General features: G+C 40.0%; 1 protein-coding gene across 9 annotated transcripts; it reads left to right on the top strand.

The window, feature by feature from the left end:
• The first annotated feature begins 2,045 nt into the window (after positions 1–2,045).
• On the top strand, positions 2,046–51,485 carry LOC106825838 (uncharacterized). Of its 9 annotated transcripts, none has more exons than XR_011499813.1 (5): positions 2,046–3,236; positions 3,492–4,084; positions 5,278–5,379; positions 47,245–47,381; positions 51,151–51,485. XR_011499813.1 is itself a non-coding variant. In XM_070502790.1 (3 exons), the coding sequence occupies exons 1-2, from the start codon at positions 2,636–2,638 to the stop codon at positions 4,075–4,077; spliced, it is 696 nt and encodes a 231-aa protein (XP_070358891.1). In that variant the 5' UTR covers positions 2,052–2,635; the 3' UTR covers positions 4,078–4,084; positions 5,278–6,131. The 9 variants fall into 9 exon arrangements, 2 of the variants coding, with proteins under 2 accessions (XP_070358892.1, XP_070358891.1); XR_011499814.1 differs by lacking the exons at positions 47,245–47,381; positions 51,151–51,485 and adding an exon at positions 6,142–9,794 and having other exon boundaries at positions 3,492–3,657; positions 3,983–4,084; XR_011499816.1 differs by having other exon boundaries at positions 2,052–3,236; positions 3,983–4,084.
• The last annotated feature ends 16,814 nt before the right edge of the window (positions 51,486–68,299 follow it).

Consider the following 68,299-nt stretch of genomic DNA (forward strand, 5'->3'; position numbering starts at 1 on the left):
CTAGCACAAGGAGACCAGTAAAAGTAATTGGCATTCTGCAAATCTGAATCAATGATGTCGCTCACTAATCTCAATCAACCAAAGTGAAGAAACTGAGTTCATGCTTTTCTTAGAGGTAGAAGAGGAAACTCCGGCAGAAGAGCTGTCTCATCATCTCCCCTCCCCCGTAAAGCAGCTGCGGGTCTGCAATTCTTAGTTACACAGGATAGAAAGGAGAGAAGACTATGCATTCTGTTCAGGCTCACTGTGCGTTATAACACAGCCCAAAGAGTAAATGAACACAAAATTATTAAAATAATTATCAAGAGAAAATTTCTCAAGAGGGGAAAGCTAATGTGTTATAAAACTCTTTGTGCTGGGGTGAGGAAGAGAATGGGAGATGCCCTTAGGATGAAGCTGTTACAACAAACTCATGTTTTGTTTTAACCTCACTGTTTTGAATTTGGTCTGGTCATTGGAACCCCCTTTCCACGGGTCTACATGGGATGTTCAGATCTGTCCTTATCAACGTCACAGACATTTAAAAAAAACACTTTTGAAAACAAATGGAGGGGGACACAGGATTCCTTGGAGACAGCAGGAGTGTCTAGTTGCACTTTCTTATTCAAGATCAGTGGAAAATTCTCAGCAGCACAGGAACTAAAAGGGAAATGCGAAATGTAACGGTGTTTGGTCAGTGGGGCAGGGGATTTGCAGCGGTGAAAGAAAATACAGACAAAGTTCTTTGGATTGTGTTTTTTATATATCTCTTAGCATAATTTGGGCTTAGAAAGAATCTCAATTGTAATTTTGTTGGCTTAGTTTTGACCTGAACAAAACGGATTTGCTAGTTTTGTTTCTTCTTTTTATCCAAATGGGACACACTCTCTTGGTTTTGAGAAATCTGATTGTTATCTCTTCGTTAGAACCATGCCTGATGAAGAACTCTTTCCAATTTGGGATGTTTAATCACGCTGGATTCTGACCAAAGACCTCAAGGGAGACTTAACTTGAAGGATAACGAGGATTGTCAAGTGAGCTATGGATTAGTCTGATTCTTTGGTGGAAGTTCAATGAAAATAGTTCAGGCAAAGGTAGATTCAATCAGGCAGACAAAAAGAAAGAAAATACGCTTCTGGGGAATAAGCAAGGCAATGCAAACACACTGGAACTCATTAAAAAGCAGCCAATGAGCAATTCACCACCAATATCTGATATATAATTTAAGACCCAAAGGTCACTTAATATCAACTCTATTGCAACACACATGCACCGAAAGAATCTGGCTGGCAAATGTTCTTGAGCTTGCCTTAGCTGTTTTTATTTCATGCAAGTGTTTCTCTGGAGACATAAAAAAATGTAAGAGTAAAATCGGATTTATCGGAGGCACTTACTTGGATTAATTAGGTAATAAAAGCATTTTCAAATTGCTAATTTACTAAGCAATGTCACCGGAATGCTGAATTACTTTACTTTTATTATGATGATCAAAAGAGATAAATACAGGCCCAGCCACAAAACCAAAGCAGAGAGAAGAGAGGCAGCAGTCATTCTTTGCATAATTACTGGTATTTGTCATCCTTGCCTTGAAAAGGGGATCATCAGTTTTTCTAAAGGCTGTTTTCTTTGCTTCAGAGCCTCTTCTTCAGAATGCTGTTTATCATTCGTATTGTCCTCATTTACCCAGCAACAAATACACTACGAATATGCTTTTCATTAGTCAATTTAATGAATTTAATTTTGGTTCAAAATGTTAATTAAAACGTGTGCATTTCATTCTTATAAGGATGAAACTTAAAACACTTTTGATTCTCAAGTGTTATGTTAAATTACTAAAAGCAGAGTTGAAAAACAGAGTTAATCAGTGTGAAATCTAGGATCATGAGCCTGGGCTTGATTTTGATAATTATAATTAATTTTCCTATCTCTTTAAGAAAACAAAGGCTTAAAATCATGGTATTTATAGCTTTATTTGTGTTTAGGGAGAAAATTTTGAAGAAAACAAATGTACGAGGAAACAGAAAGGAAGTTTGTGTCAAAGAGAAAAACACTAAAGAAAAAGCTGCTAGACCAGATATTCCATCACTAGAAAATGAATGAGAATTTTATTATTTCTTGGCTTTTAAAAAATTTGCCCTTTGCCAAATCTAAGGATGTTGCCAACCTGGACGAAAAAGGATCCATTTTTCTACAAAACCACATTTAATAACATCCATGAAATTGACATTTTAGAACTATGGCAAAAAGCCAAATTAAAATTTATGGATTCCTAATCCCTAAATTCTGAGCCCGTTTTCTTAAGAAATACCTAAAATATACTTTAAAACGAACTCAATTAATCCAATTACAGAGGGTTTAAATAACACATACACACTGGATCTGTTTCCGTAAAACACAGCTGTTCTGTTATTTATATTTTGCTATTTTTTTAAATTAGAAATGTGGCTATATATATAAAGCAACTTTTAAAAAGAGTTAATCTGTTGTCTTCTGCATCATTAAATTTTTAAAAAGCCCCTACAACCAACCAGCTTGGAAATCTTATATTCATGCCTCTGAATATTGCTGCGGTTCTAACAAGGAAAGCAGCATATCCAGGTATTTAATGTAACAGAAACAAGGCACAGGCAGCAACTTGTATCCCCTGGCAGTTGACATGCTAATTTCTTCGCCTGCTCTCTCTCCCGCTCACTTCACCCCGCTTCACCAACCCCCTTCCACTCAAGACACGAGGCACCCCCTGGGCCACGGATGGTGCCTTGCGGGGAGTGAAGAGACGCCGGAAGAGCTAGGGCAGAGCGCGCGGTGCCCACACCTTTGGCCGCGGGGTGAGTGCGGGAGGCCGCCGCTGGCCTGGGAAGAGGGGAGCGGGTTAGGAGCGCGGGGTCGGAGCGGAACCCCTGCACCCCCGCTCCTCCCAGGACTAGGGATCTGCCGCTTGAGGCGGGGGCCCAAAGCCCCCCGCTGGGCCCGGGCGAGGATGGGCGGGCAGGAGGCGGAGCGCAGCGCGGCGCTGCGCTGGGCGGCGGGAAAGGGGCGGGGAGGACAGCTCAGGCTTAAGCGGGCAGAGGGACGGTGGCAGAACCTGCGGGCTAGGTGGGAGGCTCACCCACAGGGAGGAAGGGAAGCGAGGACCGCCGCTGCTGAGGAGCGAGGAGACGCTTGGAGTCCAGGGGTCAGGCCGCTGCCACCTCCTCCTGCAGCGGAGACAGCACAGCCAGCGGGCGCACTGGCCGCAACGGCAACCCTCCGCGCAGGTGGGCACCCCCGAGCGCGGCGCTCTGCCCCTTCTTGGACCGCCGCGGGCCGGATGCCCTCCTTTCCAGGCCACTGAGTTCGGGGGCGAGGGCTGGGCAGGTCTGGGGGTAGGAGGAAGGTGCACGGCTCCTTGGTGTGCACGCTTGTGCGCGCGCGCTGTGCTAGGTGGGGAAGAGGTGCGGGAAAGCAGCCTCCCTCAGGATTTACTCCCTCGGGTCTCGCTGTCCCCACCCCCACTCTCTTCTGACCAGCAGAGCTCTCGAGCGGCTTTAGAGAACTGCGACCCCCTCCCTCGTCCGCAATCTCGGTGGTGTGTGCACTTCGCCCCCCTCTTCACAATCCACACCCAGCAACCATCAGGACGCCCCCTGCTCTGTAGGAACCTTGGGAGAAGAGAGAGTGGTGGCAAGACCAGCCAGGGTGTGTTCGGGGAAGGCAGGAGTTGCTGGAGTATTGTCTGCCGGGGACGGTGCCTGAGCCCGCGCGCTCCCTCGCGCTTTCAGGGCCAGAGTTGGGGGGGGGGGGGCGGGCGCGGGGGGTTTGCTGAACTTATCTCCGAAGGCTGACTGTGCACATGCACTTGGCGACTTGTGCACGTTTGGACGAGGACTTAATGGAGGCACGTGGGAGCAGGATCGGTCGCTGGCGGGCCCCCAAAGAGCCTCTTGGCTCTTGGGATGGCCCAGCGCGTGTTCTGGGGTGGGAAGGAAGGGAGACTGTGAGTGTGTGTGAATGTCCGTCCTAGGGAGGAGAAGGAGGAGAGTGGCTCGAGGAGACTTGATTTTCTTGGATTTGCTGCCAGTCCTTAAACCAAACCAGGCTTTCGAGGCGCTAAAGTAAATTACCGGTAAGTGGATCTCAGGTGGCGATAAAAAGGACCCTGGGTTTGCTGGGGTAGTGGGCTCGGCGGGCATGCTCACCGGGTAGCTTTTGGCGCTATCTCGCCTAGGTGGTGGGGGTGGGAGTGTGAATGTGTCTTTGGCTTAAGGTGCTGGAGCTGGGGTACTTGTCCTGGGTAGACTGTGGGACTTGGAGGAGATAAAAAGCTGTGCGGCATGGTTATTCTCCATCAACTCTAGAATCTTCGGCGTCTGCCTCTTTATGTCTCGGTTTCTCTGTTCTCGCTCTGTCTCTCTCTCTGTGTGTCTCTCTCTCTCACACAAACACACACACACACACTCTGGTTTGGTCTGCCTGTCTCTGTCTCTCTCACGGCCACACACCCACCCGCACACCACACACACACACACACCCTGGTTTGGTCTGTTATTCTAAATTAACTCCAGAATCTCAGTGTCTGTCTGTCTGTCTGTCTCTCTCTCAATACACACACGTCCCTCTCATTTCGTGGCTGCTTTGACTCACTGGTAGTTCCTCATGGATTATTATTCATTGCTTGTTTTGCTCATGGATTTTTATTCACCTGACTTTTTTTTTTTTTAAGGAAAAGAAAGATCTACCTGTATTAAAATCTGTGGGAGGTCAGAAAGACCTTTCAGCACTCTTAATTTGCATTCAAATCAGGAACAGGGCATTATGACGGAAAATTTCCCACCTAACTACTGTTTAGATGGGACAAAGCTCTAGTTCATGGTAGAATTAATATTATTTTAAAGAGACATTTTACAACCATGTGACAAAGTAATCTGCCTGGATCTCTCTCTCTTTTCTTTGTGGTAATTTACATAATTTTTAATTACCCGATTAACAAAGTGGTCAAGTTGTCTCCTAATTTTAAAGGACAGGTCTTGAAATGGTTGTAGGTTGGCATGTGGATGGGTTCTGTGACTCCATCTCTTTCTTTAATGAACTGATCAGAGTGGTGTTGATTTGAGACTTACGTATGTTTCAATTTCTAAGTAATTTATCAAACCACTGGGGGAGGGGGACCTAGAAATTTTCGATGCAGAGGAGAAAGACCGCATTTATCTCTTGGAGCAGATATTTTGCCACTTCCCTCCCAATTGTCCCTGTTAGATGCCTAGAAAAGATGCATGGTTGATGAATAATACATGGTTTATTTCTCTTTTATGTCTACAGGTGGCAGTGTAGAAGCCAAAACGGGAGCTTCCAGAAGTGGTTTCTGAAAAATAAGAGTGAATATACATGAGTAAGCAAGCACAAGAATCTGAAAAACCACAGGTATGTAGAACAATTAATCCACCTATCCGGCTTTGTAATTATTGCATTCCAGTATCTTGACATTTGTATAGACTTTTATGAAGTGAAATGTATTTTGAGGTATTCTCAAAGAAGAAAACAAGTGTATTCTATTTCAGACAATATACTTAAATAAAAATACTCCATGCCATTATATTGTAGTACTTTTTACTGTTCTAGAAGAGAAGCATTGTTTATCCATTGTGACCATGTGGCTTTGCATTTAGCCAGTTGTTGCTTGATACTTGCTCTTAAAAACACTTTTCCTGAAACTATATAAAACTACCAATTGTTCTGAATAATTTCATTTGGGACACTGTTAACAAAGGCACCCTCTTGAGCCAGCATAACAGTATCTGATTTTTACAAAAACTGTGTCTCGCTGTTGACCTGACATCACTTATCAGAATACCTACGCATTAGGTATTCTGTTTTTAACCATATTGTCATTTTTCTCCACCTACCTAGCTGCTTTTCCAAGCCAAACATATAAGAGGTTCCTTCATAATTCACCCACTTGACTGAACAAATAACAGGTTTAATATGGGATCAAAGACAATCAATTTCATGAAGTTTTTCGTTGTGACACAATTCAAAAGATTTTGCCTGTGATTATCATTAAAATATAAAGTTTTTCATATTAAAGGCCTTTTTCCACAACTAGGTAACATACTGTTATGAATGGTAGAAGAAACCAGACGGGGTAGAAAGTTCATTTTTTGGATTTTTATTTTCTTTCCTTAGAATTCTGGGCCGGAGCTAATGGTGCTCTCACAGGGAAGCTCAAGTTATTGTTCTGTTGACTGTATAAGTGTCAGGCATCAAAATGGCCGGTAAAGAGAATGAAGCTTTCTCTTTCCTTGGAGGTGCATGCGTTCAGCACAATACTGGAATGTGGTGATATCTTGTGATTTTTGACGTTCTGCTTTTACAGCGGAGGAGGGATTTGTTTAGCCCCTGCCAACAAGGATGTAAAACAAAATCAGATGCTGTTCTGGAAGCTTTAAAAGATCAAATTGGACACTTCCCAGTAGAAAGCAAATTGGGAGCTCTGAGTCAGAAAGTATAGACTAAACTAAAGACTAAAAGATTAAAAGGCTCCATGGATATAGAATGTCAGGAAAGCTCTTGGGCATTTAGGAACACGGAAGTTTGCACTGCATGGGACTTAGGTTCATTATCTAACTCAAGAAACTGGGAAGTAACTACTCATCCCCCAACGTGTCTAAGAGAAATAGGGCCTCGAATCTTCTAAATTAGAAAGGAAAAGAGCAAAGTTGAGCTTATAACCCTTTCTTGAATTATAGCATTCACATTATACAGACGTAAGGTGCTTTAGAGATATTTTATTTTTGAGGCATAACATACATATAGTAAAATGTGTAAAATACGTTAATCTAAAGTGTACTCCTCAATGAATTTTTACATGTGTATACACCCGTTTGACCACCATCCAGGTCAAGATGTAGAACATTTCCAGCACCCTAGGAGATTTTCTACTCTTTCCCCTTCTGGTCACTTTCATTCCCCTTCCAACCTGAAGGTAACCACATCATGATTTTTTTTTTTCACATTGTGATTTTTTTAAAACTCCATCCACTAGTTCTGTCTGCTGTTAAGCTCCATATAAATAGTATCGTATGGAAGGGATTTTTGTGTCTATCTTCTTTCACATAATGTAATGTCTATGAGATTCCTCCATGTTACTGTGTGTATTAGTTCATTCTAGTCTGTTGTTGAGTAGTAATTCCATTGTATGGATATACCACAATTTGTTTATGCAGTCTCCTGTTGGATCTGTGGACTCTTCCCATTGTGTGGCTAATATGAATAAAGCACTGTGAACGTTCTTGCTTATGTTTTTTTTTTTTTTAAAGATTTTATTTTTTCCTTTTTCTCCCCAAAGCCCTCCGGTACATAGTTGTGTATTCTTCGTTGTGGGTTCTTCTAGTTGTGGCATGTGGGACGCTGCCTCAGCGTGGTCTGATGAACAGTGCCATGTCCGCGCCCAGGATTCTAACCAACAAAACACTGGGCTGCCTGCAGCGCAGCGCGCGAACTTAACCACTTGGCCACAGGGCCAGCCCCGTTGCTTATGTTTTTTGGTGGACATGCCCACTCCTTTCTCTTGAGTATATACGTATGAATGGAGTTGCTGGGTCATAGAGTAGGCTTATATTTAGCTTTCGTAGATATTTCCAAACAGTATTCCAAAGTAGTTATACCAATATAAATTCCACCAGTAGTGTACAACAGTTCCAGTTGCTCTACATTTCCACTTGGTTCTGTCGGTCTTTTTAATCTTAGCTATTTTGGTGAGGGCATAGTAGTACCTTCTGTGGGTTTTTAAAAAATTTTAATTGTGGTAAAATATATATAATGTAAAATTTACCATTGTAATAATTTTTAAGTGTATAGTTAGTGGTGTTAAGGACCTTTACATTGTTGTGTAACCATCACCACCATTGATCTCCAGAATTCTTTTTATCTTGCAAAACTGAAACCGTACCCATTAAACAATAAATCCCCATTCTCCCTTCCTTCAGCCCCTGGCAACCACCGTTCTGCTTTCTGTCTCTGTGAATTTGATTACTTTAAGTACCTCATACAAGTAGAACCATAGAATATTTGTTCTTTTGTGACTGGCTTATTTCACTTAGCATAATGTCCTTAAGATTCATCTGTTGTAGCATGCGTCAGAATTTCCTTCCTTTTTAAGGCTGAATAATATTCCATTGTATGAATATACCACATTTTGTTTATCCATTTGTCAATCGGTGGACACTTGGGTTGCAGCCACCTTTCAACTATTGTGAATAATGCTGCTATGAACATGAGTGTACAAATATTTCTTTGAGACCCTGTTTTCAAATTTTGGGGGTATATTGCTAGATCATATGGTAATTCTGTTTTAATTTTTTGAGGAGCCACCATACTGTTTTCCATAGTGGCTGCACCATTTTACATTCCCAACAGTGTACAAGGGTTCCAATTTCTCCACATCCTCACCAACACTTGTTATTTTCTGTTGTTTTTTTTTTTTGATAGTAGCTGTCGTAGTGGGTTTGAGGTGGTCCTTATGGTTTTAATTTGTGTTTCCTGGTGAGTAATGTTGTTAAATGCCATTTCATATACTTATTGACGTTTGGATATCTTTTTGTGAAATTCCTGTTAAAATCTTTTGCCCATTTTTGAATTGAATTGTTTCTTTACTTCTTTGTCAGAGTTCTTTTATATTCTATGTATGAGTCCTTTGTCAAATATATGTACAGTCATGTGCTACATAATGATGTTTTGGTCAACGATGGACCACGTATACAAAGGTGGTCCCATAAGATGAGTACCATAGAGTCTAGGTATGTAGTAGGCTATACTATCTAGGTTTGTGTGAATACACTCTATTTGCACAATGATGAAATTGCCTCATGACGCTTGACTGTATTACAAATATTTTCTCCCAGTCTGTGGCTTGCCTTTTCACTGTCTTCATGGTATCTTTTGAAGGTTTTTAATGAAGTCCAGTTATCAGTTTTTTTCTCTTATGGCTATTGCTTTTTGTGTTCTCTTCATGAAATCTTTGCCTACTTTGGAGTTATTTTTTTCAAATTCCCTTTTAGTTACTGAAAATATATAAAGGCAGTCTGTTTGGAAGATGAAGTAAATTAACTATAAGCATATTTTCAAATAAGTGCCCTAAGAATGAAAGTTGATGCTGTTCCTTGCTGCAGCAGGTTCCAGAGAAGGAGTTTGGAGAAGCCTGTTTTTCAATAAGATACATGGACACAGATGCTGTTACTCAAGTGGTTCCCGTTTCTGTCTCCCCCAGACACTGATTATGTCCTCAGGGCCCCTCTAGAGTGGAGGAACCCGAGGGAACAGCCTGGTAATGACTTGACTAGAGGAAAGAATGTGGCAAAATGGATTGATATCCACTTTTCCTTAGTTTGTAACCCATAATTGCTGAATGATCCTTCATCTCCCCTCTTGCATCCCTAAGGAGAGTTGCTGCTGTTTAGTGCTACTTCTTTTCTTTGCTTTTGAAACATCAATGTCCCTCAGGATTCTGCCATTAATTAGCTTTTTCTCTTCTCCATATACATCTTTTCCTCGAATGCCCTGCATTCACATTCATTTTCATGTCTTGAGCTGTCTCTCCCCCTCTGCCCTGTGTTCTAAAGATTCGCCAGGTCTTTATCTGACTTGTGCCACCTGTCCCTCAACAGAAGGTCCAGATTTGTATCCTTATCTGACTCCTGGACATCTCCCACTAGATATCCCATAGGTGCCTTTATAAAAATCACGTGTTCTTCCTCTCCAGTCTCCTCTTCTGCTTTCCTGCCTTAATATATTTGCCGTTAATCTGGGATCCCAAAGTAGAAATCTTGGCACTGTCCCCAATCTCCCCACACAATTATATCACCCCCACAGCCCATATTTAGTTGGTTGTCAAGGCTGCTGGGTCTTTCTCCTGTCTCTGAAATATCTTTCAAAGGCATCTTCTCTTCCCTATATTCACTACCTTTTGGTTCAGGTCCCCTTTAGAATTGTTGGAATAGCCTCCCTGATTTTTACTCTTGCCTCTAATCCTCTGCTTCATATCAGCTTTCTTTTCCTAAAACACAGATTTAATCATGTCATTTCCTACTTAAAATGATTTGCAGCTCTCCACAGCCTACAAGAGGTATTCAAATCCGTTAATATAATTTACAGTATGACACCCTTCATTATTTGCCTTCAACCTGCTTTTCCTGCTCCATCATCTGCCATTTCCTCCCCACACTCCATCTGTCCTAAACTATTTTTCACTCTTAGAACATTAGAACATTCCTTGAGCTGTTTCCTGTATCTGTGCTTTTGCATATGCTGTTTGTTCTACTTCTGATGTCCATTCCTGTCCACTGGTGATGTACTATTTTTTTCTTTAAAAAGCAGCTCAAATATGGCTTCTTCTTTGACTGAGCCTTCCTATCCTCTAAGTAGATGTTGTTATTCATACTTCTTTTAATGTAGATAGAAGAGATGACTCCATAATTGCAGGCACTATTGCATATTAATCTTTGTACCCCCAATGACTATAGAGAGCACTACTTCAAATATAGAAGGCATTTAGTAAGTGTTTACTGAATGAATAATTCGTAAAGAATCCATTCCTTTATCAGTTGGCTTTTGCTGCTTAACAAACCACCACAATATTGGTTTGGTTAGCAGGTTAAAACAACCAGCATTTAGTTAGCTTTTGATTCTGTGGGTTGGCAATTTGGGCAGGATTCAGCTGGGCAGTTCTTTAGATCTGGGCAGGTTTTCTACTGGGTGGGGTGGGAGCTGGCTCTTCTAGGATGGCCTCAGCTCCTCTCCACATGGTTTCCAATCTATAACCAGGCTAGCCTGGGCTTGTTCACACTCTGGGTGGCGGGGTTCTAAGAGAGAGTGCAGAGGCATGCAAGGCCTCTTGAGGCCTAGGCCTGCAACTGGCACAAGGTTACTTTCTCTGAATTTTGTTAGCCAAAACAGGTCACAAAGCCAGCCCTGATTCAGGAGGTGGGGAAATAAATAGATTACATCTCTGGAAGTGAGGGGCTGCAGTCATGTTGCAAGGAGCACAGAGAAAGGAGAGTAATTGCAGCCATTTTTATGAGTAATCTACTGCACTTACCTAGGAACAGGAATATAAGATTAGACCAGGTTTAGTCCAGAGGGTTGATTCCACTTAGGTCACCAGCAGGGAGGACAGTTTTGATCCTGACTAATTGTGTCTAATTGCATCTAAGATGAGCCCAACCAAGATGGCCCCATGGTTCCTAGTGATACTGACGCTAGGCTTTTAGGCTGTCTGTGTAAAAGAAAGTGACAAGAGGCCAAACCAAAGTCTCAGACAAGGTTTTACCGGGACTTATGCTCAAGCACAAGGGAGACAGCACAGGAGAAGTGGCTCTCTGGCTGGCTCCTGGAAGGGAGTCACCTGGAGTCTTTTATGGGGTGAAGAGAGCGGACTGGCATCATGATTCCCCTCTGTTAGAGGCGTTCTGCTTCCCTCTTCCTGGTGGTATCTTCTTTGCGTGTCTTCGCATGCCGCCTCAGGGTTGCAGTCCCTGCCCCTGCCCAGTAGGTCCAACATGACGGCGTTGCTCACTACTGCCACCCCAGAAAGGTCATATAGTGGTCATCTCCAGGCTTTGTGTGCATCCGGGAGTCAGGTCCACTGCTTGGGAGAAGTTTTGCGGTTGGAATGTTGCACATCTTGACTTCAAAAATAGCTGGGCTTGGAGGTGCCAAACCTTGTGGTTAAGGGTGAGGGGCAGAGTCCTGTCTCTATTCAGGCTCATTAGCATCCTCCTTTGGCCCTCCTCTTAAGTCCTCTGTCCTTATCCTTTTATGCAAAGCATATTTAAGACAGCCCCAGTTTCATTTTAGCCTTGATGAAGTACCATTGGTGTTGTGGGATGGGGAAGTTGCTCCAGTACTGGAAAAAGGAGAAATCTCTCTCTCTCTTCTTCATTCTGGAAGCTGCTGTGGATACCCTTGGGCATTGGGGACCTTCTCATTATGGAGCACCCTTGAGTATTTACATTGATTTGTCTCTAGCATCTGATTTAAAAGGCATTTTGGGGAAAGGAGAATGTCAGGAAATGAAAAGAGACCTGATTGATTGGGGCTGTTCATCTCTGTTCTCCCTCAGCATGTGTGGAAAATGAAGGGATCCTCCTACTGAGAAACACTAGTAGTTTACCCAGTCTTAATGTCTGTGTCCTTTTCCAGCTGTTACAAACTATTCAGAGTGGAAATGTGAATTTAAATGTTTCTGATTCCTACCTATTAAAGATTCCTTTTTAAGGACTAGAGTACATTAGGAGGAAGTATAGTTACAATATACACGTAGGTGCTTAGTTGAAATATACGTGAAGTGTATATTAATAAGTATATTTAGTAAAACATACATGAAGTGACCCTGATTTTCCAGACATAGTATAGTAACCGTGGATAGGTTTGAGTTTTTCCAGAACTTGGTGTTAGCACACATCTGTATGTTTTAGTAGAGCTGTTAGAAATAGCTAAAGAAAACAGATACAAATTTTACCTCGTTCAAGTCCAGTTCTACTAATCCTAGAGATGCAGATGAACTGTGAAGTGACCAAAAGGCATAAAAGAATAGGAGGCACTTCAAGAGCTTTAAGACCCCTTATGACCTCTCACGTGTTGTCCTCCTGCCTGTGCCACTCCTAGATTGGCCATTGACACAGGTAGAGGCATGAAAAATCCACAACCTGAGTAATCCTCTGTCAAAATAACAGATGTGCTACTATTTATGAGCGAAAATAGAACTTTCACTTATGTTAAAAAATATCTTCTTGAAATTTATTCTTATGGCATGCTTTCTTTTATTTGTCAAAAACAAAAGATTTAGTTCATATCTCACTTCCTATGCCCTATTTATAGATCAGTTCCTTATTGAATCTATGTATGTGCTGTTTATTTAAAATGACAACACAAATTCAAATGGCCATAGTTCAATATTTTTAGAAGATCATGACAATTCTGGGTTACCAAATCAGTATTTTTATCTATTAATTTATTAAATCAAAGAATTTTAACAGATTGAAATAGGATACTAATTGAAATTCAGGGTCTTTTTTTCCCTTTTTTTTCAGTCCTTTGTTGTACTTTGGAGGGGAGAGAGTCCCGGGTCAGCTCACCCCGCCATTTTGCTCCCTGACCCGAAATAGGATACTAATTGAGATGCATTTGCAGGTACTCATGCTTTGTTTTTCTAATTTAGAACTAGTTTTATATTATTGACAGTAGTGTAAAATATTTTATATACTATATTCCCAACGTGTTGCATAATGTGAATTCTCCTTAAGTTATATTTACTGATGTATAAATACATAGTGTATATGTATTACAGTTGGCCCTCTGTACTGTAGTCTATATGTACTACAGTTGGCCTTCCATATACGGGAATGTGAAACCCACAGATGCGGAGGGTTGACTCTATTCATAGTACTATGCCATTTTATATAAGGGACTTGAGCATGCACAGATTTTGGTATCTGCAGGGGTTCCTGGAACCAGCCTGCCATGGATACTGAGGGACGACTGTATACTCTGGAGAGAGAGAGAGAGGGAGGGAGAGAGAGAACCCATACATCCTCTAGCCTAAGGTTAAAATGCTAGCAGAAGCTATATGAAAATCATGAGTAAGTGTAGAGCAGATGTTTATTGAAACAGCCACTTAGGACAGTGACTTGAGTTCCATCAAGGATTACTGTTTAAGAAGTATTTACATTGAGGAAGGTTGTGATAGTGAAAAGACTGATGAATTCAAGGTGGTAGTTTTAGAAGGAGCCTCTGGTGCCACACTGACTAGTGTTAATGGGCACACTGTTGGATTTTAAAAGGGGATTTAAAAACATGCACATTTAAGATGGACTAGATGGTGATCAGTCACTCTCCTATCTTTTGAATACTAATCCCCATGTTGGAAAATATTTAAAATGATTTGCCTGTTTTGTAAATGCTATGGTTTTGTTCCTGATTAATTATGATAGCAAAATTTTCTTATTGTCGTGGCATTGTCAGTATTTTAGGTTTGTGAAAGGAGTCTTGGGCACAGAGGTTGGCATCCAGGGCTGCAGAGGCTGCTTTGCCTGTCTGCTAGCCCAGCTGTGTGTGCAGGAGGGTCTTGGACCATGTTTTGACGATGAAAACAAAAACAAAACATGGCAGGTATTTGACCAGGAAAATATAATGGAGGAAAACAATGGAGTCTTAATGAACTTCCTAAAATGGAAGAGGTATGATTGCTTTAGCTAATCATGATGCCTCAGATTTCTGCAGGAGAAAGAACAGAGGATATTTTTCCTTAAAACAGCTTGTGAGAACTAAAAAACCATGTGTACTGAGGGGACACCATGTCCTCTGGTGATAAGGAATCTATGCAGAGGATCAGCAATTGTTTTCTCTTTACCTCCAAAGATGGCATTGTGGGATCTTTTCCCTTAGTCATCATCGTGTATGATGATACTATGCATGTTTTTACCCATGTTATGGAAAAAGGCCTTGAGACTCACAGAAATAACTTGACTGCTGTGGCTTAAGTGATAGTCCCTGGTCACACCTTTCTCTACCTCTTTGACACAGTGTTTTGGCTCTGCGTGTGAACCTCAAGTGTAGCCATAGAGTGAGTGACTGAGTGAGTGAGTGAAAGAGAGAGAGAGAGAGAGAGTGTGTGTGTGTATAAGGACTCTTCCCAGTGATGATATTGGGTTCCCACATCTACATGGTCAGAGTAAATGAGTACCTATCTAGTGTGTTGTATTTTGAATCACCAGCAGTAATTTTCCATCGCTATCAGTAAAAATGTATATTCATAAAAATCAAAACATTTCATCAAGAACTTTGACCTTGGATTGGATTTGACCTTGGACTGCCCTGGTGCTGGAATCAGAAGGCTGGACTAGAAATGAGGAAGCTACTGTTCTTGTTCCCAGTCGGCTTCGAAATAGCTGTGGGGGCTGAGGACATCATTCTTATTGTTTTGGGCTTTAGTTTTGTCATCTCTATGCAAGGGGACTATTTATCTCTAAAGCCTTGTCTTATTCTGACACTCCATCAGTCTTAATACCATGGTCGTATTTTCCCCCTGATTTTGGTGAACTCTACCATAAAACTATTATTGGGATTTAAAAATTTCAATCACGTAGAATTTATGTTCCATTATTATAAGATTAATGAAATGAGATCAGTGGCTAGGTGGAAACCAGGAGGCAATTATCTATCATAGTATATTCAAATTTATGTTATTGTGGAGTTTTCCTGTATTTGGTCAAGAGCAGAGTGACTACAACCCTACTAAAGAGTGTAAACTTTTATGGTGAGTTAGGGTGCCCCTCTCCCACTGTTTTCTTTATTATAACCTCCCCAAGAATAGGAAAGCTAAGTTGTATTGGACTAAGTTTGGGGGCTGCTACATGACTTCCTCAGTGCTTGCCCTGTTTTTGTACTAAGCATTTGACATTCACAAGTCCAGGTGTGGTTTTCCCTATATTCATCTTGCTTTGGTCTGTTGAGCTGCTTGAATTTGAAGGTTGATGTCTTACATCAGTATTGGAAAGTTCTCGGCCATTGTCTTTTCAAATATTGTTTCTGCCCTGTTCTGTCTCTTAACTTCCTTCTGGCTCTCCAATTACATGACTGGGAGACCCTTTCATGTTTCTTATGACCTGTTTTATTTTTCCTTTCCCTTTTTCTCTTTGGGTTTTAATATGAGTGTCTTCCATTAACCTTTATCTTCACGTTTACTAATGCTATCTTTTGCTATGTCTAGTCTGCTATTGAACCCATCTAATGAGTTAATTTTAGATATTGTATTGTTCTTTTGTTTTTTTTTAAAGATTGGCACCTGAGTTAACAACTGTTGCCAATCTTCTTTTTTTTTTTTTCTGCTTTTTCTCCCCAAGTCCCCCCAGTACATAGCTGTATATTTTAGTTATGGGTCCTTCTAGTTTTGGCTTGTGGGATGCCGCCTCAGCATGGCCTGACGAGTGGTGCCGTGTTGGTGCCCAGGATCTGAACCAGCAAAACCCTGGGCTGCTGAAGCGGAGCATGTGAACTTAACCACTCAGCCATGGGGCTGGCCCGATATTGTATTTTTCTAGGGTGTCCATTTAATTTTTTATAGAGATTCTAGTTCTCTTTTGAAATTCTCCATCTTTTCATCCATTTTCTCCTTTTTTCTTCAACTAATTAACCCGTTATTTTAAAGGTCTTGTCTGCTGAATCCAATAATGAGGATCATCTGTGAGTCTGCATCCATTGTTTTTTTCTCTTGAATATTAGTTACATTTTCTTGCAGCTTTTCTCATGTCTAATAATTTTTTATTTTATACCAGACATTGTGTATGAACGAATCTTACTGGTTTTAAATTATATCATCTTCCAGAGAGGATTTCCTGTGTTAGGTAAATATAGTGAGGAGCTGATTACCTTCACCCCTTTCAGGAATTGAGTTAAGTCAAGGCCAGGTTGCAGTTTTAGGGAGACTCAATCCAGCTAAGGTTGTCTGTGCTTCTCAGGCAGGGCTCTCCTGGGCTTTTGATTGAAACCCTGGAGGTTCTTTGTCTTCTTAACCCTGAAAAACTGTAGGAGATTAAATTTTGCCCTTTGGCAGTCTGGAGTTTAGCCTGTTGTCCCCTTAATTTCAAATTCTTGCAGCTGTTTTAGGAGAAACCTGGTTGTGTATTTGTGGCACCACTCCTACTTCAGTAAAAAAACTTCATTTCCTAAGCACTGAAACTGGAGCCTTCACTTTGCCTTTTAGAAATCCTCAGCCTAATATCTCAGTCTCCCTCTCACAGCTCCAGCACTGAACAAATGGGAGCATTTCCCATCTGTCACATTAGCCTTTGAGGGTTCACCAGAAAGCTTTGCTGGTTTATTTTCCTCAGTAGAATCCTTTCTCTTGGCAAGTCACATTAGTATGAGCCCAAAGTTCTCAAGTGCCCTGAGGGAAGAAAACCAGAGGTTATCTGCCCTCGGCAGAAGGGCTCCCTTCCTTTGACATTATTGTCCTTGAGTTCCTTATAGTCTAACAGAAGCCTAATGCTTTTTTTTCTGCATAAAACATTTAAGATGGGATCTGCAATTTCATCATATACATTATTTTCAAGTCCTCGTCTATTCTCATGGAGTCTTCTGTTTAAACATTTTTCAGCTTCATGATAAAAGCAATTTTGGTAGTAAGCACCTGTTGACTCATTATAATATTTCCAAAGGAGGAAAATGGGAATCCTTAGACAATATGGTCCTCGTCAAAATATTTTCACTGCATTTTTTTCAGTTTTTCAATTTTAATTTGTCTAGAAAACACTTCGTAGGTAGAAGATGGTAATGAAGGCAGTTTCAATTGGTTTAAAACTCTCAGATGAATTCCTTATTGGACACATTTACTTCTCTTTTGTACTAAAATGAGGCATGACTGTCATTACAAACCCTCCCATTTGTGAAGAGAATTTGCTGCAGAGAATTCTAATACCGTTAATAGGCAGCATCCATATGGTTTGCACATGTAAAAAGGAGAGAATGAGCCCCTCAAATTATTTAAATTGGAACCATTTCATCGTTAAGGAGCAATTCTGTTGTTAACTTTTATTAGAAGCTGTGTAAGACCTGGCCGGTGCTGAGAGCCCAGGGCTGGTGGGAGCCCTGAGTTCTAGTGTTAGCTCTGCCTCCCATAAGCCATTTGTCCCAGGAGAGGTCTCTGTTTTCTCAATCCTAAGAATGAGGACATTGAAATAGTTGAATGCTAATCCTTTCCATCTCTGCCCTTTGGATTCCAATCATTCCTCACTTGGAAACTAAAGTTGTACTTGCATTTCGATAAATGATATTGCCAGAATCAATTAAAAGAATAAAACTATGCAAATTTCTTTTGACTCGTACATTTTCTGTTTGTGATGCCAAATGGGAAATCTTAGACACAGTGTGTCAGTGTCTAAAAAACATTTAAAAAATAGTGTACTTGAGTCTTGAGTACCTGGATTTAAGTGTCAGGTTTGTCATTCATCTGCTTTGGGGCCTTGGGCACTTCATCAACCTCTGTAAGCCTCAGTTTCCTCAACTGGAAAATGGATAGGATAGTGTAGTGGCCTTACCTGTTTCATGGGGCTTTGTGAGGATCAACTAAAACATTTCATGTGTGAAGGCTCTTTATGAACAGTAAAGAGCTGTAAAGACATCAGTTATCATTAGGACTGTAATGATACAGCCCTTGTCAGCAGTAACCATCTGTTTGTTGTGGCTGTCGCTATCAAAAGTGAGATGTGAAAACAGCCCAAGGGTATTTAAATTATATACACCTTGACTTTTGTTCCCACTTCACTTTTTTGTAGGGGGGTAGGTAAGCTGACATCGTGTTCAAGGTATAAACTCTCTCCTTGAAGTCATTGAAATGCAGACATGGAAGGGACAGTGGGATTATTTTAGCAAATCCTTCTCTTTTAAAGATGCAGTTTAGGAAGTTTAACTGACTTATCTGAGGTAGTAAGGCTGCTTCAAGGTAAAACCACAACTAAGACCAGTAATTGTCCTCTGTTTAAACCCTGATTTGTGAAGTTACTTCTACAGTTTTGGTCAAGGACCAAAAGAGAGATTTCTTTTGTTTTCAAACATTGGGATTCTTCATTTCTCTCTCCTTAACCTCCGAACATCTTTCATACTACTTTCTCTCCTACTTCACAGACCACACTCCCATTCTGGTGGTGGTACCTCTCCCCAGTCCAGAGAAGAGGGTCCTTCACCTCTCATCCCAGGCGGCCCCCCACATGTGCTCTTGGTTCTGACCCTGTTTGCCTCCTACGGGGTTTATGCTAGCAGTTATCCTATCTGTGTCCTATATTTTCTTTCTTTCCCTTTCTGCTGGTTCTTCTCCTTGGCCGATGAAGGTGCCCAAGCTTGTCATAGAACTTTTTTACTTCACTCTACACACTGCTTCCTTTCCATACTTAGCTACTGGAAAGAGAAATTAGTAAGCAGAGGCACTGCTTTCTCAACTTCCGTTTGTTCTTTGTCTTCAGTTTTTTTAGTGGTAAAATACACATAACGTAAAATTTGCCGTCTTAACAATTTTTGCATATACAGTTCAGTAGTATTAAATATATTCACATTGTCGTGTAACCATGACCACCATCTATCTCAGAAGTGTTTTCATCTTGCAAAACTGAAATTCTGTCCCCATTAAAACAACTCCCCATTGCCCCTTCCCCTAAGCTCCTGGCAACCACCATTCTGCTTTCTGTCTCTGTTTTTTCCATGCATTCCTTATACAGTATTGTATAAGCACCGTGACTGGTGCTTGGTGGTAGCCCAGAAAAGTTACCTCCCTCCCTGTCTCCTTCCCTTTCCTCTCTCTTGTCCCCTGCTCCATGCCTCTCCCCCGATTTGTTGCAGTTTGTTTTCTGGCCTCTCTTGGGGACAACTTGCTGTCCAGCTTCTGGGCACTTTTTCTTCCTTTTTTGGCGTCTATGATCCCTTCTCAGGATCGAGGCTGGTTTCCTCCTCCCCTTCTAATTTTTTAAGTGATGCTCTTCTGCAGTGGAATTCAGTAGCACCCTGTAGTCACCTACCCACTCTGCCTCCATCTATGCTCATCAGCTGCTTCCTCACACCCTTGACACACCATGCAAAGCCTCCATGTCTTCAGCCTCTTGCTTTGCTTTTCTTCCGTAAACATTCAGCCAAAAGGCCTTACTCACTGAAGCCTTCACCACCAACCTCAGTTGCAGTTCCACAGAACTTTGGAAGTCTCTCGTGTAGCCCTGATGTCAATGTTACTAGGATTCCACTTTGTCCCCCCACCTCCCCCAGTACTGAGTGCTTCATTGGCAGGGACTGTGGCTGATTCTTCTCTATCGAACTTGGCCCTCACAGTAGGCCCTCAGTGATGAGTAAATGAAGGAGAGCATTCATTCAAGTACGCTTCCTGTAGTTAAGTGCTTTTCTGATTTAAGAGATTGAATGTTGATCAACCACGTGGAGCATCAAAGTATAAGATCCGAAAAGAGAGGTTCACATTGTACTTTGCTGTGAGAATCTGTTCTATCAGCCAGTTTATTAAATGTTGAGTTATGTTACATGAAGTGCCACAGTGTGCTAGGTAGAATAATGGCCCTCCAAAGATGTCTATGTCCTAATCCCTGAAACCTGTGAATATGTTAAATGGCAAAGGGGAATTAAGGTTGCAGATAGAATTAAGATTGCTACTCAGCTGACTTTAAAATGAAGAGATTATCCTGGATTATCTGGATGGGCCAAATGTAATCACAGTGGTCCTTAAAAATGGTGTGTGCTGTAGGATCTCCTTATAGCTAAGTTCATGGACTGCTGAGGGTCTTAAATTGCCATGAATATTATCTTCAGTTAAAGCTTTATTGATAAATTCCTTTCTATAACAGGTATAATTTTATTAGTTTTCTGTGATATTAGCTGTAGTGAAAGAAAGGTACTTTTATTAAATGCTTATATGCGTCAGGTGCTTTATATATGTTATATTTAATGTGCCAAATTACCCAAGAAGTAGATATTATTAAATCCTTTAATGGATGAAGAAACAGGCACAGAGTGTTAACTTACCCAAGGTCATGCTGCTAGTAACTGGTGACCCTGAAGTTTTATTGCATGCCCATAAAGAGAAAAATTCTGAGATGTGACATTTTCACTTTTGCAAGGCATGCTCATCGTTATGGTGTCTAATGCTATATTTTAAAAACTCTTGCCTTTAAATTTGAAAGTTGAAGATTAATTTGTATTTTACTGAAGCAGTATGACACTGTAGCAAGACATGCAGAAAACAGAGGACAGAAATTAACCATAAATCCAACAAAATCTTGATTATATTTTGGTATATTTCCTTTAAGTTCTTTTTTTCCTCTGCATAAGTATGTTGCAGTTTCCCACAGCTGTAATCATAGTCATATTATACTTTAAAAAATTTTACATGATGTATTTTCTCCTGTGTCTTTATAATTATCTTTAATATGCAATAGGTTTCCAATTTTTTTTTTATTGAAAGTAATGCTGAAAGAACAGTTAGTATCTGGGACATGCCGTTCTCTTGGAGGGCAGGAACACAGTGCAGACCACTCAGCACTGTTAAAGCCTCTGCTTGGAGGTGGTCGGTGTCATATCTGCTCACATTTCCCTTGGTCACAGTGTGTCATAGGGCCAAATTCAAAGTCAACTAAGTGGGGACACATACTTCTCTCCCACGACTGACAGGATGAGTAATCCTATTATAGAAAGGGAGAAATAATTGGGAATAATAATACCATTTGCCCCCTGGAGGGGAATGAAATGATTAGAGGTAGAACATAAAAATAGAAATAAGTGAAAGTGCCGATACAGACAGGCTGGTCGGTTTTGAATCTAGATTCTGACCTTGAGCAGAGGCTGTCTTAGGTGCCTCCCCTGTGAAATGGAAGGATTAAAAGAAATCATGTATCGAAAGCATGCTGCACTTTGCCTGACTTGTGATAGGCTGCCAGCAAATGTTAGTTTCCTTTAAAGATGTAGTTTTGCCATGGTACTGAATGTGCTGTTTTAGTGCCCGTTTGGATAGAACTAGGTTTTCTTGGGTGTTTTAACTCAAATATACACAATGCTGTGGATTTTCTAGTCATTAAAGAAAAGATAGCCTAATTTGTGAATTTTTCACTTTAAGTCCCTTTAAAAAAGTGCATCATCACTGACAAGTTAATTTAAAATCCCTGGCCCCATGTCTAAAGATGTGGGAATCAATATTTCCCAGGTGATTGTATGTTCTTTATTACTTAAAGGGTGGTCCAGGGGCCATCAGCATCCCCATCACCTGGGAGCTTGTTAGAAATGCAGCATCTTGGGCCCCACCTCAGACCTATTGAATCAGATTCTACATTTCAACAACATGCCCAGGAGATTCATATACATTAAAATCTGAACAGCAGTGATATACATGATCCTTAGAAATGCTGTTTTTTAAAAAGAAGTTTTCTTTTTGAATTATTCTTTGCCTTTCAGTTTGACCATAATAAATACATCAATAATATTTAGGTAAAATTTTTTTAAAAATCCTTTTTTTCTTTTCAGTGTATACAATATTTAAAATAGGCTTAGTTAAAATAGTAATAATTTAGAATTGTTTTTTCTTTCCCAACTTCTAAGAAAAACAGTTGTCATACCTAGAAGTTTAAATCTTGATTACAAGTTATTGGTCCGTGACATTTTGTTTGGCTCATTTGAATTTCAGAAGTCTTAGATTTTATAAGATCAAACTCAAACAGTATTACAAGTAATCTAACATGTGACATTTAGCGTCTTTGGAACAAAATGATAATTCTTGAACTAAAGAATCTTTTGTACTACTTGTCCCTGTTCTATGATAGTTATCTTGGTCTTGAGTTTATTTATGTGTAGATTGTGCGTCAGAGGACCTAACTCACTGGAGAGGAGGTGTGGACACTGAATGAAGTGCTATTTCAAAATCCTTTACAAACTCTCAGATGCCTGGTTTTAGGACAACTACAGCTGGTGGGGCCAAATCTGCACCTGTGTTTGTAAATTAAGTTTTATTGGAACACAGCCATGCCCTCTTATTTACTTAATTGCCTATGGCTGATTCCGCCATACGATGGCAGAGTGACAGAGGTCACACTGTATGGCCTGCAAAGCTTAAACTGTTTACTATCTGGCCCTTTACAGAAAACGTTTGTCAACCCCAGGTATCAATAATGAAGGGTAGCTTTTTGTATGTGTGTGAAATTCTTGAGAATGGTGTCTGAAGAATCTTGATTTTTTTTTCTTTAAGTGAGAAAAATGAGTCAATCTAACATATCATAAGTTTTTATTTTTTCTTCTTCCGAATTATATGTTTGTTTGGGGGCCCTGACTACAGGTTAAATGAACTTTACCACTTTTTAGAACCATTTTTAAGTCTTTCAGCCAATCCTTTTCTGAGTACTGAAGAAATGCTCTCATCAGATACTGACTTTCCTACACAAATGCAGGAGTTCATCAATGAACTGTGTGCATTTTTATATATTTCACGGATGTATGCTACTTCCCTCATGCAGCCCAATGAATATTTTCCCTCTGAACACTCCCACCTTAGGCTCTTCCTTCCCTGGAGTGCCGCCTTGTGGTGGGCTGTGGGCCCTTCACTGACAAAGTCCTGCAGAGCTTAGTCATCGATGAAAGTGAATCAGCCAGAGGGTGACTCATTGCAAACCGTGCTCAAGAGTAAGAAACACCATCTTATACCTAAGAGATGATGAATCATTAGACTGGGACAACCTGCTGGTGGATATAATTTGGAAAAAAATTCCCCATTCTGAGTCTCAGCTCTTTCCTCCCACTATAAATGAGCTTAGAATAAACATTAAAAAAAAGAATAAAGAAATGACTCATTAGGACATTTTTTGGGATTTAATCTCAATTACGTTTTAGGTAATTCAATATTCTTGACAATTTGTCCTATATGGTAGTGTGTATATATATTAGAATAACGTACATATATACATTTACGTGTGTGTTCACCTATTTTTTGTGTGTGTGCACATGTGTATAACTAATTCTCATTTCTGGTAAGCCTCGTTACTGAAAGAGTTTAAGAGAAGAGGCTGTGGCTGTGCCCTTTATAGGTCCTTTCTGTATCTGGACCCTCACCTAACTGAGATGAATTTTCCTCAGGTTGGTGTTAATACATCACTCATTTATTAGTCAACAAACAGAACCTTTGTGCAAAGAATGACATCCATTGTCTTACTTTCCATTAAATTATTTCTAGGTGAAATATGTTGAGAAAGCACAGCGATCCACCAATATTCCATTGATTCAAATAGCTACCATAGTAACTGCTAAGTTCTTGTCTAAAAACCAGAACATTCTCAAAATTCGGATAAAGATTATACCATTTATTTGCAACTCTTGTCAGGAGAGAAAAATACATATGTACTAAGTACTCAGATGTTTAGTTATCCATACTGGGAATTAATGGCTCCAAAATACAGTAAGAATGAGCAAACTTATGAACCAGCTTATTCTGCCATAGCTTTCACCAGTCCACCTGGATACAGATAAAGAGAGATGTGTTACTGATAAGAATTGACAGATCTGGGATAGATTCAGCACAAATAGCACTTTAGAGACGTTTGAAACTATGGTATTCAGCTAAATGTTCCCATAGTTTAAAGATATATTCATTCCTGAATGTTGCTAAGGATCTGAGTGCCGTGAACTTGCAACAGAGATTTGTGTGGTTGCTATGTGCAAAAGCCCTGGAGTAAGCAAGTGGGAAATAATATCAAGGTGGATAAATTTTACTGTAGTAACGACTTATTTTCTATAGGAGAAATTTGGAAAATAAAGCAAAAAATCTCTGGAACTTGAGTGGAAATATATGTCACCCAAAATAGACAATACAGAAAAGGAAAAGTCATGCTTCTGACGCCACTTTTTATTAATAATAATTTTTATGATATGGACTAATTTAAAATGTTACATTTTGAGTGACTTTCTAATGCACTATTTAGTTTGGATAAATTACAAGAGGCAGTGCAAAGCTCTCAGAGAAAGCAATGTCATCCCATTTTTTTCTTAGTATGACAATACCAAAATATTCTCCTCACATGAAATACAATGTTCTAGAGAAGTTAATTGTATGTCTTCTTTAATTCCACTATATCAAATAACTCTTGAGCATGAAATTCTTTAAACACAGCCTAGATCCCTTGGGTTCCCCTTCGCCTGACTTACCTTTCGTTTTTAGTAGGATAGAAAAAGGGCTACATAATTACTAAAGCCATTTTTTGATTGTGAAATACTGACATTATGTTTCTTTGCCATCCTTTTTTACTACTGTGGTCGTCTCAACCCTAGCTGCACATTAGAATCACCTGGAGAAGTTTTTACAAAATATAGATGCCTGTGCTCTACCTCAAATTTCTGATTCAATTCTGATTCAATTCAAGGTGGGGCATGGGCGTTTGTGTGTGTGTTTAAACTACCTGTGTGATTGTAATGTGCAGCGGGGGTTGAGAATTAACTGTTCTAGACCCTTAACAAATCCTTAACAGTTAACCACATTGTACTGATGATCTGTAAAATGATATAAAAGATGTAAGTTTAGGTAGATGCAGCAGGTTATGACTGGAGTGTGAGGTGGTCTCAGAGCTCTCTGCAGCTCTGAGTTTCTGGGATTCTAATACAGGTACCACAAGATGTCTTATTAATGGCTATATTAGCCAACTTGTTTAAGACACTTAGCAAGCAAAGACCTTTATGAGGAAGTAGACCCAATCTGGTGGAGTGGGATATCTGATTAGCAGACCTTTGGTCCTGTCCAGAATGTCCATGAGACATTTGGTCCATCAGATATTTGGTCCACGCCAAAAGGTCTTTGATATCTGGTCATATTTGGTCCTGTCTAAAATGTCCATGGAGACATTGGGTCCAGACCAAAAGGTCCTTGATATTTGGTCCTGTCCAAAACCATTTGGCATGGACCAAATGTGCTCATGGATGTTTTGGACGGGATCTAATGTCAAAGATCTTTTGGACAGGACCAAATGTCCTGCAAGGGTGATATCTGAGTTGAGGTGGCTTCACTCAGCAGAATGATGGCCTCACCATTCTGCTGTGAAGAATTTCCATAAAGCAATCCTGTGAGATTGGTTTTATTCATTTGAACTACTCAGGACACTGAGGCTTAAAGAAGGTACCTAATTAGGAGGTGGCAGAGCCAGGATTTGCAAAGAGATGTTTGTCTCTTACATGCGTTTTCCATCTTATCACACTATTTCTCACACGTTGAATGATCTTCCATGGCATTAGCTGCTTGTGCTATGAATGCGTAGGAATGGGATGATGGATGGAGAGTATGAGAGAACTCATGGGTAGCTCATACAGCCCCGGTGAATACCTATATATTTGAATACATTTGGACTAATGCAAATGAATGATCACTACTGATGCGTGACGTATATGTCCTTAATGTTCACGGCCTGTGAAGCTCTTTATTCTGTTTATGTAGAAGTTATACTGTGGTTATATAATATATATATGTGAAAGGAGTTCCTATAATTCTTTTCAGAAGAGAACTATTAGAGTACCCTACTAAAGTCATATTTATTGATTGTGTTAAATGTAATTTATTGAGAGTTCTGTAAAACTTGGCATCTAATAATGATTTCAAGGGAGGTAGTTCCTGATGGTCAATTTTTATTAACTCAATGGCTGGTAATGCCTTTGCTCAGAACTTTATATGTCAGTTCAAGACTAAACTTATTAATAAAAATGGGACAGTACCCACCTTCCAGTTACGGCAACGATAATTAGAAAAGCAATTTCCATTTACTGACGTTGTATTATGTGACAAGACACTGTAGACATATTCTCTAATCCTCATGAGTTAAGTGGAATTTTTATCTTGCAGGAGAGAAAACTAGACTTAGCTAAAAAAACTTTCCCCAAACTGCAGTGCTAGTCAGTGGTGGAGCTAAGATTGAAACCCAAGTTATCTAACTCCAAAACCCATGCTTTTAGCTGTCTTCATAGGGAGACTGCCTCTCTGTTAGTACTCTGTTTTTAAAAGAATAATGACATTTCACTAAATTTCTTCAAAGTGATTGTTCCAAATTAGTTATCATTATGTCTTAAAGATCAGTTTACCATATGGATTCCACCTACACTTTACCCCCGCCTCCTGCCCTGGTTTTGTAGCTGCTTCTTTGGGGAGTTTGAAAAAACTTTTATTCATGTATGCATGTGTATGAAATACAACATACATACAGAAATGTATTAACAGTGTAAAGCTGAAAGAAGTATTGTAAATGAGCACCCATCTAACTACCACCAAGGCCAATAAATGGAACGGTGCCAGGACCCTAGAAGCCCTCTCCTTCCACTTCCAATAATTATTCTTTTCTCCTAGAGGTATCCTGACTTTATGAAAATCACTTCCTTGTTTTGTTTTTTAATTTTACTACCTGAATATTTATCCCTAAATTATGTAGTTTTGCCTGTTTTTGAGCTTTATGTAAATGAATTAATACGGTATATGCTCTTGCATCTGGCTTTCTTCAACATATTTAGTGATGTTTTCTGCATAGTGATCTTGCACTTATTTTGTTTTATTTCCATGTACGTGTTATATTTTGATGTTATCAAAATGGCATATTTTCCAAAATTTTCTTTCTATCAATTGCAGATATATAAAAATAAATTTTTGAGCTTTGATGTTACATTCAGCGGTCTTGCTAAAAAGTCTTTAAAATTGTAATAATAGTGATTCCTTTGATTTTTTTCTATGAGCACAATCTTCTCATCTGTAAATAATACCATTGTTTTCTACTTTTTAATCTTTCTTTCTTTTTCTTGCCTTGTTGTCATGGCCAAGACCTCTAGCGTAGTTATGAGTAGAAAAGATGTTAGTGGGCATCCTGTCTCATTCTCTTTCCTAAAAGGGAATGCTTTTGATGTTTCGCCATTAAGTATTATGTTTATGATATGTTTTGGGTATGTATCTTTTTTTAGAACAGGAATTTCGCTTCTGTTGTGTAAGTTCTTTTCTTAAATCATCAATAGATGTTGCTTTTTCTTTTACATCTACTGAGATGAGAATATGATTTTTCTTCTTTAATCTGTTAATATGGTCAGTTATATTGATTGACTTTTTAAAAAAATTTTTAAACTAAGTGTAGATTCCTGATTTAATAGATTCAGTCAGTGTATTATCCTTTTAAAATAATGTGGATTTGCTGTGCTAATATTTTCTTTGAGATTCTTGCATCTATGATTATAAATAAAATGGGCCTGTAGTTTTCAGTTCTTGTATAGCTCTAGTTGTGTTTTGGTGTTTGGCTCAATCTAAACTCTGAGCTGCAGAAAGTGCCCTTCGCTCCTGTTCTGTGGCAGGGTTTGTATAATTTATCCCTAAATCTTTGTGTTAAGTCTATTGCTTGCTTAAATTTTTGGTAGAACTTGCTGGTGAAGCCATCTGGGCGTGCACTTTATTTTTTTACTGTGCGAAGGTTTTTAATTACTGGTTCAGTTTCGTAAAACACTGTTCAGGTTTTATATTTCTTGTGACAGTTTTGATAAGTTGTATTTTTTTGGGAATTTTTCCAGTTCGTTGAAAATTTTAAGCTGTTTGGAATAAAGTTGATTGACGTATGCTCTTTAGTTATCTTTATTATCTGCAGTTATGTCTCTTTGTGTTTTATTCGTCAGTCTTCATCAAAGGTTTGGCGTGTTTATTAATCTTCTCAAATGGCCAACTTATGCCTTTGCTGATTATCACTATTTTATGCTTTTTTTTCTACTTCATTTCTGCTCTTATTTATATTTCTTTACTTGTGCTCTCTTTGGGTTTATTTTGCCCTTAATGTCTCGAGATATGTACTTAGCTTTGTAGTTTTTAGCTGTTCTTATTTTCTAATATATATTTCTTATTCTGAGTAGCTTTGACTCCATCCCACCAGTTTAATAAATAGTAAATTTATTAGTCAGTTTAAAATATTTTCAAATTTATAGTGGTTTCCTCTTTGACCCATGAGTTACTTAGATATGTATTTAATTTTTAAACATGTTGGGGCATATTTAGTTCTGCTGGACAAACATATTTCTGTTTCCTTTAGTGTAGTTCTGGTAGTGATAATTTTTTTCAGTTTTTGTTATTCTGAAAGTGTCTTTCTCACCTTGATTCTTGAGGGATATGTTCACAGGTTATAGAATTCCAGGTTGGAACTATTCTATTGAGATAGTTTCTTTTCACACTTTGAAGATAGCATTCCACACTGCTTTCCAACTTTGGTAATTTCTTTGTGTGTGTGGGAAGTCAGCTGTTAGTCTAATTGTTGCTTCTTTGTAATTTGCCATTTTTCTCTGGCTACTTTTAAAATTTTATCTGCATCTTTAGTTTTCTTCATTTTTACTATGATGTGCTTAAGCATAGATTTATTTTCATTCATTCATTTTGGGGTTATTAGGATTTCTTGAATCTGAGAATGACGTCTTTGGTGAATTTTGGAAAGTTCTCAGCTGTTATCTTTCTATATTGTTTCTAGCCTATTTACTTATTCCTCTAACTCCAAGGAAATATGTGTTAAATATTCTTAGTGTATCCTTCACATATCCTTCTGTTTTAGTTATCTGTTACTGCACACAAACCACTCCAAACCTTAGTGGCTTAAAACAGCAATCATGGCATTATTTGTCAAGGTTCTGTGGGTGGACTAGGGCCCAGTTGGATGATTCTTCTGCTGGTCTTGCCTGAGATCTGTCATGAGGCTGCAGTCAGAAGGCATCTGGGGCTTAAATGTTGAAAGTGCCTTCACTTATGTGTCTGTTGCCCTTGACAGCGACAGCTGGAAGGCTGGTCTCAACAGGAATGACAGGACATGTTAGTCTCAGGGTTCTGTCTTCCACTGGCCTCTCATCATGGCCTCTCCAGGTGGTCCGTCCGGCAGGGCAGCTGAGTTTCTTATGTTGTGATTCAGGGCTCCCAAGAGGGTTTCCAGAGAGGTGGAAGCTGCCAGGCTTTCTTAAGACATAAGCCCAGAACTGGCATAGTACCACTTTTGCTCTATTCCTGTGGTTAAAGTTAATGAAAGCTTTAGTTAGAGCTAACCCAGATTTAATGTGGGAGAGGACTACACAAGTTCATGAATTCTGGGAAGCACGGTTCATTGTGCCCTGTCTTTGTGCCATACCTCTTATCCCTGCCCTTTTGTCCATCCTTATGCTTCTCTGTAATTCATTCTGAATACATTTTTTTCTCCTGACTTATCTTTCAGTTCACTAATTCTTTCTTCATCCATTGAGTTTCTAATTTTTTAAAAAATTGTATTTTCATGTCTAGAATTAATATTTTCTTTTTCAAATCTATGTCATTAAAAAAGTTTCCAGTTCCATACTGAAATTTTTAAGTCTGGCTTTTAGCTCCTTGAATATATTAGGCATAGTTGTTTTACAGTCCAATTCTAATATTTGGAGTTCTGTGGGTTTTTTCCTCTGTTGTGTCTTGTTTCTACTTTTTCTTGCTCATGTTTTTTTTTTCTTTTTGCATAAATGGTTATCTTTGATTGTGCCTGGATATTTTGATTAAAAAGCTAAGATGTCATGCCTTTAGAGAATGTTTTTGTTTTCTTCTGTCAGATGCCTGAAAGTACTAGCTTTCTGGAATCACCTTAATCTAAGTCATCTGAGCCATCCAGATAGTCATGGCTTGGCTGTAAGTCCATATGAGGACTAGTTACTTTCTCTTCACTTTATTTTTTATCCAAAAATGAGGTGATTTATTTTTGGTGGGTCCCAGATTCTGTTTTTTCCCCCCAGAATCATCAGAAATAACCTTAATCCTCTCGTGTTTCTTGAGTATCAGCAAACATCTCCCTGGCAGAGACAACTCCATGTCTATTCTCCCATCCACGGTCAGACTTGGCACTCAGGTGTTCCTCACCATCGTAATAGCTCTTTGATACTTTTTAAGATGTTTTTTCTACTTTGCTCAGCTTCCTTAGTTATATTTAGTGGAGGTTTTTGCCCCAATTATCTGGTCTATTATTACTGAAAGTAAAAGTTGCTGTAATTAATTAGTATTGATTTACCTTTCAGTCTTTATTCCTTAGGTTTTATTTGCATTCTTTATACATAGAGGTAACACATATTAATGCTGATCTTGGAGGACCAACAACTTGTCACACTCCTAGTTTAATCTCTGTTCTGGTCAGGATTGGTTTCCCGTGTCTTGCCTCTTCTTTAAACTCTTTTACAATGATAGACCACTAGAACATCCGAGGGACTAGCTAAGTCATTGCTTTTCAATATGTGCCTCATGCTCCTCCTGTGAAAGAATAATCTGGAGGAAGTTATTAAAAATGATCTGGTCCAATTACTGCATTTTTCAGAAAAGGAAAGAGGATGAGAATGGTTAAGTATGTTGAATTTAATGTTGTGACTTAATTTGTTGAGATAGTTACATTTGGTATGATTAAATATATAAATGCCTATCTATGTATCTATCCGTGCTACAGTATTGTAACTTGTTTGGAAATGGGGGCTCACACCTTAAGAAAATGATCTGAATTATGTGTAATAACACTCTAGGTGACCTTTGTTTAGGCATATATATATTTTTTTTTTTTTGAGGAAGATTAGCCCTGAGCTAACATCTGCTGCCAATCCTCTTCTTTTTTGCCAAGGAAGACTGGCCCTGAGCTAACATCTGTGCCCATCTTCCTGTACTTTGTATGTGGGACGCCTACCACAGCCTGGCTTGCCGAGCGGTGCCATGTCTGCACCCAGGATCCGAACTGATGAACCCTGGGCCACCAAAGCGGAATGTGCGTAGTTAACCACCGAACCACTGGGCCGGCCCCTGTTTAGGCATATTAGCTGAGCTTTACTTTTTTTCTCCATCAGTTTTCAAATTCTTAATAAGTTGTCCATTTGACTTTGAAAGAGGAAATGTATTCCTTGCTGTGAAACTAACCTTGTCATGTTGGCTGGGAAATGAAAAAATGGAAACAAAAGTGAAAAAAAACCCATACATCTCAGTTAGTAAGTCAATCATTTGGCAGCTCTACTTGTGAAAAACCACTCTTAGGAACGCTCCATCTCTTTCAAGCCTTCCTACCAGTTGGCCAGCTCCAGAGACCCGAACCACCTATTCTGACAACATCCCTTTCTGGTATTCAACCTATAGATGGAATGTCTTAAGCATGGAGTTGACGTCATACTAGAGTTACCTGAAAACTCCACAAACCGGTACGTAAAGTTAGTAGTCTATTAGGGTTTTATGGATTGCTTCTTACTTACTCCATTTGTTTTCCATTTTAACATTACTAGAAACATCCTTAAGTTTGTTAGTATTTTATTTTATTGTTACTATTTTAAGTTAATGTTTATTATACTTCCTTCCCCTTTATTTTTACCATTATGATGACCTGCAGTATTATTCTTTTAGTAGAGGTGGAGAGGTGGCTAAAAAAGTATCAAGTGACCAGAGTTCTCACCTCTTTCTAACCTTTGGGAATTCAGTTTATTTCTGGAAGCCTTGGGTTCTTCATTTTTACAATGCAAGATTAGACTGGGTGATTTTTATACTTCAGTCACCCATTTCTTAACAAAAGTCTTATACCTATTATACATCTGCTGTGGACTGAATGTTTGTGTCCAGCTCCCCAAGTTCATTTGTTTAAATCCCAGTGTGAGGATATTAGGAGGTGGGCCTTTGGGAGGTGATTAGGTCATGAGGCCTTTGCCCTCATGGATGAGATTAGAGACCTGGGAGAGCTCCCTTGCCCTCTTCCACCAAGCCAGGCTGCAGTGAAAAGATGATTGTCAGTGAGGTAACAGGCCTTCACCAGACACCGAATCTGCCAGCACCGTGATCTTGTACTTCCCAACCTCCAGAACTGAGAGAAATAAATGTTGTTTATAAGCCATCCAGTTTATGGTATTTCTGTTATACCAGCCCAAACAGACTAAGACAACTTCCAAGTGACGATATTGCCTACTCAGTTGGATAGCTGAGTATTTCTTCAGTTTAGCCATCCAAGCTGAAGCTAGACATTTGGGAGCCGTCAGTGCATAGATGGCATTCAAAATCATGAGCTCAAATGAGGCCACCCAGGGAGGAAGTCGTAGAAGAGAAGAGGAGCCAGCTGAGCACTCAGCCCTGGGACACTCTACTATTGATAGTAAAGGAGAATAGAAGGAACCAATAAAAGACTGAGCAACTGTAGCCAGGAAGGTAGGAGGAAAACCAGTAAGACTGAGTGTCTTAGGAATCAGGTATGTTTCAAGGAGAAAAGAGTGTTCAATTGCATCAAATGTGGCTGATAGTTTGGGTAAGATAAGGACTGAAAATTTGCCATTGGCTGTAGCAATGTGGCGGTCTTGGGAGACCCTGACAAGCACTGTTTTGGTGAAGGAATGGTGGAGAGGGAGCACAGTTTACTGGAGTGAGTTCAAGAGAGCGTGGGGAGAAGGGAATTAGAGCTAGTATAGCAACTCTCTGAAGGAGATTTGCTGTAAGTGGGAACAGAGAAATGGGGCTGTAGCTGGAAGGGAACATGAGGTCAAGGTTCTCCTTTTTTTTTTAAGGTGGGAGAAATTGAGTAATTGGAATGATGTTTATATGCTGATACAAATGATCCGGTAGCAGGAGAAATGTTAATGAGACAGGAGATGGTGGGGACAGTTGCAGAACTGATGTCTTTGAGGAGGCAAGAAAAATCTAGTACATAAGTGGGTTGGCTTTAGCTAGGAGTTCAGTATATTCATAGGAGAGAAGGTAGAGTAGGTAGACGCGTTGGAAGTCATTAACACTAATGTCAAATATGTTTCACTCTCTCCCTTCTGGACACATGGTAGGATTGTACTTCCTCCCCTTATGGCTTGGTGGGATCATGTAACTGGTTGTGGCTAGTGAATTATGTTAAGCAGCACACGATGTCTCTGTGCTATAGCATTTAATTGTTAGCATGAAAATCTTCAAAAGTTATTTTCCCCTCTGCCACATTGACTAGTAATGTTCCAGAAACTGGCTGCTCATCAACCTGCATCCCCGAGTAAGGAAAACATGGAGCAGAGCCCCTGACTAACCATTATAGGCATCTAGTGTCCTTTGTAGTTTTAAGTTGTTGTAGCATAAACTAGTCTATCCTGAGTGATGTGGGCACAGATGTATATAGGGGGACAGATGTGATGGTGGGGGCTTCTGGAAAGTCTGTTATGATTGCATCTGGTGTTTCAGTGAAACAGGAAGCTGAGAGTGAGAATTGGTGAGAAGGCACTGGAGATTTGAAGAGAGAGCAAAGGAGATGAAATAGTCATTTGGGAGAATTTGAGAGTAACTGGACCAGAAAAATGTATCATGATTATAAGACAACACTCAGGGCCCACTTGTGGTTGGTGGCCATGATTAAAGTGAGTGTCAGTGTGCATATGTTTTTCTTCCATCGCAGTTGACTGAGTGGGCACAGACATGGTGTAGACCAAGAATTGGGTTTAAGGAGGGATTAGGTCTTGCCAAGTGACAATGACAAAGGGAGGGAGTGGTAAGGAGTTGAAGATACATACAAGAGAGTGATTATATAACATATTCTTTTAGGACTTTTAATTCGCCTCAGGCATATTCTTAGGGTAGTTAACATCGAGGACTGAGAAGCATAATAAAAATCAAACTCGTGTCATGTAGAGGTTGGTTTAAAGTTTATAAAGCACTTTTGCACATGCAGGAATGTGAGAAAGGGTAGGTGATACCATGGGTTTGGCCATAGAACAGTCCAGCTCTTCTTTTCTTGAGGGATAAGGAGAGGCCTTTTGTATGCCCATGTTTATCCCCTGTGCCTCATGAAGTCCTGCCGTGGGGGGACTCTTCCCTTTTCTTTTATTCCTTTCATTCTTTCTTTTTTTCCCCTATGTTTTTCTGTTTAAAATATCTGCACCTGTCATTTGTGGTTTAAGCTTGCATGATATTCCTTGTTCTTCTTTTGTCTTTACTTCTTTTGCCTTTGTTTCTTTGTGGGGTTTGGCTCTCTCTTGGACATATGGGGTGCTGTATCACAATTCAGAATTAGACCCAAGGGTTGTATCTGTAAGCCCAAATCACCCACCATTAGAAGTGTAAGTCATCCCCCTAGGTAAACTATGAATTCTCCAAGTTATAAGTGAGGAAACTGAAGCCTGAGGTTACTTGTATTATTTACACAGTCATGGGGAATTATTACCTTCGCACACCCTAGCGCTTTTTTTGATTTGAGACTTTTTTCCGTTTGTATAGAAAGTGTTGACTATTAATGGTAGGAATTGTCCCTAATTCTTCCAGTTGGTTTTATGTGCAGAGTATACCTCTTCTAGACCTCTTAGATCTAAATAATGTCCCAAAGGACATTCAATCAAAGCTTCCGTTCTCTTTGCAGCTTCTAGGTGTGGAGGCTGATTCTAATTCTGGAACTGTTTATAAGGATGCCTTGTATTGGTGTCAGGTCACTAGAAAGCCAGAGGGGACAGATAGTTCTAAGAGATGTTAAATGTGTATCTGTTTCTTTCTTTAGACAGTGACAGGAGAGGGCTGGTTTGAGGAGACCGTGCTGTCTGCTTTGGTGCTGAGCTTGAACCTTGGGCTGAGGATCCCAGGTGCTCATTCTCATCACCATTTGGTCCACCCTGCATGATCTGAGAGGGAGGAAGAAGCTCACTGGGGGGGCCCTCTGTGCAGTACCAGAGAGAAGCCATTTATACATGTTGATCGTGCCATTGGTGCATCAGGGCTGGTGTCGGGAGCTGGGTGCTGCCCATGAAGTGAGAAGGGACAGGTTGGCCACTGGGAGAAGTCATCTCTGGCCTCCATGAGTCCCCAGTGCTCTTGTTAGCACTTTCTTCTTTATATATCAAAGATCTTTGATACTTCCTATTAAAACATGAACATCTTTGAGAAGGTGAGAACTTCACCTCCCCTTGAACAAGTACCCTGTAAAGAAGGGTCAATTATTAGCAGCTACTTGAGGGATGCTGGGAGAAGGTGAAGGACAGGGCCAGGCCTTGCATACTTCATAGTTTAAGCCCCTATCTGCTCAGCAGCATGTGAGTTTGGGGACTTTGTAAAGTCTCCTCTGTCCTTTATTCCTAAGACCCCCACCAGAATGTACCTGAGTATGTACCTACTTCAACCTTTCCTAGACCAGTATCCCCACTGAGGGCTCACCCAGGATAAAGCCTCACAAATTTGCTCCTCTGGTTTTTGATCTCCTTTACCTCTGGGACAGTGCTCCATGTTGGTGATAGTGGCACCAGGTACAAATTAATTGAGATGGGACAGAAGTAAGAAAAATCATGGCGTGCCCATATGGGCTTTGGAAACTAGCTTTTACTTTTTTTTTTTTAATAGACTACAGTTTGTAGAGGAGCATGCAAATCACATAGAAACTATGCAAATATATTTCCTATCTTGTTTGTGATTTCACATAGCTGAGTAATGCCTCTGGTGAAATTCAAACGAGACTGTTCTTCTGAATCATAGATCCCAAAAGTCAAGGAGTCATGAGCTATTAGGAAATTAATTCAGTTATATAGTACCTGTTTTTTAATCTCAAAGGCCGAGATATAGACATGTTCATTACATTTCTATTACAGGGGAAATAGTCTTGTACATTCCAGTCCATTCCCTTATGTAATCATTCTTACAGTGGAAAGTTGAAATCACGAGCTTTAGAAAATGTGCAGTTTCCTTTTCCGAAAGGAAGGCTGGGCGAATGAAAGTTTGCCCGGCCTTTCTCCCCTGTCAACTTAAAGAGTTATTGTTCTTACAAATGTTGTCTCCTTAGAGTAACTTTTACATTTCAGAGGATTGCATGATGGATCAGTGTTTAGAGTAGTGGGGAAGTAAAGAGAGGTTTGGTAGAGGGGGAGCCCGTGTGGGGACCATTCATGAAGTCTCACTTGCTCATAATGCTTGTACACTCCCTCTACGCATGAATTATTCATTTTGCTGTCTTGGTTATAATAGCCACAGTGTTCGGTCTCTAAGACTGTCTTGTGATATATTCTTCTTTTGCTAAAAGGCTGCATATCAGCAGCCTCATTTGATTTAGAAGCCAATTCAGCATGCCATGCATACCATTCGAGAAGAACGTCACGATCCTTCCTGCTATAAAAATATCATACATGCTTAAAATGACAAAGTTTGTCACAAGCAGTGGTTTTAAGTACTTTTTTGTTCTTGAGTCTTCAAAGCAATTTAATTTGAGGGTTTTCATTTTCAGTAAGAAAAATCACTCAAATATTTGTTTTGTTTCTTAATATCAAAATGTTAAATTGGAGATTTAGAGTATCCAAAACGTAGACTTGAGGCCGTGTGCATTTTTTTAATCGTGGTAAAAAACACATAATATAAAATTTACCATTTAAACAATTTTTAAATGCACAGTATGAGAATGTTAAGTATGTTCATATTGTTGTGCAGCAGATCTGTAGAACTTTTTCATCTTGCAAAAGTGAAAGTCTATACCTATTAAACAACACCCCCTCCCCCCAGTCCATAGCAACCACCATTCTACTTCCTATTTCTGAGAGTTTGACTACTTTAGATACCTTATGTAAATGAAATCATGCAGTATTTGTCTTTTTGTGACTGACCTATCTCACTTAGCATAATGCCCTCAAGGTTTGTCCATTTTGTAGCATATAAGATTTCCTTCTTTTTTAAGGCTGAATAATATTCCATGGCATGTATATACCACATTTTCTTTATCTATTCATCTGTGAAGGTAGTGTGTCTTTTTGTGAAGTGTTCTTATGAAAGCTTTTCTTGGGAGTTAAAGCAACCAAACCACAGAGAACGTAGAAATAAAATCCGTCACATATGCTAAGAAATAGAATTTTTGTTTGTGATATTTAATATCAGACTTTCATACTTGCAAAACTTGGAATTTCCTCAACTGAAATTCTAGTATATGTGGTTTAGGTTCACACAAGATCCCTGCCCTCGGTCCCCACGCACACCTCTGTTAGAATTATAGTCCCTCAGAATGTCCCCTTAGGGGACAGTGTGCCAGAAGACAGGACACTGGAGTTGCTGGAGCTGGGAGCCCTGTGGTCCTGCCTGCATGGACAGGGGCGTGTGCCCAAGTGCTTGCTAGAGAGCATGGTAAATGGTGGCATTTTCTCCTCAAGTTGTCTGTGCTTTGCTCAAATGTCTAGAAGGAAGAGATAAGTGAAAAGGGGCAGGGCGGGAAGGGAGCTCTTATAGTAGTGAAAGGATGGATGACCTATAAGATCATTAGGTGGGGCCGTCCCTGTGGCCGAGTGGTTAAGTTCACACGCTCTGCTTCAGCAGCTCAGGGTTTCGCAGGTTCGGATCTTGGGCGTGGACCTGGCACCGCTCATCAGGCCATGAGGTGGCGTCCCACATGCCACAACTAGAAGGACCTGCAACTAAAAATATGTACAACTATGTACCAGGGGGCTTTGGGGAGAAGAAGGAAAAATAAAATCTTAAAAAAAAAATCATTAGGGTTAGTACTGGGTTTTCTTGTTGGATTCTGGATTTTTCTCACAGATCAGCTTCTACGTAGATTCCAGCCCCAACTCAGTTGAAGCAACTCTGGCTAAAGCAAAACCACACAAGCAATACGCTCTGTAGTCTAGATTTAGTCTAAATGTTGCCAGAGAACCAAAAGACAAAGGTTTGACTTGAAAGAACACATGGTCTGGGAGACTGACTCATGTAGTTACTTTCAATTTTAAAAAAAATTTTGATTCTTCCTATGAGCAAAATGATGAGGCAGATGGGGAGGCCTGATTTGGATAGTGGCTGGGGCCCCTGTCCTCGCAGATGCTGCAGTATCAGCAGTTGCCTGTGTTTGGCAGGTAAAAGCTGTGAGAAGGAGCCTTTTCCCCTCCTTGCCCCTTTTATTATTCTTGGCTAAGGGTGAGGAGCAGCAGAGGGTGGGAGCCCCTCTTTTTCTTTTCCCTGCAGGTTGATGGGCCTAAACATAGGGTGTGTGGTCTCCACTCTATCATTGAAAATGTCCCTGTTCTGCCTGGGCTCAGGGGGCTCTGGAGGTATCTTGCCTTTTTTGACTTCTTTGATTTCCTCTTAGGAATGCTAGGCAGGGTGCTGCTGGGTGGGTGAGGAGGAGAAAAGCTTAGGGACATGCCCAAAGGCTTACGGAGAAACCTAAGGTGTCTGGGGAAGTGCTTGTGTGCTTGGAATGTGGCCCCCTGGAGACCCCAGACCCTCTGGCTCTTCAGTGACTGAGTCTGAGACTGGGGTGCACAGGGAGGGCTAAGGACCAGGTGCACAGTTCTACGGCAGTGACAGCTGGTTCTGTCCTGCCTCCTGCGACAGAATGCTGGGGAGGAGGTGCACATTTAAGCCCTGCCAAGTAGCAGGGCGGTCAGCTGAGTCTCAGGCATGAGTCAGGTGAGGGCCCTGACAAATCTGTCCCCCACAGTAAGGGAGCTGCTTTAGGAGGCAGATGGAAGCCAAGGACTTCCTACTTTGTGGGTGCCAGTTTGGAGGCAAGAAGAAATGTTTAAAAAGATTTTTAGTAAGTTGTTGTTGTTGTTGTTGTGTGTGTGTGTGTGTGTGTGGATGGCTTAAAAAGATGTTTACACTGTTGATTTTGTCCCCTAACATTTTTTTTTAAGATTGGCCCTGAGCTAACATCTGTTGCCAATCTTCCTCTTTTTGTTTCTTTTTCTCCCCAAAGCCATAGTACATAGTTGTATATTCTAGTTGTAGGTCCTTCTAGTTTTTCTACATGGGATGCCGTCACGGGATGGCTCGTAGAGCAGTGTGTAGGTCTGTGCCCAGGATCTGAATCGGCAAACCCTGGGCTGCCGAAGTGGAGCACGTGAACTTAACCACTCAGCCATGGGGCTGGCCTCCTCCCCTAACATTTTTAGTGACAATCTCCAAGTCTACAGCAAAGTTGAAAGAATTTTATGGTGTACACACATATGCCTATCACCTAGATTACTAGCATTTTAAGATATTTGCTTTATCAAATATCTAGCCATCTAGTTGTTCATGCAGCCATCCATTAACCCATCTTGTTTTCTGATGCATTAAAAAAACCCACTCACCCCTAAATGCTTCTGCCTTGTAGTTTTAGTATTTTTCAATTTTTTTTTCTTTTGAGGTAAAATTTGCATACAGGGAAATGCACAGCTCTTATTTGTAGAGTGCCATGTTTTCTATCATTTTGTCAGATTTTTGCAAAATCAAACTTTTCCTTTTCTTTTTTTTGTGAGGAAGATTCTTTTAGCTTGAGGAAGATTGTCATTGAGCTAACATCTGTGCCAATCTTCTTCTCTTTTATGTGGGATGCCACTGCAGTGTGGCTTGACAAGTGGTGCTAGGTCCACGCCCGGGATCCAAACCTGCAAACCCCAGGCCACCACAGTGGAGTGTGCAAACTTAATCACTGTGTCACCAGGCTGGCCTCAAACGTTTTCTTTTTTACCAAACCAAATTTCTGGCTAGTCACAGAATTTCTATAAATTATTTAAAAGTACAGTTTTGAAAGTAGTTGAGAACGATAGCATATGATGAGCATCTTGGAAAGATTATGTTCACTGTAACATGAAGTTTGTTCCTTTACCACCCCTGGCCCTTCTCTTGGTTCTTTTTCCTTCCTCCCCTTCCCTACACACATAGGAGAGAGGAAAAAGTAAGGCAGTTGATTGGTGAAGACTTTTTTAAGATCTACAAGTGAAGGGCTACCTAAAAAGTGACTCTCACTTTTGCCATTTGCATGTTGGCAACCACTTTCTTCCACCTTTCCTTTTTTAAAGAAATTCAAGGCAAAGCAGTCTAGTTATAATATTTCATAACAAACAAGAACTCTCCCTCCATTCGGTGTAGCCATCCCATAAAGTCCAGATAGACAATTTCATGGCAGCTCATGATGGTTGTGTGTCCATGTGGAGTTAAAGGTCCCTATGAAGTGGTAGATTACTTTAGTATTATGAAGGGCACATTTGGCATGCTCATTATGAAAATGGGGAGACGCAGATGTTGATTTTTTTAATTATTGCTTCACTTGGGAATCCTTACTTGTATTATTTGTTTCAGTTGTCTGTACACCACTGCTCTGCCAAGCTGCTTGAATGATGGAAAAGAAACCTCAAACTTGGGTAGAACAAGAATTTGCTCTGGGTCTGTGTGATGTCCTGTCTTTTAAAGGGGAGAAATGGAAGAGATTTGGTTTTGCAAATATTTAGTGTGTGCATCCAAATGCCGGGTGGTGTAGGTAAAACAGAGAGCCTTAAAGATAGACTCTCTAGGAGTGTACTGTTTACTTGGGAGGAGAAGATGTAAGTATGTGATAAGTCAGGAAGGGTTAGGATGGTAAGTGTAGTCAAGTTCAGAGAGCAGGCAGTGGCTGGCAGCTGCAGTGGTTAGAGAAGGAGCGTCTGCTTTGAGGTGGTTGGGTGTAGAGGGAGAGAGGAAGGGGAGAGGTCTTTGAAGGTCCCTGTGGATTGCTCACAGCAGAGATGCTTTTTCCTTCAATCCAGCAAGAATTGATGGCAGATTTGGGGAAGTCTTGGAGGATAAGGTTGAAAAGATAAGTTGGGGCAGTTATGTCGGGGCTTAATTGACAGAAAATTTTCAAAGACCAGCACAGTTCATAGTTTCCTGGATTGTTTTCCATTCCTCACCTGTGATTATCAGAAATCATACTAGACTAGGGCCTTTTTGTCAAAAGAATAGTATCCATTTACCGATTTATTGTTTGAATAAAGAATTTGTGTGAGCTATTTCTAAATAAGTTTATGAGGAATGATGATCAAACAACATATGTGGAATAAATTTTTAATCCAAAGGTTTAAACACAGATGCTGTCACCTTTTCATGAGAAGACTGTGGCCATGAAGAGTTGTACTCCTTTTATTAATGGGGATATGGTCACTGTTTAAATCACAAACAAGAAAGGTCCAGCAGCATTTCTTGTGTATGTTACTCATCTTAAATGTTGCAAAATACCAAAGGGAAAGGAAAACCAGAAAATCGGGGGGAGTTGGTGGTTTAAAAAATATAGTGACTAACGGACTTGTGCTGACTAATACCAGTGAACTCATAATGAGTAACAATAGTGAATTTAGAAGGCATATAAGTAGAAGGAGAGCTATTTAAAGGTTGCTATAATACAAAAGGCAGCTGAATTGGTCACAAGTAAGGATTCCCTCTGGGAAATTTGGAAGTAGTTCAGTTAACCCCTACAAACTTCTGTTTCTCCTTTATCTAAAGGATTCATCTTGGGGAAGTTAGATCGAGTTCTTTCAAGTATGGCTTCCTTTCCACTTGCTTCCTGGGGGGAATTCTTGGCAGATGAGCTTGCTTGTGGTTTTGCGTTGAAGAAATGCCAATAGGTGTCCAGTGGTAAGCGAGAACAATCAGTTGAGTAAAGAAGGGTTGGTGGTGATGTCTGTGAACTGGAAACACAAAAGGTTTATTTGAATTTATTTTCTTAGTTTTTGTTTCTGATCATGGCATAAAAATATAAAAACTGACCAGCCATTCTTTTCATAAACATAGATGCTATCTTTTTAAAAATGAAAGATTATAGCATGTCTTTCTTCCGTAGAATCACTGTTTCCAGTTCATTCTGAAATACTGTAAGTGCTTATTCTCTAAAATTCAGAGACCGAATGTTTTCCAATCTTATCTATGTTTAGAACTTTGGAAATAAGTTAGCATGGCTCTGTTTTCATTTTGACCTATAAGTACCCCCAAACAAGTTTAATCTTTCTTTTTTTAAAAAAATTCACATTAGTGATATTTTAAATATCTTTCCTAAAGTGAAACTTCAGAATGCAATGAAACTCAGCGTCTTGGGTTAATTAGAGCTTCTCAGCAGAGAGCAGTGGCCAGCCGAGGAGCATGGATGACAGGAATGTTTCACAAGGAAGTTATTGAATGGACCAGGAAATGCTGCAGATAAATAAGATTGGAGTACAGAAGCCAAACCATGTTGGAACTGGTAGCCTCTTAGCTATTTGGTTTTAACTTAAAAAAGAACCTAGGTTTTTAACTTTGACATAAAAAAGGAATGTAGAAGTTATTGAATAGCTAACCCTTCATTTGAACAGTAAAGATCAATAGGGTGTTGAGCATCATCAGAGTCATGAAAACACAGTGGAAAGCGTTTGTTCACTCCTTGCTGAAAGTTGCTGTCCGGGTCTTATGTAGTTTTCTAGTGTTCAGGAGGATGGGAAGTTTTCAATGTTGGTCCCCTCTAAAGAACATGGGTTGCCTCAGACTGTGAGATGCTGTGACACAAAGTAAGGGTTCGATTAATATGTTGAATGACTGAATTCATAAACCTTACTTAAAATTCTGGAATGATAATGAAGCTTGACTCCTAAAAGGAGGCATTTCCAGAAAAGAAAGCAAACATTGTTTTATGCCATGAGAGTCACATCATAGAATCTGTTATACAAAGAGATGGTGCCTGTTGGAGCTATAAAATAGGCTCAAGAAAAATTTGTATCAGGTGATGGATGATAGATATATGAAAAGAGGTGTCTCTGGTCTGTGAAGAAAATAGGGTGCCATCTAGTGGAATCATTTCACTAGTAGAACCAAATCATACATATTACATTAAACACTATTTTAGAAGATTTCAGTTTTTAATAAAACATATACCAGTTGATTTTCTTTCTCAAGGATTTTAACTTTTTATTTTGAACGAATTTTACATTTGCGGAAGAGTTGCAAAAATAATATGAGAGAGTTCTTATATACCCATCACCCGGCTTCCTCAATCTTGTATTAACCGTGGTACACCTATCAAGATCAGGAAATTAACATTGGTACAAAAGTACTAACTAAACTCCAGACTTTATTCGGATTTCACCAGTTTTTCCACTTATGTCCTTTTCCTGTTCCAGGATCTCATCCAGGATCCCACAGCGCTTTTAGTCATCATGTCTCCTTTGGTCTCCAATCTGAGACAGTTCCTCAGTTCGAACAGTGTTTATTAAAAATATTTCTCTAGGGATTGTGGTGGTCGTAAAATACATTTGATAATATAGGAGACTTGAAACGTTAAAAGGTAGTTATAAGAATTTTGATCTGGAAATATTTATTCTGCTTGTACATTTCATTTCCCCCTCAAACTTTTTCAAATAGTTTTTTATATTTGCAAAGTTCTTTATAAGTTTTACTTGTTTTGAAAAGTAGTGAGAGACAGGAACTAATCTTTGACAATTTTCTCATTTTACTTAAAAGGAAATTGAGCCATAGGAGAGTTTCATATTTTGCCTTAGCTTGAACAGCAGTCTCAGCACACTGGCAGGTAGAAAAAAGGACAAGAAATGACACAGCAATTGAAAAGTAAATGTCATTTGCCAACATTTTTTATTATGACAGTAACTTAAATTTTAAAATCAAAGAAAAATCTTCTAAAATTATACTAATAAATCAGATGTTTTATTCTTTAAAAATTGATGTCTTAAATGCTTTTAAATGCTCTCAAAATATTTGTCACTTTTAAACATCATATTTATCTCGTTTTTAAAAAAATCAAGTTTGAACTATCTATTCTAAGAGTTCTAAACTAACTTTTTGCTGCTTTGTATATAGAAACAAATACTTCTATTACAAGTTATTTAAAAAAATACAAATAACTTTGGTCCTTAAACAACATCAATTTTTTGCCCCCAATTAATATAATGGTTTGAAGAATCATGATTACATTTAGAAGATACTGTATATGAAAGATGAGAATAACAAATTGGAGAGACACAGTCTGTGGCTTATTTTATTGGTTTATGGCTTCATTACCCAGAATATTACCTTTTGTACTGTGTGAGTATCCCCTGACTCTGATGGCCACAGTGAACTCTGCTATACCTGAAAGCAGTGGAAAGGCCTGGAATTTCCACAGAGGATATAACATTTTCTTTTAGTGTTGCTCCACACCCACCTTTCCCAAATCAACTCCAATGTGGTGATACTACATGAAATGAAACTGCCTTCCCAACAAAGAGGAACGATGCAGTGAGGGTCTCCCTTGGCCAACAGAGACCCCCTATTCGGAAAACTCATCATCAGGTTGATGTTGGCGTGAGGGAAGGGCGGATATGCTCTTTCCAAGATGCCAGCAGACTTTTGCGCTGTGGTCCACCCATAAAGAACCCAAGTTGCAGAGGCTGTGGGCCTTTGGAATGTCAGCCTGTCTCCTTTCCCAGAATGCTTCTCTTGACTGAGAGATACACATGTGTTGCTTTTTCATGAATTGTGTAATTGGGCCTTCTACATTTTTTTCTCAGTACATTTTAATTTCTGTCTTTACCTAGGTGCATAGGTAAAATTATTTGAGAGTTGAAACAAACACAGAATAGAATTACTTGCCTTTAAGGCAACCTAAAGAAGTAGAGAAATCAGTCTTTCAGGTTTCTCACCTGCTATTAGGAGCCCTTCTCCTCTCTTTCCTTTCATCCTTTCGTTTCCTGGACCCCAGGCAACCCACTGGGCCACTAGGGGGGAGAGGGGAGGAGATACTTTAAGTTTTCTCTCAACTGGTGCCCTCTTTGCTGACAGAAATAAATTAGTGTGTAATATTTATTCGTATATTTGTGGCTGCTAGCTATTAGTCCTTTCAGGTATAATGTATGAAACTTAACCAAAGCCTTGGAAACGTAATAACTGGAGGCCAAGGACTTATCATTTTAGGCTTGTGAGCATTCGAGCAAGTGAGCATTTTGCTGCTGTTCAGTTGCTACCCACACTGGAGGTGGCCCTGCCAGTGTCTAATCACATGAGAAACACACAAAGTAAATCTCATGAAAACTGCTCATTATAAATATGGTCTCCTCTGGAACACAGGAAGCAAGCATTTTTCAGCCCTGTGAATGAAAGGAGGCTTTTAAAATGAATCCATTTATACAATATACTAGATCAAATTATATCTTGTGAATTGAACTTCTTTAGAGCTATGTGAACACATTCTGAAGGAAATGGGAGAAATAAAGAATTTGCCTATTCAGCTGTATACTTCTAGAAATTTTTATATCTATATGTTCATTTGAGACTGGACCCTTAAGAAATAATTTTTACATTAAAAGATAATTTATACAGTATTGTTTAGCAGGATTGTGATTGTTTTTCATAAACCTCTGTATTTTTTTTTGACAACTTGAGTTTGTCATTAAGCATTTTTTTTTTTTGAGAAACATTAGCCCTGAGCTAACATATGCCACCAATCCTCCTCTTTTTTTTGCTGAGGAAGACTGGCCTTGAGCTAACATCCGTGCCCATCTTCCTCTGCTTTTATATGTGGGATGCCTGCCACAGCGTGGCTTGACAAGCACTACTTAGGTCTGCACCCAGGATCCAAATCGACGAACTCTGGGTCTCCAAAGCGGAATGTGCGAACTTAATTGCTGCACCACTGAGTCAGCCCTATCATGAAGCATTTTTAATAACATTTTGGCTCCTTTTGCATATTTCTTCTTTTATAGTAAGTGCAAAAAGTTTTATTGGTTCTTTTTCTTGCAGTTGTTTATAATTAAAATTTTCTTTGTCCTTTTTAGGAGAACCCCTTCAAAATGGTAGAAGTTGGACATTTTATGCATAGTATTATGGTGCAAAGAAATGAGTTGGAGTGAGAAAGGAGGGTTCATGCTCCCCTTAGAAATACTGAGAGATGAAGTTTCACTTTGTAGACGCTTTATACAAACCCACTTATTCCTAATTAATTTTCTTTTATTGGCTCTCAACATTGGTACTTTGTTAACCTTTGGCTACAGTGATAGTTCTCCAGTTTTTAAAAATGGACTTTGATCGTTGCAAACCAAGGACCTTCAGGTAGTTATGGAACCAGGCTGTTGTAATGAATGGAACTGTTAAACTGTTCCCTAGGTTGGTCATTGTTATGTGCTTTTGAATCCTTGTGTTCTGCGAGCGAGTGGTCTCTTTGTTTGTGTACTCTGTACAGTTCTTAGTGCTTAATAAATGTTGAATATTCTATAGCTACATTGGGTTCCCAGAGCATGTACTATTGTCAGATTTAAGGCCTATGAAAGAGTCTGTGCAGTGTTTAATGAATCCTAAGGTTTTCTCTGTATTGGAATTTATGAAAAATTTATTTTTCTCCATGTACTCTAAATATCTCATGCTTTTAAAATAGACTAGTCTTGGCCACACTTTGTTTTCCTGACTTCCCCTCCATTATTATTTGAGAAGGTTACAAAACGAGGCCTTTGCTGGTATGTTAACTTGATTATAATTTTATGTATCACAGAGATATGTGTGCTGCTTCTATCATCAATACTAAATCAGAGCACTCTTTTAAGCTTTGAATTTTCTTTATCTACATCTTGCATTCCTAGCTATGGGCTAAGCCAGGGTGTTGAGATTAACATGCAGCACTGGGTCCCAGGTAAGCTATTGATTCAGTACTGTGCTCATCTTAAGTGATTATAACAACCACATACTTAGCAAGAGAGTTCCCAGCCTATAAATAGATTTATTCTATCTTAAATGAGACTTGGCTAATATGAGCGGTGTGTGGCATCTGGGAGATGGAGTTATGGAAATTTAATTAAAAGAAAAGGGGGAATATGGTTTGCCCTGTTGTGGGGTGAACAACATGTCTAGGAAATTTTCCTTTAAGCCTGCATTAACGCGTCTTAAACCCTGGTCCCTCTTACTCGTCTCAGGAACCATGTATTAAAAGATATGCATACTTGGTAATAAAATACCTGGCCTAGAAGGAAGTAAACAATGATTGCTGTTTTCAGAAGAGAAGCATAGTGTTTTAGAGTTAGCTAGATCCATTCCTTCCTGCTTTTTTTAAACAGATGGAGAAACTGAGTCCCCAAAGTGTTTCAACATCCTTGAAGTTATACAGAGAACTAAAGTAGCATATGGCTTATCTAGGAGGTAAAGATAAGAACAGCTTCTGCTTGATTGGTGCCCTCTTGAAGAGAAATACTTGGTGAGTATTGACCTTCTGATTACATCACTTATGATTTTTTTAAAAATGTTAAACTTGCATTGAAAAAATACATATGTTGCTTTTAAAATGGAAGCTTTCAGCAGCATTTAGATCTATCCATATGTTATGGTTTAGGCCAAATTAAGCAGCCAATTTCAGATCTGCTTTTTGGAAAGCTTCAGTATAAATTCACTCAAAGTTTCTGTCAAATCACAGCTTGTAGAAGCCATTTCCAAATGGCCTGTTATTTGCTGGTTAAATTAAGGATGCTTCTCTGAGGAAGAGGTCACGTGCTCCTAATTCAGGCCCACCATCCTTCCCTGGTACTCTCTGTGCTGTGCCTGCCTTTAACCCACCTCTGAAGCATCATGCTTCCTGGGTCCGGATTGCTTCCTTTTTGGTGCCCCTCTGTTCCCAAGTACCTGGGCTCCTGGAGGGCACAGGACCTAGGGTCTCAGGGCCAAATGGAGGACCCCACCAGGCAGCTCTGTCCTCCCACTCACCACTGGAGAGTCAGAGTGAGTAGGTCACCTGGCTAGAAAGCTCCCCTGGGTTTCCGATCTGCAGCCAGGGTAGAGGATTCTTGTTGTAATGAGTGAAGGACTTGTTTCTTTGGAAAGAAACTCAGAAAGTGACATGGATGATACCAACCTCTACACAAGATCCTTGTTTGAGGTCAAAGGAGAATATGGGAGATTTTCTCATACTCTCTCATGGGTCTTCATTTGATGAACACCTGTTGTGTGCCAGGCTCTGAAACAGTATGGCCACATTTAATCCTTACTGTGATACTGTGAGGAAGAGATTATTAGCCTTATTTTAGATATGCGGCCAGAAGATACTTGAGAGGCTTTCAAGTCATTTGTCCAAGATCACAGAACTAGTAAACAATAAAGGATATGCATTATCCTCACTTTTCTGACTTCACCATACCATATCAAGAAAAAAATAACGAAATGGATGGCTGGTTTGATATTTCCTTTCTTACTTGTCTATCAGTATGAATAAGAAAACAGTGATTTTTCAAGGCATATATTTTTAGTTTTGCAGAATTTTGTCTAATGACGTTGTATATTTATTCAAAAACATTTTTTGAGGTCCCACTATGTGCCAGATTCTGTACTAGGTGCTCTGGATACAGCAGTGAATGTATATAAAAATAAGTGTTATTTTTATCAAGTCCTAAGATAAAACTGGAAGCTTTTTCTGTACATATTTCATCTTGTCCTTTCTTAACTATCAAGGCATTGAAACATAGAGCCCAAGATTAATGGTTGTCATTTTTCCATTGATTCACAGAATTACTGAACTAACAGGGTACTTCTGAGGTTACTTAGCCAGCTCCTGAAGTCTGGGGGAGATGTGAACTAAACCATTCTATTATTAATAATTTTCAAGGAGAGAGATTCCATTAAGCCTTTGTGGTAGCTGCTGTTTTAGACTCTTACACCCTGTTGTAATGATGATAAATTATTTCTGCCCCCTAAGAGTTGGCTGGTATAATTGTGAGTTTTAAGTTAAATACATAAAGAACATTTTAAAAGTCTTGATTTCTATACCTTTAATCAAAATAAGCACCTTGAGAGGTTTTGAAATGACAAGCAGAGAGCCCATGCAGGTGGTCAGACACCTGTTTGATCCTAGTGTGGCCTGAACCCTACCCACTGTGGTGACAGTCTCTGACAGGTACTCCTGTTTTTCTGTCCCAAACTATTTGTTCAGTTTACCCTACTTTTCAATGTGGTTTAGAAGCTTCTGGGAAAATCTCATTTAGTGGTTATCTCAGCCACCTGGTAGGTGACTTGACTTTATTTTTTCTTCTAGAAGGCTCTATGCTTCATATAGAACTGCATACCTATTTTTTGTTCTATTGATTGTTAGGGTTAAAAGAGCCTGACCTCTTATTAAATAATAGAGAATAATCAGTTCATGGACTACAGTTTTATTAAACCCTCCCATGTGGTAATTTGCCATCCACAAAGCTTAAATGATGGCCACTTTCACCTCAAGTCTCAGGTTCCATGATTGTGTTTATCCCTTGAAAGTGTAGGGGAAAATCAGAGACGCTTTAAATGCTTCCATCATGAGAGTGCCAGTTGGGGGCGGGGGGGGGACAATTCCCAAAAGAATAACTTGTCAAACTTTCATAGAAGTTTCCCATTAAAAGTGATATATTTATCAGATTGTGAGATAAAACTGTTAGCTTTGTCTGTGCATGTGTCGTCATGTCCTTTCTTCACTGTCAGGGTGCTGAAACATAGAATCCTAGCTTCATTCTCTGCTCTGCAGAACTACCTGGTTTACTCATCAGAGAGCTCTTGCTCTCTGGAATATTTCGTGCTGTTGCTGGAGCCTGTTTCAGGGCCTGCATGGCTCCAGGGCTACCCCCCCTGCAGCATCTGGATCACGCTTGGCTTTAGTCACCTCACAGTGGCTCCTTCGTGCTGGTCCAACAAAGCGTCCATGGCTAGAATCATGACGTCTTTCAATGTCCACTTTTTTGTCTAGCTCCTTAGTATACTAATATGACATTCTCCTCCATGTACCCATCTAACATGGTACTGCAGATGTAGGGCAAAAGCACTCTCTGTGTTGCAGACTTAAGATGAAATTTCACTTAATCACCGAAAGATCACATGATAATTCCCCAATTTTCCAAGGTGAAACTTTTCCATAGGGACCACTATGACTGTGGTGCTGGTGGTGGTTGGTTGTGTCTTGGGAAGAGTTTTTAAGGCAACATATTTATACTCCTTGCATTTCTCCTTAATAACTTGACACTCATTTCCATTATAGTTCTCTCTGTAATTGTTTAATGTCTATATTCCCCAGTGGAGTTTGAATTCCACGATGACAGGAACTGTTGTCACGTTGCCTCACGTATGTAGTAGCTGTCCAATCAATACTTGTATTTTTGTGTAGTGTAAAGAGCATTGTGCTGGGACCCTGGAACTTGGGCTCCAGTCCCATTCTTGCCTCAAGAAGGTATGCGACCTTGGGAAAGTCACTTCCCATATCTAGACTACAGTCTCCTCATCTGTGAAGTAAAGGCACGGGCAGGGAGAGTCATGAGGCTGCTTTCAGCTTTAGGAATCTCAGTTTGTGTCTGACTAAATGGAGGAAGAATTGCAGCCAGTCAGTTGGAAGCCACGACTTTGTTTCCAAACCCAGGCTGACTCCAACGAAGTGCCCTGCCTTGCTGGGGATGACTGGCCCATTGCCTTCCCAAGGAGCCCATGCCAGAATCCGAGTCACCTCCTTTGGGACATCTGAGGGCAATGTTTTGCAAAATTTTTTCTCTAGCAGCTGAATTCTCTTCAAAATAAGAAGAGAATTAAAAAGACTGCCCATTATGTGTGGGCAGAAGCCATGTTGGCAGTTAACCTGTGTCTGGGTATTTGCTGCATGTGAGATGGAGGAATCTCCGAAGGTTGGTTCAGAGGGCAGTTGCTCTGGTGAGAGAGGGAGTGGGGACCCTGTGGTCTTCCCTGAACAGCTTTACTCTTACACCTGATGCCACCCCCTATACCTACTTCCCACCCCTTAACCCCACCTCCAGCCTCACAATTCCCAGCTACTTCATAGAATAACATTTGAAATCCTCTGCCCTGCCCAGGTAATAGGGATTTGGGTGACTACAGTAACTACAGTGGTATGTGACAGGCCAATCTCAGAAGTGAGGAGCCTGAAATTTACCCTGTCAGCACACTCCCCTGAGCCCCCTGTAAAATCCTCCTTCCCCCCTTCCCCTATCTCTGTCTGATTACAGCCAAGAAGAAACTGACACTCTGGAGGATCCTGGCTCAAACTGTCTCTTCTTTAATTGACGGGGAATCAAACTTGAGAATTCAACAAGAACTTCTTACACCAATTTTTGAAAAAAACTACAACCTACCAAAACTCACCTGAGATGAAATCCATAACCTGAATAGTCATATAATCATTAATAAAATTGGATGCATTGGTAAAAACCTTCTGAAAAAGAAATCTCCAGACCCAGACAGTTTGGCTGGTAAATTCTAATAAACATTTAAGGAAAAAGCAACACCAATTTAGACAATATTTTTCAGGAGAAGAGGGAAAACTTCCAACTTATTTTATGAGGCCAGCATTGCTCTGATACCAAAGATGGTAAAAAACACACACACACACACACACACACACGGATCGATATCCCTCATGAACATAGATTTTAAAAATTCATCAAAAAATAGTAGCAATATTAGTTGTCAAATTTATGTGTGTGGGATTGTTCATAATATTCCCTTATCATCCTTTTAATGTCAATGGGATCTGTAAGTGATACCGCTCTTTCACTCCTGGTATTAGTAGGTTGTATTTTCTTTCTCTTTCTCTTGTTTTCCCTTTGTCAGTCTTGCTAGAGGCTTAACAATTTTATTGATATTTTCAAAAAACTAGCTTTTGTTTTCGTGGATTTTTTTCTTTTTGCTTTCAATTTCATTTATTTCTGCTCTTATCTTTGTTATTTCCTTCCTTCTTGCTTTGGGTGTATTTTGTTCTTCGTTTTCTAGTTTCTGCAGATAGAAGCTTAGATTATTGATTAAAGACCTTTCTTTTTTTCTAATATAAATATTTAACTTTACAAATTCCCCCTATAAGCACCATTTTAACTGCATCACACATTTTGATATATTGTATTTTTATTTTGTTCAATTCAAAATTCTCTTTCACTTGAGACTTTCTCTTTGACCCATACGTAATTTAGAAGTATGTTGTATAATTTCCAAGTATTTGAAAATTTTCCTCTTCTCTCTTTATTGTTGATTTCTAGTTTAAACATTGTGAGCATACTTTGTGTTATTTCAATTCTTCTAAATTTGTTAAAGTTTTATACTTCAGGGTATGGTCTATCTTGGTGAATGTTTTATATGTGCTTTAAAAGAATGCATATTCTGCTTTTCGCTAGAATGTTTTGTAAATATGAGATTCACTTGCTTGGTGGTATTTTCTGTCTACCTTCTTTATGTTTTATTGAGAGAGAGATGTTGAAGCTTCCAACTTTTACTTTAGATTTACTTGTTTCTCCTTTGAGTTCTGGCAGTTTTTGTTGGATGTATTTTATGGTCTATTGTTAGGTACAAACACATTTAGGATTGTCATGTCTTCTTGGCAAATCGACCCTTTTGTCTTTTTGTAATGTCCTTCTTTGTCCCTGGCAATTGTCTTTGTTTTGAAGGCTGCTTTGTTTGGTATAAATATAGCCACTCCAGCTTTCTTCTGGACAGTGTTTACATGGTAAACCTTTTTCCATCCTTTTACTTTTATCCTGTCTACTGATATTATGATATTTCAACTAAGTTTTTGTTAGCATATAGTTGATTAATATTTTTTAATTCATTCTCACAGTCTTGGTCTTTTAATTGTATGTTTAGACTATTTGAGTTTAATGTAATTATTGACAGGCTTGAATTTGTGCCTGTCATTTTATTATTGTTTTTGTTTATTCCCTGTATTGTTATTCCTGTTTCCCATATTCTGCCTTCTTTTGAGTTATTTGAATAATTGATTTCTTGTATATGTCTTTGTATCTTTTGTTTTGTTTTTCTAGAATCACGGGAAAGGAATATATGCTGGCAGTGCCTTCTCTAGGGGCTACAGCATACATACTTTACAGTCAATTTAGAATCAACATTTTACCATTTTAAGTGGACTGTAGAAATCTTGCCACCATGTAGGTCCCTTTGTCTTCCCTTCTTTTGTTATGTTTGTCTTACATGTTGCATTAGTATACATTGAAAACCCCATGGACAATGTTATAATTTTTGCTTTCAACAAAGAACTCTAGAGCACTATAGTGTTTTATGTTTTATGTTTACCCGGATGCTTACCATTCTGTTGCCTTCTTCATTCCTGATGTTCCTAGTTTAATTGTAGTATCATTTCCCTCTTGTCTAAAGAGCTTTCTTTGGCTGTTATCTTAGAGGAAGTCAGCTGCCAGTGGGTGATCTTAGTTTTACTTCATCTGAGGATATCTGTGTTTCACCTTCACTCCTGATGGATATATTCACTGGATATGGAATTCTGTGTTGACAGTTCTTTTCCTTAAGTGCTTTAAAAATGTTGTGCCACTTTTTTCTCTCCTCCATGGTATCTAATGAAAAGTCTGTCGCCGTTTGAGTTTTTGTGCTTTATAGGTAATGTATCATTTTTCTCTCACTGCTTTCAAGATTGTTTTCTTTGTCTCTAGTTTTCAGCACGTTTTTCTTCGGGTTTATCCTAGATGAGGTTCACTCTGCTCTTTGAATTTGTAGATCTATGTCTCTTGAGGAATTTAGGAAGTTTTCAGCTATTATTTTGTTGCATTTTTTTTCTTGTGGTATACTCTTCCTCCTCTTTTTCCGGGAATTCCATGACACAACTGGCAGATCTTCTGTTATTGTCTCTCAAATCCCTGGGGGCTCTGTTGTTTTGTTTTTAAAGCTTTTTTTCTTTTTGTTGTTCAGATTGGCTTATTTCTATGGATTGATCTTCAAATTCACTGACTCTTATCTCCATGCTGCATTGAGCCCATTCAGTGAGTTTTTATTCCAGTAATTTTATTTTTCAGTGCCAAAATTTTCAACAGCTCTTCTTTATAGCTTTGCTCAGACTCTCTATTCTTCCATAGGTTTTGAGAGTGCTCATGATTAGTTGCTGGAGCATTTTTATAATAGCTAATTTAAACTCTGTGTCAGATAGTTTGAACATCTGTGTCATCTCAGCATTGGCATCTGTTGATTGTCTATTGTCATGCTGAATAACTTTGAATTTTATCCAGGACATTTTGAATATTATATGATGAGACTCTGGGGCTTGTTTAAATCCCATAGAGAACATCGATATTTTTGCTTTAGCAGGCGGTTGACTCGGGTAGGTTCAGAGAACAAGTTCTAACCCACCTTCTGTGAGCTGTGGTCCCAATGTCAGGTCAGTTTTCCAAGTCTTGGCAGCGCTATTTGGATGTGTCTGGTGTGTGTGCCCCGCAGTGACCAGTCTGGGACATAGGCAGTTCAGGTCTCAAAATCTTTGGTAGACTGTTTAGGATGAGATCCGTCCATGCAAAGCCTGTGGGTGAGCCCAGGAGTTCATAAACAATTTATGGAGTCTCTTTCCTAAACTCCTCTCTCTCCAGGATCTCTCTAATACTTTCCAATTCTGTGGGGCTTCTCTTTCTGGTCATTTAGCCAGAAAGCTTGAGGTTTCATTGCTCTGCTCTGCCGTGTACTTCCACAGCTGTGCCCGCATCCCTGGGGCCAAGCGACTGGAAGACAGAGAGACTAAGAATGGCAGGGTTTGGCCCTGTTCTCTTGGAACCACAGGTCTGCTGAATCCAGAGGAAGGTTCTCCTCCCTCAGAGTTCTGGTCCTGAGGCTCCTGTTGCCACAGACTGCTATCACCATTTGGGGGCTGTGGCTTGAGAGAACCGAGAGAAGGAAAAAAATAGGGAATTTCTCCCACTCTTTGAGTATCAGGAGTTCTCCTTCCTGCTCCCTGAGCCAGAGCTACTGGGTGCTTCCTGACTCTCTCTGTCAGCAACCAGTGCCTGCTGGCAGTGTGTTAAGTTCAGGCTTGGGGCATACTGGAGGAAAAAGTAATGGTAAACTCACTGGCAGTTTGATGGTATTTCAAATTCTAGTCTTTCCTAATCTGTCTGCTACTGTTTACTTTTCAGAGTCCTCAAATAGCTGCTCTGGGCAGTCTCTCCAGGTTTTATAGTTATTTTCACTGGGAAAGACAGGGTGGAGTGTGTGCACTCCATCTTTTGCAGAACCGGAACCTCTATTTCTGTTTTTGAATATGTAGAATAGTATGTATGAGTCTAAACAGTGGATGCATTAACTGCCCCCTTAGTGTTACTCTACCCAGCTTTACATCTTTACTTGAAAAACCATCCTTAGGACCCACATGCACATTTTAGGATTTTAGGAGGAAGGCGGGATTAATACTGCCAATCAGTCACGTTATTTCCGTCATCCGATGAAACCAAAAATTGCTTCTTTCTTGATTCTACAACTAAAACTAAATGGGGAGTATTTTTCTCATTAACCTATTTATTAAAATGAAAGTTCTTCAAAGACAAGAATTATACATACAAGTCAAAGATTTCTGAAGTCCTTTTAGTCCAACTAAAAAAGGACCACGAAGATAATGCTTGTATAACTCTGAATCCAACAGGCACCCTCTTACTAAATGAAGAACTATTTCTATAATGGAGTGAGCTTTGTTGTGCAAATTTTTCAGTGCCCTGATTTAGATTCTGAGTGTTGTACGTGCTTGTAATTCCTGGAGAAGTGATTATTGTATTAATAGTTAAAATAGTTTAGTTAAAATCAGAGAGTAAGCTTCTATGAAAATCCTAAATGAAGTTGTAAATACCTCCCTTAATAGCTAAATGGTTAAAGGTGTTACCAGGGTGGTGAATGATATTCAAAGACCTGTTGTTCAGGAGGGGTGGGGAGCAGGAAGCTCTGTTGGTGTTAGAGGAGAATGGAATGTTTTAGGGAGTGGGGGTTTGTCATTTCCAGGAGCAGGGCGGGCAGCACGGTGGGAAGGTCTGGCTCCAGCTTGAGCCCACTCACAGGATGTCAGGGGGAAGTGTGACTAAGGTCACGGCCACGCCACGTGGTGGGCCAGCTGGAGCCAGAGCAGGGGCCGCTGTGGCCACACATCCTGAGTTTCCATGGTCTAATGCAGTGGGCTTGAAAGAAAGGGTGGATGCAGGATGCTGGCTGGGCGTGCAGAGTGCGTGGGCTGTATGTCTTAAGTGACAGTGGGTGGAGGTTACAGCATTTCATCTGCTTTTCCTTTGACACCTTTTAAAGATACAACCCACGGTTTTCAGGGTTTTATGCCCATGTCTGCTGGAGGGATCCTAAACCCCTTAGCATTCTTAGGAGCACAAGGGAAATTTTTATTTGAGTACCATTTACAACAACTATGGAAATTTAAAATTAGATTGAGAATTTGAAATGCTGTCCGTATTAAGCAGTTTATTAGAAGCTTATTTTGAAATCCTTCTTATGTAATTTTAAGACCTTTCTCCATCTGAAAGTGACGCATACGTTTCTCTTAACTTTTCTTTGGAGAAGGGCTGTTCAGGATGTTTAGCAGGTTCGGTTTCAGAATTTCAGCAGTTTTATGGTGTTGTCATCCAGTTTGACAGATTGAATGTGCACTTAGAGGAAATGGAATGTATTTTTAATCGCTGGAATGTATTATACCTAAGGAACATAGGAGAGTATATGTCAGGTTTCAGCTGTGATTAATATTTTGCTGATGATTTTTCAACTACGTGGCATGCTTAAACTCTCCCTCTACTGGGACAATGTCTAGTATTTCTTGATTGTAAAAAAGGAAGAGTCTTAGAAAATTGATCTATAATTCTTATCCTCAGTCCGTTAGGATTTGAGAAGGTCCTATGTCAAAATTTTTAATTTCTTAATTTAGAAAAATATTTATTATTAAAAAGTATAAAATATTAATCTTTTCCCTCCCCCAGCAAATTAGAAAAAATTGCTTTAAGGATTGAGGAAAGGATTTTTCTTTAGATTAGTGGGTAGTTTGAATTCAAGCCGTTTGAGTGCAAGTATCACCATAGAAACTTGGGTGGGAGGCGGTAAGAACTGTGGGCTCTTATTGTTCTACATCTTAGTTGAAGGTGCCGTGTTTTTAAGACCATGCCTCCTGGCAAGAATTCATTGAAGCATAAAAAGCATTTCCTTTAAAGTGCTAAGTATTTATTTAGTTCTTGTGTTCTTCCTAAAAATTAAGTCTTGCATTCTTCTTATCGTGGAATCACAATCTTTGGTTATATTATTTTGAATGTAATGCCATGTTCGAAATATGTGGAATGTAAAATATTGGAATATAAGATACCTGAAAGGGACAAGTATCTGCTTTGGAAGCTACAAATTCCTTAACAGAAACGGAGAGTAGAAACCAACATTTCTTGAGTGACTGTTATGCACCCTGCTGGAGGCAGGTCACCCATTCTGTTTATGGTTTCTTTTAATTTTTACAGCTGTTCTTTGAAATAAATTTATAAATTTGGAAGAAAATTAATGCATGAGTTGGTGAGTTTAGCTTTTGTTGGATGGGGGTGATAAGAAGGAGGAGAGGCTGCACAGATGGGTGTGTTTGGAGACAGTGGTTCTCAACTGAAGGTGACTTTGCCCTTTAGGGGACATTTGGCAATGTCTGGAGCTGTTTTTTGGTTGTCACCATTGGGGAGTGGAGATTCTATTGGCATCTAGTAGATGGGGACCAGGGATGCTGTTAAACATCCTACAATGCACAGGACAGCCCTCCCCCACAATATCAAATGATCAGGCCCCAAATGTCAACAGTTCTGATGCTGAGCAGCCACGACTTAAAATTAACACAGTAAAGAAATGAAAACTAATGTCCTCCATGCCTCACTGAGATGTATGGAAGAAGTTTTAGCCTGATTCACCCATCCTGGCAAATAGCTATATCTACATATTATTTCTAGACATCTTAAGGAGTAGAAACTATAGCTTATGAACAAAAGGGATTTACGTGCGATTTCTGGGATCCATTATTTTTTAGGATTTCACTTTCAGGATACACTTCTTTTTCTGAAGCCTGAATTTCTCACAGAATAATTTTGACTTCTTTCACTTCCACTGGATCTCTCCATCATGGAAGTAATAATTAGCTGGAGGCCATTCTGCATGAAGTATTCTTTTGTCTAAGATATTTAAAGGCTGCTATTACATTGCCCCTGAGCTTTAGAGACCATCAACCAGTAAGGAGTGCTATGGTGTAGTAGCATTGTTTACATTGTTATTAAGCATAAGAAATAGTAGGGTCACAAAGTTGAAATATAATACATTGTAAGGATATGGCTTTGTTAGCATCAAGTGGCATTAATATGTGGTTCTTGTTAATAAAACACAAGTTCTATTTTTAAATGTTTAGTTGTGCCTGGAGACTTAGAAATTGAGTTGCAAGGCCTCAGCCATTTGTCCTGTGTTCCCATCTGCCATCCAAACAGGTTCTCTTCTTCAACATTCTAAGTGTTCATAGATTTGTAAAACGTAATTTACGCATAGTATCGGGCACAGTACATAATTCTTAGAAATTTTGGAACACTTAACCACTCTTTTAAATGTCAGAACATGAAAATCAGTGAAGAGATTGAATGGAACTGGGACAAGAGAAGAGAGCTGGAAAGCTGAGAAAGGTAAGGTTTTTGAAGAATGAGAAGAGAGTCACGTAAACTGACAGTGGTCTAATCTGCATATCAGAAATATTTTTGAGCACCCAGCGAGCGTGAGTTCTTTAGGCGCTGGGGTTGCAGTAGAGAGAGAGAAGGGATGGGATTTAGCCAAAACTGAAAGGGCAGATGGAAGGAACAGCAAATACAACAATCTAGGCAGCTGATTTTATAAAATAAAACATTTTGTCATAGTCCTGTGAGAAGATCAGCTGTCTGTTTCTCAGTTTTAATTGGAACGGGTGCTTTAGTTACTTGGGAAAGAAATGATCTCTGCCCTCTTAAAATTATATTTAAAAAAGATGCCACCACTACCTCCACCAAAACAAAAAAAGGTATATATGGGTATAAAATAACATAGGAATGGAACTACCTTCTCAATTATAGACATTGAATTGTAATTTAAAAAAATAAAGACTTTTTCCCCCATACTACCTTTTTTAAAAATATGCAACATGGGCATGCAAGTTTTTGTTGTCATGGTTCACTGAATATTAACCTTTCATCTGCTAACAATTCAAATTCCACAGAAAAATACTAAACAACCTAGCCATTTAAAATAATATTTTAAAAATATATTTCTTGGCCTGAAAAGATTTACATATTATATTGCTTATCTATTTTCCTACTGATATTTTTAAGTTCCTGAGGTGAGAGAATCTACTGAAGAGGGTGGTAAGTGACTTTCACTCAGGGTCTATCTTTTTTTTTTTCGGTGAGAAAGATTGGTGCTGAGCTAACATCTGTGCCAGTCTTCCTCTATTTTGTATGTGGGATGCTACCACAGCATGGCTTGATGAGAGATGTGTAGGTCTGCACCCTGGATTCGAACCCTTGAACCCCAGGCCACTGAAGTGGAGCACACAAACTTAACTGCTGTGCCATGTGGCCAGCCCAGGGTCTAGCTTTTTTATTTTGTTTTCCCTCAGTTTTAATCTCTCAAAAGAGCCTTTTACAATTTTTTCAACTTGGCCTGAGTTATAATCTTATATCTTCTTCTAACGGTGGCTCTGAGTGAAGCACTTGCCTTCTAATACCAGTTCTATTAACTTTTAAAATAAGGGAGAAAAAACAGTGGTGAAAGAGGATAGATGAAACAAGATTGGCAAAAATAATCTTTGAAGCCAATTGAAGATACGTGGGGTTCATTATCCTATTCTCTCTACATTTGTGCATGTTCTTAAGAATTTACATAATAAAATATTTTTAGAAGAGGCAGCAGAAATAGATAAAAGAAAATCTTGTTCCAGAACTGCCATTGGTGTTCTTAGAAGGTCAGGGGGATGATCTGAATGTAACTAGAGGCCAAGTGCAAAGGTAGCAGGGGATGGGATCACTCAGGACCTGTCTGGGGTGAGTGGAAGGTGAAGGGAGTGACGTGGGTATTTGAAGAGGGATCCAGAGAGAAATTCCTTAGTTGAGACTAGTGAGTCCTGACCCACCTAGACCTGGCTCTCATAAACCCTCTGGTAAAGGCGCTTTTCCAGTGTAGCCTGTCCTCTGCTCATCCCCTTCAGCTTCATTTTTTTCCCTTTCCTCTAAAAATTGACCCAAACCTTCCATTGCCCTCAACAATGGTATATGTTCATATGCTGGATATGGTACCATCTCCAAAGTCTTGCATACTGTCAGCAAGATGATCAAGAATTTCTTCAGTCCTGGGAAGTCTAGGATCTGCTCATTTCTGGGACATTTTGGTCTTTGCGCTGAAGCTCTGATTAAGGGTCCCACTTCAGTGGTTGGGTTTCTGGAGCCATTTCCTTATTACCAAGTAAGAGTTTTTCATTCTGATGTACAGGATACACCTTAGGTAGAACTTTCACCCTGTTCACCTTGGAACTCACTGATTCCATGAACCTCACACTTGGCTTTCTATGAAGTCCAACCAGAGCTACCAAGAGCAGAGTCTTGAGATAGATACATCTCAAAACCCCCAGAAATACATTTTGATAGAAGAGCTCCAAAGATGTTCCTAGCAACTCCATGAGTATGCACATAGCCTGGTTAGTTCTCTGGCAAGGACCAGGGCTCTGAAGGGCAGACTTGGAGCCCAGGTCTTAGCTCCCTTCGGAGGCTGGAGATAGATGTAGCGCCACCTGCCACCCTGATATGGAACTGTATATACACTCCCCATTTACTTAGTGATTTTGATTTATTTTCCTTGGTCAAACCCTGAGTGAGATCTTTGAAGGGGGTAAGAAGGGAAAAGAGGAAGTAAAGGATTAGATTGAGAGTGAGGTAAGCATACCAGCATAACAAAGGAGCTTAAAAAATTGAGGTGTGGAGGACAAATATAGGAACCCTGGCACTGTTAATAGATAGTGACTTGGTGAGTAACTTATACATAGATTTCCCTTAACTTAGAACCTGCTACCCCATCTACTTCCCCTGAGCTGCAGTGTTTCTCTAATGGAGGAGAGACAAAAGAAGATGGCTTGCAAATTGCTGCTTAATCTAATATTTGGTTCTCACGTACTCATTTAACAGATATGATTGAACACATATATATGAATGTTAGACCCTGGGCAAGATGCTAGGGCCAATGTAGTAGACAAGACAGACTCAGACCCCTCTTCTAATGTAGGAATGCACGCTGGCCTGTAGGTAGGTTCTCTTTGGCCCACACAGTGCTATAAATGCTATAATGCTTCTTCCTCTTGAAAAAGTGGGAGGTTTGGCCCTCTGGCCCTACATCCCTACAAGATAAAAGTCAGGGAAGTGTGGGGAGGTGTTGAGAAATGCCTGTCATGGTAAGCAGAGGCACGTGTTCTACAACCTGCCCTGGCCTCTCTCTCTCTCATTTGTATTTGATATTTTAGCCCTAGGGGGCATCCTGGTTGGGATTCCTCATCTTCGTATGCCTACCTTCACAGGGACCACCCTGTGGGATGAGGAGCCTTGAGTGAGAGCCAGGACAAGAAGCCAGGTTGGGATGGGAAGTGTGGCTGCCTGCTGCTCTCCCTGCCAGTGGGTAATTCTCTTGAGCTCTGCCCTTCACCCGGCCCTTCCTAGGCCACTGCTACTCAGCTCACTAGCTGCACAGCCCCTGCATGCTCTTCAGGATTTGAATAGAAGTCAGAAAGGGGAAATCGTGCCATCAGCTTTTTCTAACCGTCTCATCCATGAACCCTTCATTCATGACAGTTTTGGTCTTTTTTGTCCCCTAAGTATACCTGGGGCATTGTTTCTGCCTCCACACTTGTGTCTTTGCAGTTCTTCCTACCTAATGGGCCCTTTTCTGCCTGCTCATCAGTGCTGCTCACCTTTGAAAGCACACTCTGCCTCTCCTTCTGCGGTGTCCTGATGCCTGGGTGCTGGCGAGGTCAAGGCTGGGGGCAGGCAGCAAAGAACAGAGGTGCCCACAGGGGCTCTTCTTTGGAAAGCAAGCAAGCAAAGCAAAGCAAGATTGCTTGCTTTGATCTGTTTTAGATATTGGGCTTTCTCATAAATTTCCTTTGAAGAAAGCATTCCAAAGCTTAAGGTATTGTCTATTTCATTAATTTAGATCCCACATGTCGCCTTATTATTCATTATCATTCCTAATCTTTGTACCTGGTCTCTACAATTGCATCTTAAATTCTAGAGGGCAGGGTCTGTGCTCTGTATGTTCCTACTGCCCCAGAGCCCAGCCTGGGACTGCACATAGTAAGGTAAAAAAAAGTATTTGTTGCACAAGAAAAGTAATATTTCATTTACTGATTGTCAGAGCATAGAGTTTATAGATGATACAGATTTAAACTTTGATACCCTGAGACCCGTCTCCTTCTGAGGGCATACCCATTCCTTACTCCTCTTAGAATGTGTATAGTTTTGAAAATGGAAGCCGTCCATATCATCATCTCGTTATTTCCCTCATCCATCAGGTTTTCTCTCTTTAAGTCTGGGGCTAAAAGTAAGGGACAGGTGGTGACAGGCGTAGCTGGAACAGCCCCTGGGAGCATCGAGCCACTTGCTGTAGGGGAGGCAGGGAGGGATGGGCGCTTTGACAGCGTTCAGGGTGGAGACCGCAGTCCTCTCAGAAATACCCCGGGAATTCCCAGTCTCTCCCACCAGGAAGCACTGTATTTACAACATGACATCTCTCATTGGGTAACTAAGTACCCTTTAGGGGAGATCCCACATACTAGGGCAAGGTGGAAGGATGACTAAACTGGCAGTAGGAACCCTGATTTACTTGCGAACCCCACCACTTGCTATTTTTTTAACCTTCAGCAGTCACTGAACATTTCTAGGTCTGTTTCATCTAATTTTAGGGATTAAATATGGGGGAGCCCTCACAGCACGATTTCCTGATAGGTTGTAGATCTCCTCTCTGACTCAGCAGACAACACTTTATGCCAGTGTTCCCCTTAAGTTTCAGAAGAGGACAATAAACCTCAGAAAGCATGAGGATGAAAGGCCCTGAGGCAAGCATACATACAGTTTATTTCAATTTGTATTCTGTCTTCACTGGATGTCTATGTTTTCACATTAAAACGATTTAAAATTATTTTTGCAAAGTACGTTATTTATTGTCCTTAAATTTTGGAATATATTTGATGCCCCAAGGACGTGTAACATGCTGAGTCCCTGGTTTTGCAGATTCTAAAGAGGGTCCTCATGCTTCTTCTAGCTAATTATTTTGTGGTCAATTTTAAATTCCAAGATGGAGATTATGACTTACAATAATTATTGCATATAGCAATTCACTTTACCCTCCTAGTAACCCTATGAAATAGGTATTATTGGTTACCTTCATTTTACGGATGAGAAAACAGGCCCAGAGATGTTCACTTAGTTGCCCAAAGTTACACAGTTCAGAAATGATGGAGCTGGAATTTGACCCGGGCAGTCTGGCTCCCAAGTCTGTGCTCTTAACCTCACTCAGCTGTCTGCCTCTAGAGTAAACTAATTCAGGTAAACCAGTTGATTGTTTTTTTGTCATTGATAATGGGTCTAAGAATTTTGGAGCTGCTTTTCACAGCCACTGACACTCAGCATTTTTGCAATAAATTTTATTGTCATTCACAGGTACCTAATGTGTCTAGAACTCAAAAAGCTCAATGGTTGGGTTTGATGTCCTTAGTTACCAAGAATTTGATTAGCCTCAGTTCTGTGGCCACAGATAGACTCTACCCGATAACTACCAACTTGTCACCTTCTGAGAGATACCACACAGGGAGTGCTTCTGACTGGGGCGATCAGTATCCTACTAGAGAGACACTCAGTCCGAACTTTGTCTCATGAGTCCAGGTGATGGATCTGCGTAAGCAACGTAGTTGGGTGTTTTCAGACAATGTGACTAAGATACAAAAGATACTGATATTATAGTTGCTGTAGTAGCTTTGTAGTATTATTTGGTACTGATGCTCTTTGCTTAGAGTTCATTGTGTTTCTTAGCTATGTAAACAAAATGCAAACGCCATTTATTACTCACAGCTCTGTTTAATGCTTGTGGTTTAACGTTTGCCAGATATTTCAGTATATAGCTACAGGTCACTCTGGGTGACATCAACAATAACAAAGTCTTTGGTTCTTGTTTTCTTTTTAAAAAAAATCTGTTCCTCTAGTTACTTTTTTAAAATTTTGGATTGGCGCTGTGGGCTTACCATATCCATTGTGACAACAGCAACAACAAAAAGTCACAGAGGAGAACAAACTAATCCATGCCTAAAGAGAAGGTCTTAAAAAGATGTATGACATAGAAATTAGACCTTCTAATCATTCCTACCACTGGACCTACTGGCCTACCTCCATGGGTGCTCATGGGGTTGTTTTTGTGTATTGCCTCACCGAAGGCCAACCTCTTCGGGGCACACTAGGTCCCATCATCTGTCTCCTAATCGAGGTTCCTGCAGCTGTCCATGTGTTCCCCAGCATCATCCATTTCTCCCACCCATATCCCCTTCCAGCTAGTGTGTCATTTCTCTTTGAAAGTGTTGTCTCTGTTTGTTGCCTTGAATACCTCTCTTCCCATGCTCCATTGTCTTCATTCCAGTTAGGCTTTGTGGCCCCCCACCCCAAAAAATGACTCCTGTCAAAAGCACTCAGGACCTCCACATTTCAAATCCAGTGATGAGTCCCCAGGGTTCTCTTATTCACCCTGCCGTGGGATTTGACCCAGTTGCTCCTGCCCTCTTCATTGAAATTATTTTCTTCGATTGGCTTCCTTGATGCCACACTTGCTGCTCTGCCTACCTGAAGGGTGTTCCTTGTCAGTCTTCTTCACTGATTCCCTACTGGCGTTGCCCCACCCTCTTCATATTCAAATGCCTCGGTCCTCCTACCACTTCTCTATCTGTCTGCACTCCCAAAGTAAAATTAATCTCTTGGCTTTAAATACCACTTAAATGCTGATGATTTCATCTCGGAACTCTCTGCTCAATTTCAACTTCATCTCTGCTTGGATGTCTAACTGGCATCTCAAACCTAGCATGTCTAAAACCCAACTCTTCATTCCCCTCTAGACACCTCCCCACCCATGACACACCAGCCTCCCCATCTTGGGAAATGGCAGCTCCATTCTTTCAATTGCCCAGGCCAGAAACACTGGAGTTGCGGTCAACTCCTCTATTTAGCTTACACCCCATGTCAGCAAATCGTATCTGTTCTTCATTTAAAATATATCCAGAATCTGATGAGTCACCATTATCTCCACTGATACCACATAGGCCAGGCCACTGTCATCTCAGCTAGGTGCTCTGTTCTACCCTTGTCTCAGGAGTTACCCTTTTAGATTGTTCCACTCAAAAGCCTCATATGGTTTTCTATTTCTCTCAAAGACCATAGTCCTTGAAACAGAATGGCTTAGAAAGCCCAATGTGGTCTGCTTCCCACATCCCTGCCCAACCTAACCAATGTTATTTCCCTCTTCTTTCTCCCTTGCCCATTCTTCTGTAGTGACACTGGTATCCTTACTGTCCCTGTAACTGACCAGGTATACTCCTACCTCAGTGTCCCTGTATGAGTTCTTTCCTTTGCCTTACCCCCTCACTTGTTGCCTAGATCTCCATGAAACTGCTTTCCTCCCTTCCTTCAGAACTTTGTTCAAATGCCTACTTGAATAAGAGAGGCCTTCCTTCATTGATCACCCTAAACAAAATAACAGCCACCCTTACCCTTACCCCCACCCTTACCCCAGGATTGCTTGTCTTCTCTATCCTGCCGGAGATCTCATCACCAGCTAGCATATTTTTGCATTTATTTGATTGTGTGTCCTTCCCCTCTGGAAGATAAACTCCATGAGGTGAGAGACTTTGTTAATTGCTGTATCCCCTGAACCTGGGCCAGTGCCTGGAAGTTAGTAGTACTCAATAAAAATCTTTTGAATGAGTTACTTGGACAAGGTAGTCAGAAACAGGCTATGGAAAAGGAGGATTTGCCCAGGCTGGAAGAGGACCTGTAGCATCTACAATATTTCATGTATTCTAAGACACCCCCTGTGCCCACCTCCCATATTTGACTATTTCTAAAATTGGGATGCATACTAAAATGGGCAGCCTCTCTCAATCGCCTTCTGCCAGGCAGTGGTCAAGATGAAGTTGCTGTTGCCCATGCATTCATAAAGTTGGCCATAGCTGTTCACATGGCCAACAGTTTCGTGTGTTATATTGTTGGTTCTGTATATGGCTGATGGTACCTGCCATTTGATACGCTCTGAATAAGATTACACTTACTGAAATAAAATTTTCCTGGCATCGAAACAAAATATTGTGTACGTAGAAACAAAGGCAGGAGAACAGCAGGGAGTAAATTTGATATTAGTGAAGCAAATGTTCATTATTGGAGAAATTACTGAAATCTCATATTTTCTTTCAAAGCAACAACTAGGAAAATACAGGTAGTTGAAGCTGTTATTTGTTGTTGAGATACATGCGGAAGGACTGGCACATGCCAAGCAATGCAACTGAGGGCAGGAGAAATCACCAAATCTCCCAGAGCAAAGCAATGAGAATCTAGTTTGACGGTCATTCAGGACTGTCTTTAAGGCATTTTGCCATGGTTCATTGGCAAAGTTGGTTTCTTTCCTAATGGTACATAAAAGAATGGAGTGTCTTACAATCAGTGACATTTCAGATTGGATGAAATAGAGGGGGTCTGTTTTCTAGATCTTAGAATTATAAAACTAATTTATAAATCTTAATTTTGTCACTCATAGTTATTTGCTTACATTTTAGTTTTTAAGATACCAAATGTGACTCTTCCATATACAGTAAAACGGGACAGGCTCGGCCAGTTACTTGGGTTATGATTTCTTGGTTTTCCTACTTTCTCTAGTATTAAGTAGAGAGCTGGCATCATTGGGACTAATTATCTAAAAATGAGTTTTGACTTTTGTTTGTTATGATTAGTTTGAAGGTAGATTTTTGAGACAGCTGCAGGTTTTGTTTTTCAACTTTTTCTTTTGAAATAATTATAGGCACCTCAGAAGTTACAAAAAATAGTGCAGAGAGGGTTTGCGTTTCTGTCACCCAGTGTTCCCCTCTGGTGACATCTCACGTAACTATAGCACAGCTGCAGTTTTTAATGGATCATCTCGTTCATTTCCAATGACCTGTTGGGGTAGGACTAGAGAAGAAAAGTAATTTTATTATACTGTACAACCAGCCACCTCACTTTTGGAGGGTTTCTGGTCACAGGAGGTGAGATCAGAAGCAGAAATGTTATAGAGGGATTCATACATTGATTGTCACCTCATAGAGGAAATAATCCGGTTAAATTAATTTGTGACCTAAAACTCTCCAACAGAGAAACACTTTATTGATTTGCTTCAGCACAAGCCTTCTTTTAAATAAATTGCTTTAGAGCAATTTAAAATGCTCTACAAAACTCTTGAAATAGAACAACTTGGAGTTCTAGAATCATGGAGTCGGAAGGGACATAAGGTCAACTACACATTGAATAGGGGGACTTCCCCTTTAACATCCCGGCCAGGTTCCTATTCTAGCTCTTCTTAAGACCCTCCTTTGCTTAGGGCTTCAGTCTAGTTTCCACATGATAGGACTTTTCCTATGCACACATCAGACGTTTTGTAACAAACAGGTACCTCTGTGCTTTCTCTCACCTCCTTCTGCTTAAATACGTCTAGATCCTTTAATCCTACTGTAGTTGCAGGCCCTCTCACTACCTTGCTTGCTGCTTCTCCATTGGCTGCAGTTTTTTCGTAGCTTGGCCACATCCTGGAGAGAGGATAATGATGGATAAGATAAATTAGGGAGTGAGCTGAGAGATATATCATAGGAAAAATATGAAAAAGAGGACTTGGTACAAGATTGGAAACAAAAGCTCGCTATTAAAATTGTATTTTTCAGGTGAAATAGTGCCCTTCTTTTCTTGTTCCTCTTTCTCATTTCTATTATTTATTCCCTTTGAGAAGCCAGACTTTTAGGGTGTGGTCTGCATTGTGAGGGGCCCCGAAACCCCCATCTCCCCAGCCCAAGCTTACCACTCATATCTTGTCTTCTGCCTCACTAACTCCTTTACCTTATCACTTCCCAGCCAAGACCACCACCACCACCTTCACATCTGCCTCCACCACTGGCCTTGCCTGGGTGCCTGGCCTCTAAGTTATCTTTGTTGCAGTTTTTTATTCTTTTCCTCTATTGCTAGATAAGAACCAGATCACCTCAGCATAGTTAGTGAATGATTTATAAAGTCTTAAATTCATTTACACTTAGCATCAATTATGCCTTTGAAAATT

This window comes from Equus asinus, chromosome X (genome assembly GCF_041296235.1).
Source record: "Equus asinus isolate D_3611 breed Donkey chromosome X, EquAss-T2T_v2, whole genome shotgun sequence".
Classification (NCBI taxonomy): domain Eukaryota; kingdom Metazoa; phylum Chordata; class Mammalia; order Perissodactyla; family Equidae; genus Equus; species Equus asinus.

What these genes read in the sequence shown, in the direction of transcription:
- LOC106825838 (XM_070502790.1), top strand. Translation starts at nt 2,636, where the DNA reads ATGCTAATTTCTTCGCCTGCTCTCTCTCCCGCTCACTTCACCCCGCTT. An exon ending in AACGGCAACCCTCCGCGCAG is followed by an intron (nt 3,237 to 3,982) that starts GTGGGCACCCCC and finishes TGTCCGTCCTAG; the next exon opens with GGAGGAGAAGGAGGAGAGTG.